The sequence below is a fragment of the Natator depressus genome, chromosome 20 (genome assembly GCF_965152275.1).
Source record: "Natator depressus isolate rNatDep1 chromosome 20, rNatDep2.hap1, whole genome shotgun sequence".
Taxonomy (NCBI): domain Eukaryota; kingdom Metazoa; phylum Chordata; order Testudines; family Cheloniidae; genus Natator; species Natator depressus.
In genome coordinates, this window is record NC_134253.1 from 2861132 (window position 1) to 2930546 (window position 69415).

Here is a 69415-nt window from a genome sequence, read left to right on the forward strand (position 1 = left end):
GGAAAAGCTTTAGTCTCCGCTACATTTCATGCCCACTGCAGAACCCTTTGCAGGAGCATTCTCTACTGACTCCACACGCAGCTCGACGCCAGCTGAGGATCTGGCCTTGTGATTCTGCACGGACACGATCGTTAAAGCCAGAAGGAAGCCTTCCGTTCATGGCACACCCCCCGCCCCAGAGATGTTAGATTAAAACAGAAATATAATCTGGCTGGAACATCGCACCGTAACACTAGTTCTTCGCACTCGGAGTGACGACACACAAGGGCCCCAAGACAGAGAGACGTAACGTCAGCTGCTGCCAAAGCCAGAGAGACATGATCACCTGCCGGCCGGCTGGCTGCTCTTTGGCCCAGACCCCAGGCTTCACTACCAAGCCCCGAGCTGGCATGCAGGGCCAGGAAACCCCCTGGAAATTTAAAGTGGCTGCTTAAAATTGTAAGGTTCCTGAGGAGCAGCTGTGTTAGTCTGTATCCGCAAAAAGAACAGGAGGACTTGTGGCACCTTAGAGACTAAAATTTCTTAGAGCATAAGCTTTCGTGGGCTACAGCACAGAACGGAATATAGAGTAAGAAGATATAGATACACATACAGAGAAGTTGGAAGTTGCCATACAAACTGTAAGAGGCTAATTAATTAAGATGAGCTATTATCAGTTTGAAAGGCCCTACAGGAGGCTGGCTCTGTCGCCTTCCTGGACTGGCCATGAGACCCCCAGTCCTGCAACAGCAACGTGGCCTTGGTGATGAGCAAACTCCCCCCAGGCCAAGGGCAGGCTGGGTCTGTGCTGAGCAGGGAGGTCGGCAGAGACACTGGGCTATAAAGTGCTGACTGGCAGGGGGAAAACGAGGCCACCCTAATTAGAGCCCCTTATCAGCCTTTCCCTGTTGCCTTCCGGGAGGCCGTTTATGTAACCCGTGATCCGGCAGGAGCGCCAAGCGGACCCAACTCCCATCAGAGCAGCAGCGTCCGGAGGGGAAATGGCCTTTTCCATTTATCTCCTCCAAACAAAGAGGAAAACAAGACCCCCCGGAGAGGGGGAGTGGAGGGGGGTGCTTGAGAGCAGTCTGGTGACACGCCCCCCAGTGCACTGAGCCTGCCGCAGCTGTTACCACGGGATCGGGAAGGGCTTCGCCCGACACCCAAGAAAAGCTGTTTCTTGAGCCATCGTTGCAGACGTCACATTTCTCCCCCCGGTCGCCATGCAACTCGTTTAAAGGTGGCCCACTCCCCTCTCGGTACGACCGGGTCAGGCACGCAGGTTGCGGTAGCACCTGGATAGACGCTGGGTCAAACACCGGACGGTTAAAGCTTAGGGGTTTTCTGGACACGCTTTGATATTAAGGCCCAGTTTGTAAAGGGCTAACAGCTGTTCTAAGCAGGTTGTTGGCACGTGGCAGCATGCAGGAGAAGCAGAAAGTGCTGTGGATGGGTCTAAACCACGTAGTACGCGTTAGGAACACGTCCGTAGCGCTGCAGACGGCGATAAGCCGGGTGGTATGCACGCATATACATGTACGTAGTACAGGGGTGGGCAAACTACGGCCCGGGGGCCACTTCCGGCCCTTCAGACATTTTAATTTGGCCCTCGAGCTCCTGCCGGGGAGCAGGGTCCGGGGCTTGCCCCGCTCTGCCATGCTGGGGCTGTGCATGGTTCCCGGAAGCAGCGGCATGTCCCCCACTCCGGCTCCTACATGTAGGGGCAGTCATGGGACTCTGCACACTGCCCCTGTCCCAAGCGCCGCCCCTGGAGCTCCCATTGGCCAGGAACCACGGCCAATGGGAGCTGCAGAGGCGGCACCTGCGGACGGGGCAGCGCGCAGAGCCGCCTGGCCATGACCCTGCATAGGAGCTGGAAGGGGGACATGCCGCTGCTTCCAGGCGCTGCTTGAGGTAAGCACCACCCAGAGCCTGCATCCCTGGCCCCCTCCTGCGCCCCAACCCCCTGCCCTGGCACTGATCCCCCTCCTGCTCCCTGAGCCCCTCGGTCCCAGCCCAGCGCACCCCCCAAACCCCCAGCCCCACCCCCAGAGCCTACACCCTCAGCCACAGCCCTCACCCCCCCACCCCCACTCCAACCCCCTGCCCTCATCCGGAGCCCCCTCCCACACCTTGAACTCATTTCTGGCCCCACCCCGGAGCCCTCACCCCCTCCCGCACCCTAACCCCCAATTTCGTGAGCATTCATGGCCCGCCATACAATTTCCGTACCCAGATGTGGCCCTCAGGCCAAAAAGTTTCCCCACCCCTGGTGTAGCGGCATGACATCAATAGAAGGTGCCGTAGACAGGTCTAGAATCGTAGGGACCCTGGGAGGTCACCTAGTCCAGGCCCCTGCACTCACGGCAGGGCTCAGTAGGATATGCCATGTGCTATGTATGCAGATGTATGTATGTAGTATGCATTAGCAGTACATCTGCAGAGGGTGCTATAAATGGCTACAAGCCCTGGTTATAACAAGCAACCTGTTCCCCTGCTGGACTATATAACAACTGATGGTTTATTCAAGCAACTATCCATCGGTTATTAAATGGGGCCTTACTACAAAGCATGACCTGTTTTCCTCCAGTGCCCAGCCCTGCAATATCCATGCTCCCCACTGCAAAGGGGTGTGTCGGCCGGGTGCCTCGGTGAGACCCATGTGCCCACGGAAAAGCGGCCGAAGAGGGTGAGTTCCATCCGAGCTGCAGGGGGTAGGAATTAGGGATGGCCAGTCTGGCTCAGACCAAGGGTCCATCTAGCTCGGTCTCCTAGGGCACGTTTACACTGCAATAAAAGACCCGCAGCGTGGCCATGGCTGGCCTGGCCCAGCTGACTCTGGCTTATGGGGCTCAGGCTGTGGGGCAGCGTAGCCATTCGGGTTTGGGCTAGTGGGAGACCCAAATCAACTGACCCGGGCTCTGAGACGCGGGGCTGCGGGGTTTTTATTGCAGTGTAGACGCATCTCACGCACAGGGTACGTCACAGCAAGTCTCAGAGCCCAAGTCAACGACTCAGGCTCACAGGGCTCGGGCCGGAGCTCGGCCTCGGAAGCCCACCCCCACGCCCTCAGCTTCAGCCCGGGCCGCAACATCTACACAGCTATTGTTAGCCAAGGAGCCCGAGTCTGTCGATCCAGACTCTGAGACGTCTCTCTGTAGACGCTCCTGTAGTGGCCGGCACCAGGTGCGTCAGAGGAAGCATGAGAAAGCCTGCATTGATGGGATAACTTGTCCCCAGGGAAAGCCCCCTCCTGAACGCTAGCAGCCAGTGGCTCCTCTATGCCCTGGAGCTGGGGGTCTGGATTCCAAAAAAATCCTTCACTTCAGAGGAAGAGTTATAAGAAACGTCACCAATGGGGCCTGATTCTGCAGGGTGCAGAGCGCCCTTCAGTTCGGCCCTGGGCAGGTTGGGAGGGGGATCTATTCCTGGCTCCGTGAAGGGAATGCGGTTCCGTGGTTAGAGCAAGAGATGCTGAGAATCAGGACACCTGGGTTCCTTCCCTGGCTCTCCCATTGATTTGTTGTGTGACCCAAGGCAACTCATGTCATCTCTCTCTGCCTCAGTTTCCTGATCCGTTAAATGGATAGAAAAATACTTCCCTGCCTGGCACAGAGGTCGTAAACCCCAATTAATGGTTTGTAAAACAGTCAGAGATCCTCCCGTTGAAAGACAAAGGGCTAGAACGACCTGTCTTGGTTACTGACTCACTTCTCCACGTAACTGTATCAGATCAGTGGTAGACTAGAGCCAGGTATAGAATCACAGAAATGTCGGGATGGACGGGACCTCGAAAGGCAGGACCCAGTAAACCTAGACCAGCCCTGACAGGTGTTTGTCCAACCTGTCCTGAAAAAACTCCAGCAAGGGGGCTCCCCCCCCCCCCCCGGGAAGCCTCTTCCCGAGCTTAACTCCCCTTAGAATTAGAAAGTTTTTCCTAATATCCAACCTAAAGTCTCCTTTGCTGCAGATGAAGCCCATGGCTTCTTGTCCTCCCTCCAGCAGACACACAGCACAAGTGATCACCGTCCTCGTTATAACAGCCCTGAACAAATGCGAAGCCTTAGCAGGTCCCTCCTCAGTCTTTTCACAAGACTAAACATGACCAGGTTTTTACCCTTCCTGTCATAAATCAGGGTTTCTAAACCTTTGATCACAATACTCTCAATACCCTCACCAGTGCCAAGTTGTGTGAGACAATTCCCTCCGGCGTCTTACGTATGACACTCCTGGTAATACAGCCCAGAACGATATTAGCCTTTTAGGCACCTGCGTCACATTGCCGACTCACCTTCAATTTCTGATCCACGCTAACCCCTAGATTGTTTTCAGCAGTACACCCGCCTGGCCAGTTATGCCCTGAGTGCAGTGCTTTGCACTCCTCTTTACTGAATTTCCCCTTGTTGATATCAGACAAATTCTCCAGTTTATCGAGGTCATTTTGAATTCTAATCCCGTCCGCCAAAGTGCTTCCAACCCCTCCTAGCTGCACATGTTAAAAGCGTGCTCTCCAGCCCATTCTCCAAGTCACTGATGCAAATACTGAATCGTGCCAGCCCAGGACGGACCCCACTAGATGTGTCCTCCCAGTCTGATAGGGTCCCGTTGACAGCTCCTCTCTGAGCAGGGTCTTTCAACCGGTTGTGCACGCACCTCACCGTACTTCCATCTCGAGCACATCTCCCTAGCTTGCTTCTGAGAACTGCAAGTGGGACTGCATCAAAAGTCTTATTAAAATCACGATCGATCATGTCTACCGCTTCCCCCTTATCCACTAGGCCAGGAACCCATGGGCTGCTCAAGCAACATGCGCCCCACTTCATGTTGGATGGGGAGGGATAGCTCAGTGGTTTGAGCATTGGCCTGCTAAACCGAGGGTTGTGAGTTCAATCCCTGAGGCGGCCATTTAGGGATTGGGGGCAAAAATTGGGGATTGGTCCTGCTTTGAGCAGGGGTTTGGACTAGATGACCTCTTGAGGTCCCTTCCAACCCTGATATTCTATGATTTGGTAAGAGAATAAAGGCAAAGGGTTTCTGTTTGCAGTCATGGGGCAGGGTCCTTAGGATACCTGCTTTCTAAGGTTTGTTTTGTTAGAGGCTTGACTTATAGGGGCCATTACACTTCCCTGTTCCCGCTGGGCCTTCCTTCCGAGCTGATTGTTGATCACAATGTCTTCTCTGCTTCTGAGAAGGAGATTTCCAGGAATTGTTTTCCAGGCTTACTGCTCGATGCAAAATGTTCTCTCTGAAAACACCCCCACTCTCCCCCACCAACTGCTGGAGCAGTGCCAGAGCCCCCTTCCCCTTCAAAACTGCAGAGCAATCATATCTTGTGCAGGAGTTGTGTCATGGCCAGGAAGCGGTTTTGTTGGAGGAATTGGTCTGAGAATAAGACTCAGCTGATGGACTAGTTGATCATACATAGAATGGGCACCTACCTCCTTACCAGGTCCGCGGGGCTATCGGCATTCCTTCTTTCCAAGTGCGGGGAGATCTGGAGACGGACAGAGCTGAAGAAGAACAAAATATTTCTGATTATTATTTGTATTACGTAGCACCGGAGAAGGGGGCCACCTGTTGGCTCTACAAACACACAGTGATAGTCCCGCAACGTTTTAACTGGGTAGTTTATTCTCCACTTTCTGTCCTACACAGTCACGTGGCCCAGGCTGCGTTGTGCCCCAGAGGAGGCTGCATTAGAGTGGTGGAGGAAGCGATCGGAGCTGTAAGATCTCTGCACACCCAAGCAAGGCCACTGATTAGTAACATTTTCAAGACCCTTTGGAAGAAAGGTGCTGTGCCAATGTCTCTGTAGCTGGCTCATTCCCAGACTGAGTTACTGGGAAGGAGTCGCTCACCAGTGCACGCTCCGCCAGCTTCAGCAGCCACGGCCCCGTGATTCCCCAGCAGGGTTCTGGCGCTACTGAGCTGACTGCCTACAGCTTATTGGCCTGCTCTGCGCTCTCAGGCCAATTCGTAGCCGTGCCCCACGTACGTGACGTGGGGATGCTTCCCCTCCTCATGCAGGGGGAGGATTTGTTTCGGGATGAATTAAAGAACGCTCTGGAGGGGCTTAGCTATTACTGTGAGGAAGGACTAGACAGACCCAGATTGCTTTATTGCATCCATGGATCAAACTCTATCTGGGGCCCTATAGATACAATGCTATAGGCCCCCCTATCCCCACTCCTGCTTGGAGTGGCAGTGATCGGGGTTCCTTCCTCACAACAGAGAGAGGCATGGGACCGCCCTCTCCCTCCCTAGGTGTAGCCTCAGCACCCCCCGTCTCTGGCCCAGAGAAGTGGGTCTTAGAAATAACGCGCCACTGAGCTACATGGGGTAGACCCCACCGCTCAGCCCTACTGTCTCAGGCTCTCTGCACACTCAGGCAATGGTTACTCTCAGGTGACAGCTCTGAGATTTCCATTGCAAGTGGGAGGGCGAGAAACAATTTAAAAAAAAAGAAAGCTGAGGTTCTGACATCATCCCATGACTCCAGGAGCAGGGGGATGGGGGGGGAAACGTAGGCAGGGGTCAATAACATCTCTGCCTTCACCCATCTTGATTCACTGGGACAGATTAACCCAGAGCCAGGAAGGCCAGCTTTCCTCCCTGCCTGGAAACGGCTAAGCCGGTGTGAGCCCTGCTGAGATCTAAGTAATAATCGGGTGGGCTCCATCTCATCAAACAGGTCGGGCAAAAGCTGGTTGGGGATCTGAGTGGGGCAGGCTGTGGATTTCGGAGCCTCGCTCTGTGCGGCAAAGGAAATTAACCTGGAAAAGATGCGCCCACTGGCCTACCCCACTTTCATGTCCTATCTGACCTGTCCCCAAAATCTTCCTCCCCTCCCGCACCCCAGCTCTGCAGCGAAACCAAACCCATCTTCATTCTAGCTGAGCCAGACCCCAGGAATTAGGAATCACGTCCAATGTGGCCTTGCACTGGGCGGTGTTTTCAGGATATCAGGCGATGATGTACATTTCCTGTATGGAAGAGAGCTCCGAGGGGTGGGGGGTATGCATGTGGAAGAAGCCAGCGAGCCCACCCTGAGCTCACTCTGGGAACGACGGTCCCTACAGCATAGATCCGCCTGAGCCACAGAGCTGGAGGCATCAGGGCAGCACCTGATCCTTTGCCACCCACCCGGGCACACCTTCAGCCTTCCACTGCAGGTGAGCATGGACCTGTTACTTTCCACCCGTGTCTCGGTCTCTCTCCTCCCCCATTGCATTCAAAGCACCAGGCTTTTCAGTGACAACCAGCAAACCACCTCCATTAATGGGGTTAGATTTCCGCAGGCATGAGTCCCCCCCAGATATCTGTCTTTTCCTTTCTCCAAACATTCTGAGAAGAGCAACCAAGCCCCGTCCTCCTCCTGGTGCACCGATGGATGCTTTTGCAGCTGACTACCCAGTTGCCAAGCATTCCTCTGGGTTGTATGCGGCTTCCCCCCCCTCCCTCCACTGCCTGGATTCCTGAGCTTTCCGGAGATCATGGTGAGGAGGGCCCTATAAATACCTAGCTAGAGTAGTGTGGTCTGTAAGCTTTACCGGGGGGAACCTCTTGTCTTGTGTGTTCTTCCAACGGCATCACGCTGAGACCTGGGTCACGCCGTGTGTGGACACAGCAGCTCTGGGATTTGGATAAGTAGGCGGTTCTGGAGGTAGTGTGCTGTGACGGTCAATTGCTTCTCTCTGCAATTTGTAATTACCACGCCTGATTGTGGTCCCAGTGGGAAATGGAACAGCAAAGAAGCTCCCAGGGGTGAGATTTGGATAGCACAGAGAGGTTGGGGTTGAAAGGGGGAGTTGAATGGCACATCTGTTGCTTTGGGCCAAGGAATATAATGATGCTGGAGTGATCTTGAGCATATTTAACATGCTTAATGTTTTATAGTAACCCCATGGCCAGTGGCTCAAAGCTCAATCAGTGATCAGATTTTGGGACATGAGGAAGGGCTCCATATAGACAGGGTCAGAGCCTCAGCTAAAGTTAATGAAGTTACACCAATTTCCACCAGCTAAAGATCTGGCCCAGCAGTTCTTTAAGCCAGTGGCTTTCAACCTTTCCAGATGACGGTCCCCCTTTCAGGAGTCTGATTTGTTTTGCGTACCCCCAAGTCTCACCTCGCTTAAAAACTACTTGCTTAGAAAATCAGATATAAAAATACAAAAATGTCACAGCGCTCTATTATTGACAAATGGCTCATTTTCACTGTATAATTATAAAATAAATCAACTGGAATATAAATTCTGTACTGGCATTTCAGTGGAAAGCATAGAGAGGAGTATCAACAAGTCATTGTCTGTAGGAAATTTTAGTTTGTCCTGACTTCGGCGGTGCTTTTTATGTAGCTTGTTGTAAAACTAGGCAAATACCTAGATGAGTTGATGCACCCCCTGGAAGACTCTGCGTACCCCTGGCTGAGAACCGCTGCTTTAAGCAACCCCATTCTCGAGACAGCACTGAGACCAGCTACGGGTTTGGGCTAATATTAGTGGAAATCGTTTTCCTCCATGTGCTGCAGGGTTTCCATTGGGTGGAGGGCATGTCTGCCTGGGAAGGAGACCTGAGAACAGAATAAGTAATAAGAACACCACCTAGCTCTTACACAGCACTTGTCCTCAGCAGATCTCAGAGCAGACAAATATTTACAGAGCTCCCCATGGACTGAACCAGACTCAGACGCTGGGGATGTGAATTCAGAACTAGGATGCTCCCACGGTTTCAGTGTAGACTCTGGAACGAGCGCTGGGAGCTGCAGACGATCGTGTTCACGCAGCATTCCTCCACACACGGTGCACTCTGAGTGTCTCTGCCCACCCAGTTTGCTGTCCGCGGATTTAGACTCCCTTAGACCGAGCTGAGGTGCTGAAGCGAGGAACTTTCTCTGAGCAGGGAGCTGTTTTCCAGCTCTGGTTGGCTTGTGATGACTCCGTCTCTTCGCCGGTATCTGTTTCAGATCTGAGGCTGGCAAAGTCCCTTCTCATTTTTGCAGAGTGACAATTGCTGGCACGTTAGCCACAAGAACGAAACAAATCTGGCTGTAGGGGGAAGGTCAGTTTCAGCTCTCTCGGTTTTCAAGCTGTCCCATTACGCTCAGCGCAGTGGCTCGGAGGCTCAGAGATGAAACCCTTTCTTGCAACATGGACTGCGCGTGAAATTAAGGCTTTTTAACAAGGCTCGCCATTTCTGAGCTTGATGCTGGTTTCTCCCCGGCTGCAGAGGAGCAGTAGCGCGGGAGGCAGAGGGAAACACGAGGTCAGAAAATTGTCACCCCAGTTTCCAGCAACAGGTTTAGCATCATCTCCTCCATATTTTTTCGTACATTTAAGCGAGACTCAGAACTCGGCAGTGGCCACTGGGACACTGATGACCGGAGAGCCAAGTGCTCTGAACCCAAATGCTGAGCTCCTCTGTAAATCTGGCCATTCGTTTAGATGCCGACATGGGAGTTGTGGCTCCTTTGAGAATCTCCCCCTGATTATGGTGGTTCTCATAGATTCCCAGAGTTTCAGGCCAGGAGGGCCCATTCGAACATCCCGTCCGACCTCCTGTGTAGCACAAGCTAGAGGATTTCCCCCGGTTACACCCGTTTTGAGCTCAATAATTCGAGTTTAGCCAAAGCATCTACAGAAGGGCATCCAGTCCAGATTCAGGGACATCCACCACCTCCTTTGGTAGTTTGTTCCGAAGGTTAATCACCCTCATGCTAAAGAAGTTTCCGTCTTATTTCTCACTGGAATTTACTTGGCTTTATTTCCAGCTACTGATGCTTGTTCTTTCTTTCTCCCTTGGGTTAAAGGCCCCTTCAGTACCCAGATTTTGTCCCCGAGAAGGTACCTAGACACAGTCATTTCTGGATCTTCTTTTTGATAAACAGAATTTGCTGAGCTCACTTGAAAATCTGCCCACAAGTGACAGATTGTTCAAAGTCACATCGGGTACGTCTACCCTGCGATAAAAAGCAGGACCAAGTTTCAGAGCCTGGGGCTCAGGATGTGGGGCTAAAAATAGCAGGGTAGACGGGTTTGTGCTCCGGCTGAAGCTGGGGCGCCAAGACCCACCCCCTCATGGGGTTTCAGAGCCCGGGCTCCAACCCCAGTGCCTTCACTGAATTTTTTAGCCCCACATCCTGAGCCCCGCAAGCCTGAGCCAGTTGATCCGGACCGGGCACAGCTGTGCTGTGGGTCGTTTACTGCAGTGTAGACATCTCAATAACGAGTCTACTGGGGGCCGAACCTAGATGTCCTTAGCCCTGGCCCAGTACCATAGTCAAAAGAGTGTTCTCCTCTACAGGAGACAATTCAACTGAGTGGGGGCAGCAGTAGAGGTTGGGTGACCTGCCCTTCCAAGCAAACATTGCTGCTTGCGGGGGATGTGTGTGTGAAGGGGGGTGGTCGTGTGTGTCTGGGCACGTGTGTGCATGTGTCTGGGCGTGTGTCTTTGTGCGTGGGGAGGGGATGAGCTCTGGAGATCCGGAGAGGGCTTTGGAAAGGATCCCCACAGTATGTCCCTACTTGTCGTTCTGCAGCCAGACCCCAGCAGTTAATCGCCTTCCCTTTCTTTCCAGCCGCTCGCCATCCACAATGGCCGAGGTGACCACGGTCCCCGCTGAGACGCCAGATCCCTTTAGCAAGTTCGGGGACTACCACAACTGGACCCAGCTGCTCCAGTACTTGAACTACACCTTCACCTTCTGCGACACTCACCTGGACGAGAACATCAAGCGGGTGATGCTCTTCATCCTCTACTTGGTCATCTTCGTGGTGGGGCTGGTGGAAAACGTTCTCGTCATCTGGGTCAACTGGCACACCTGGGGGAACAAAAACCTGGTCAACCTCTATATCCTCAACATGGCCATTGCTGACTTAGGGGTGCTGCTAACCCTGCCCATCTGGATGTTGGAGGTCATGCTCGACTACACCTGGCTCTGGGGCAGCTTCTTGTGCCGCTTCACCCACTACTTCTACTTCGCCAACATGTACAGCAGCATCTTCTTCCTGACCTGCCTCAGCGTGGACCGCTACGTCTCCTTGACCACTGCATCCCAATTCTGGCACCAGCATCAGCACCGGGCACGCCGCCTCCTCTGCTTCGGCATCTGGCTCTTCGCCGCCCTCATCCCCTTCCTGGAGGTGGCCCACACGCAGCTGGTGGACTCGGTCGAGCCCATGTGCATCTTCCTGGCCCCCTTCGAGACCTACGATGAGTGGGCCCTGGCCATCAGTTTAGCCACCAGCATCATTGGGTTCCTCATCCCCATCTCCATCATCGCTGTCTTCAACATACTGACGGCCAGGTACATCAAGCACTCCAAGCCGGAAAGCAGGAAGCACTGCCTCCTGATCTATGCCTACATCGTCGTGTTCCTAGTGTGCTGGCTGCCCTACCACATCACGCTGACCCTCTTGACCCTCGATGGCAGCTACTTCATTTACAGCTGCAACGTTGCCAACTTCCTCTACTTCTTCTACGACATCATAGACTGTTTCAGCATGTTCCACTGCGTGGCCAACCCCATCCTCTACAATTTCCTGAGCAAGAACTTCCGCGGCAAACTCATCTCAGCCGTGGTGAAGTACATCCCCAAAGACCAAATCAACCAGAAAGGCGGGGACAATTCCTCTTCCAGCACCCAGCACTCCATAGTCATTACCAAAGACAACATCCCACCTAATTAAACATCCACTGGGCTCTCCACGCATTGCTGGCAGCTGGTCCCAGGGGTGGCTGGCTTCTATTTCTTCCCCCGGAGATAAGGCAAGACACTTTGCTTTTTGATGGCATTTTCTTGTTGCCACCCAGGGCTCTGAAAGCTGGAGGGACGGTAGAAATGAAAGCTGGAGGGAGCAGCAGATATTGTGCCTCTGACATGCTGCTGTACCAAATCTATTTAGCTAAAGAACCAGAGAGGAAGAGATGTCCTATATTTCAAAGAAATGCTCATTGGTTTATTACTATCGATTATTCTGGCTACCCAGGGACCTCAATGCAAATCCGGCCACTTTGCTCTCCAGCGCCAGCTACGCAGGAGTTGGAACGAGCAATGTTTTGCCCCCAGCTTTTCCGCGACTCCTGCCTTTTGCTTGCAGATGTGCTCCGGATATCCCACACCTGGAAGAGACCAGGCGTTAAGCTGCCTCTTTCCTTGAACCATCTAGCTCAGAAAAAAGGAGTGGAATTTTTTTCCTTCGGAACACACATCAATCTATGCGCAGTACCAGTGAGAAAGATGAGGGGCTGATCTCACAAGGGAAGCCAAAGGGAGTGGGAGCCACTCAGCACTATGCAGGATGAAGCCTTCACAAGGGAAACAGCATTTCAGCACCAATAGGAAACGGCTTTTGGAGAGCAATATTGCAACCACAGAGGGAAAGAAGGAGAGAGGAATAAGGCCACTGTACAGATGTGTTTCCCTAAGGCCTTGTCTACACTACCACTTTTGCCGGCCAGAGGTGTGAAAAAAACACACACACCCCCCGACCGACGTAAGTTTCATCGACAAAAGTGCTGTTGTGAGCAGTGCTGGGTTGGCAGGGGAGGCTCTGCTTCCGACATGGCTCACGCCCCTCATTGGGGCTGGTTTAACGATGCCGGTAGGAGAGCTCTGTTCAGCCCTGAGCAAATTCTGCGAAAGCACGTGGGGAGGGGAAGGCGAGAAGGTAACTGGAAAGACTGGGAATTAATAACTCAGAAAGAACCAGCTGATCCATGGCCTTGGACTGCTAAAAATACGGGAAAACAAACTGGACAGGATCTGGAGAAAGGGTGCTTCGGTCAAGGAAAGGAGAGGCTGATGGCAGGATGTTCCCAGAGGCAGAGCCGTCCCTTGGGTATGGTGAATCAGGGTGACTGCTCCGGGGCCCACGCTTCAGCGTTCGTGGGTCATGCGGGGGATGCCAAGAAGGCCCGGGGGGGGGGGCGGTTAGGAGTTTGGAGGGCCTGGTGCCAGCAGCAGGGGTTGGACCCGCACTCACTGGCTGACAGCACGCGTTGCATTTCTTTTTCTTGCTCGGCATCGGGGGGCTCGGGCTCAGTCTCTGGCAGCAGCAGCAGTGACCCCAGCCTGCCCCGCTGGCTCCCGGTGTCACCCAGGCCAGGCTGATCCCATCCATTGCCCTTCTGCCTCGGACCCCCCAGCACAGGGGGCCGCCTCGCCCCTAGTACAGGTGCCACCCTGTGGCTCTCCATCATCCCTTGCCCCCCTGCACTGGTGTCCCCTCCCCACACCAGATTTCACCTGTACAAAAAATGTTAAGGGGGCCCATACAGGCTGATTTGTCCCGGGCCCCACATGCCCATAGGGATGGCCCTGCCCAGAGGTTGAAAGAACGAATCATAGCAGACAAGAGAAGCAGGTGGGACTGGCCCTGCTTCTCTGACAAAGTGCACTGCATTCATTCTGGGGCTTTCGGGCGATACACACCTTGCTTAGGGAGACACTCCATGTCCCTTTGCCACCTGGGAGGCAAAGGGCAGGTGCCTGTGGATTTCTAAGATGAAGGGGTTTCCATAGCAAATAATTAGCCTCATCAGAAGGGGATTTTTTTTTTTAATTGCAGTGGAAAGTTACTGGTCTCTTGCCCGCCCTGCCCCACCCCTCAAGACCTCATGTGAAACAGATTATGTGACATTTCACGACATTGCGACAGATTAGAATGAGGTGCCTTTTGCGTGGCCGGGGACAGCGGAGTCTGTATCCCCTTCGGGAGCCATACGAGCCATGTTTCTCCCCGCTCCCCTTGGAATGCCTCCATGCTGCTCTTCAGCAGTCCCGCAAAGGGACGTGGGTCACTCCTGCTCCTCTGCCCCCAGCCCTGGGTTCAGGAATCAAACTCCACTCTCCCAAACTGCGGCAGGCCAGACACACAACCAGCCAATCCAGTACCATTCGTGCTCCCGGCGGGCCTTTTGCTGGCTTCCAGCACACACCTTGCTACCTATGTAGATCCACATTTGCCTGTAAAATGCGCCCATTCATCTCCACCAAGGCCTTGAATGCAACGGCTATGGGAAAAGGCACCGACCCTTTAAAGAGAAGAAACTTGTCCCCATTCCCCTCCTCCTGTTGGGCAAAGTTTAACAACGTGCACAATGTAAAACAGCAGCATAGACTGTCGGCTTTTTGGGGCAGACACTTCTGCGTTTGCACAACACCTCAGACAGCACGCTCCCGGCCCACGACTGGAGCTAGGCTATGCTGTGAGCATACAGATTGTGACCACCACCACGGACCCAGGAACAGGATGGCAGCCACTCACCAACGACGCGGTCCAGAGAGCCAGTCCTGAGCGCCCCAGGGACTTCTCATAGACGCACCTTTGCTGTCCTCTTGGCTAAAGAAAAGGACAGTCACGGCATGATAGAAAGACATTTGGTGTGTGATAAACCCGCTCTGCCTAGGTAGAAATGTATCCAATCTCTTCATGATACCTAAACATTTAAAGCTCTCTCTATTTGACCTATTAAACTTCATTTTTAAAACCACGGTTCTGTTGCCTGGCTAACTTTCTGTGTCACAATTCAGAGATATTAAAGCCAGAAGGGATCATCCTGTCTGACCCCTGCACAACCCAGGCAGTAAAGTTTTACCCAGTGACCCCTGCCTGGAAGCCAATAACACAAGGAGGGACCAGACAGCATCTTTTAGAAAGGCAGACAGGCGAGAGTACAAGATTTCCAGTGATGGAGAAACCTCCACATCTCTTGGTGAGCTGTCCCAAGGGTTAATTGTCTTCAGAGTTAAAAAACGCAGAATTTCTAGTGTAAATTGGTCTAGCTTCAATTTCTAGCCACTGGAGCTTTGCCTGATAGATTAAAGAGCCCTCTGCTATCAGGTCTCTTCTCCCCATGTAGGCACTTAAAAACCACAAGCAAGTCACCTCTTTACCTTCCTTAGCACTGAAAGACTACAGAGCAGTGAGACTCAGCCCCCAGTGGTTCAAGGAGCCAAATTAGCGATCAACATTCCCCACAAGAGCCACCACAGTGTGAATTCATTGTTTCATTTACTATATGGTCATAGTTAAACAGTACGACGGGAAATATTTTGTGTGCGTGTGTATATATAGAGATATACACACACACAATTCTCACTGAAAAATGACTGACCAGATACTAGTCTCTTATCAACTGCAGTTGGTTAATAACAGAGTAAAAACATCCTAATTGGTTAATAACTTAGATTGGTCAATAATTTAAATCACCCAGTGTTTTAATATCACGTGCTGCACAGAGCCGCAGGAGAGACATTGAAGAGCCCCTTGTGGCTTGCAAGCCTCAGTCTGAGTATCGCTGCTTGCACAGATCTACCGATCTTAGGTACTTACAAGATCCTCGTTATGATAAAAGCTGAACACCGTGCAGTCTTAAATATATTTATCCTCACCAGAGTCCTGGGAGATAAGGAAGGATTATTACAGATGGGGAACAGCGGGACAGAAAAATTAATTTTCAGAAGTGTCTAGGTGATTTGGGAGCCTAAATTCTACTGATATTCAATAAGACTTAGGTTCCTAAATCCCTATCTGAAAATGGGACGTTGGCTCCTTTCAGAGTTTTACTGTAATGCCCAAGGGTACAGGGAGTTGGGGCGAAGAAGGGAACTGAGCCGGTCTTCCCCAAATCCCAGGTTAGTGCCCTAACTGATTCAGGGACACCTGGTGCATGGGGTTGCGTCCCTTGCCATCTTGGCGAACAGCCGCTGATGGCCCTATCCCGGACATGGGCAAACTACAGCCAGCAGGCCACATCTGGCCCGCACGACCATCCTGCCTGGGCCTTGAGCTCCCGGCCCGGGAGGCTCACCCCCGGCCCCTCCCCTGCTGTCCCCTCTCCCCCGCAGCCTCAGCTTGCCACGCTGCCAGCGCTCTGGGCGGCGGGGCTGCGATCTTCTGCTGGGCAGCGTGGCGACATGGCTGGCTCCGGCCAGGCGGGGCGGCTGCCAGACATGTTGCTCTGAGCGGCATGGTAAGGGGGCGGGGCGTGGGAGGGTTGGATAAGGGGCAGGGGTCCCGGGGGATGCAATCAGGGGACAGTGAGCGGTTAGATGGGGCGGAGGTTCTGGGGGGGGCAGTCAGGAGAAGGGGAACAGGGGGGGTTGGATGGGCGTGGGAGTCCTGGGGGGCCTGTCAGGGGTCGGGCGTGTGGATAGGGTCAGGGCAGTCAGGGGACAGGGAGCAGGGGGGGTTGGATAGGGGGTGGGGCCCCAGGGGGGCAGTGGGTCCTGGGAGGGGACAGTCAGGGGACAAGGAGCGGGGGGGGGGGCGGTTGGATGGGTGGGCGGTTCTGAGAGGGGCGGGAAGTGGGAGGGGGCGGATAGGGGGCGGGGGCCAGGCTGTTTGGGGAGGCACATCTTTCCCTACCTGGCCCTCCATAGAGTTTTGGAACCCCGATGGGGCCCTTGGGCCACAAAGTTTGCCCCCCCCCATCCTCTGTGAACTCAGCTAATTCTTTTTTGCACCCAGTTACACTTTTGCCCTTCACAGCATCCCCTGGCAAGGAGCACCACAGGGTGACTGTGCGATGGGTGAAGAAATACTTCCTTGCTGCCCGTTCGTTTCACACAACAGACGTGGCGAGTACAGCCAAACCTCGCACATCACTGCTAAGGAATTTAACCCAGCCCAAGAAATGTTTTAAAAGATTGGTCTGAGCAACAAGAGGCAGTGGGTAAAATTTACAAAAGCACCTAAATGACGTAGGAGGCTAAATACTAAGGGGACACAGAGCATTCAGATGCTTTTGAAAGGGGCTGGAACAGTGTGTTTTCCAGAGCTAGAGCAATATATATTTTCCATCCATTTATGATGCTCAGTCTACGTGAAGCATGGCATGAAACAGACTGAAAACGTTCCCGAAGAATGTCAAGTTTCCCCAATATCTTACTTATGATGCTACCGCTGTGGGTCATCAAACATTTTAGACATAGCGTGATGGATAATTAAAAAGGTCATGAAAACTCTCCAACATGACATGGTAGGGATATTTTTCTTAACACCGTCACAGATTGCTAATCCATGGGCTAGAAAAGCCATTTGGCCTTTAATAAACACAGGCTGTGCCAGACCCAATAAACAAATGTGGTTTGGGCCATCCCAGCTCATCATTTCACGCACGCAGAAAATCTGGGCTGGGACAGGTGGCCCGGCAGTATCCCAGCTTTATAATGACTGTTCATTACTTACATGACAGTAGCACCTAGAGGTGCCAAATGGGACAGTTAGCAAACTGTACAGACATAGTGACCCACAGCTCTTCTGTTCAGAAGAGCTTTCAATGTAGAAGTAGGAGCATTGCCAGCAGATCGAGGGGTGCGATCGTTCCCCTCTATTCGGCACTAATAAGGCCTCATCTGGAGTACTGTGTCCAGTTTTGGGCCCCACACTACAAGAAGGATGTGGAAAAATTGGAAAGCGTCCAGCGGAGGGTAACAAAAATGATTAGGGGACTGGAACACATGACTTATGAGGCGAGGCTGAGGGAACTGGGATCGTTTAGTCTGCGGAAGAGAAGAATGAGGGGGGATTTGATAGCTGCTTTCAACTACCTGAAAGGGGGTTCCAAGGAGGATGGATCTAGACTGTTCTCACTGGTAGCAGATGACAGAACAAGGAGCAATGGTCTCAAGTTGCAGTGGGGGAGGTTTAGGTTGGATATAAGGAAAAACTTTTTCACTAGGAGGGTGGTGAAGCACTGGAATGGGTTACCTAGGGAGGTGGTGGAATCTCCTTCCTTAGAGGTGTTTAAGGCCCGGCTTGACAAAGCCCTGGCTGGGATGATTTAGTTGGGGATTGGTCCTGCTTTGAGCAGGGGGTTGGACTAGATGACCACCTGAGGTCCCTTCCAACCCTGATATTCTATGATTAAACCATCAAAGGACAGACAAGTCTAAATGGTCACCCCCATTTTCCAGGTTGGGGTCTGAGGTACAAAGACAAGAAGTGGCTTGCTGGATGTCACATGTGAAGTCTGTGACAGAGATGGGAAATGAATCCAGATGTATCCATGCAGGGTGTCATACCGCCGCCCATCCCTGTAGCATCTGGGTGGCTTCCACGTAAAATCAGCAGCAACAGAGAAATCCCTATAGTGTCTCTGGCACGTCTCCCAAAGCTCCCTAGTACAACTCCAGCACCAGCTCTCCCGCAGTTTTACGGAACGGTTCCGGTTGGCGAGAAGGGGCAGCAAAGAGCTTACCCATCCTCCCAGACGTCGGAATCTATTAAACTGGCAGGCCTGCTAAAGCAAAGCCATTTGACTTTTGGCTCATTGTCGCCCACACACGGCAGCCCTTCCATCGAGAAGACAAATGCCTGGGTTTTCTCCAAGAAGCACTTGAGACGGCTCCTCCGGGGAACGGCTGCCTCATTTGTTTGCATCAGCAGAACAACCAGTTCGTTCTCTCCCTGAACTGAGAAGGCAGCCTTGTCCCAGAGAAAGGAATGTGCCTCTTGAAAAGACCAGCATCACCGGCTTGTTAGTTTGGTTTGCCAAAGGGAAGACAACCAGCAGGCTGTCTGGGCCAGATTCGCGATTACACTAACTCTGGCAGCATAAAGGGGCCTTAAATGCAGGTATAAATGACTCCTTGGGAATCCCCCCTATGGCAATATAGAGCTGATGGAAGGGCCCTTGGCATAGGGGATGAATTAGGGTATGACCAGACTATACTGCACCATGGCCATTCTCTGCTCCCCAGAGGCTATTGGAAGCAGAAGAAGAGTCTAATTTAGAGTGGCCCTGAGGCCGGGCAGAGTGCAGCAGAATTACCTGCGATCCTTGACCCCCGCCACCGCCCTGGCCCCGGGAAAAGGGTAACTGAGAATCAGGTCTGGGACCCACGCAGTGCTTGACCAGAAAGGCCCAAACCTCCACCTGCAGATTAAAAATAATAAACAAAAAGACACAAAGCGCAAGGGGTGGCTGTTTTCCATTTTATTATTCTAAATAAAAACCACACTTTGTGCTGGATGATGGAGTATAAAAGAATCCGATGTACAACGATTTTAGACATCTACTGTTTTGGGGGCGGGGGGGAGTTTACAAAATATACAAAACTTTACAGCAAATAGATAGTAACCACTTAAATATCAGGTCAGTACCTACTATTAACTTAATGGAAAGGTTAGACAGTAATTACAACTCTTTTTTCTGCTTCTTTTTTTTTTTTTTTAAGAGATCTGGATCCTTCGGGAGAGGGGAGGAATGAAAGCAAACCCCGTTTGTGTTTCAGAAATAAAGAGACCAGTCTTATAAGATTACGTTCTCCACTGGGACACTGCTGCCTTTTGGTTAGAGACGGGGCAGCTTGCTTCAAGCCCCATTAGCGTGGCAGGCACCTGGGATTAAACAGAACCCTACAATGCCGCTTGGATCGTTGATAACGTGTTGTCCTGTTAGAAGCCCCCATTTCATCCCCAAGGATCCCAAAGCACTTTACGAACAAGAATTAAACCTCACACCCACCCCCATGTGAGGTAGGTATTTCTTAGTGTCCCCCATGTTTACAGACTGGGGGGTAATTGATGCAAGAACACACACTGAGCCAGTGGAAAAGCTGGGAACAGACCCCAGGGGGTCTCTCTCCCAGCCCCCTGTATGGTCTACCAGACAATACTGTTACCTTTTCTCACTAGAAGTAGCATTTGGCTTCTGAAGCGGGGACAGGGCACGAATAATTGTTAGGCAGTAAACCAAAAAACCAGCTCTGTGAGCCGGGGGCATCAGCAGGACACGCCTGGCATGGGAGACACGGATTTTGGACTCTAGCCTCAGGGAGCAGAGCAGCCTGCTCTGGTTTCATGGTGAAAGCATGAGAGAGACTCCTTCTGTCTCTGGACTCCACCTAAGCCTGCCCTCCACAAAGCAGCATGGACATTGCTCGTGAAGACTACTTGATCTCCTAGCCTGGCTGGCAGGACCCAGTGGTAGCCCTATGACAAAGGGGAGGGCAGAAAACTGAATGGTAAAGAAGATGGCCCAAGCAAGTTAAGACACCAGGACCCGTTGCAGATTGGTCATTGCGTCTGGGGTTAGGGCCTTGCTGTAAAGCCCACCGAAGTCAACAGAAAGACTCTACGTGACTCCCGTGGAGTTTGGGTGTGACATATTGAGGGAGGGCGCTCCGGAGGGTGACGGCTGGATCCTGGCATTGGATCCCCAGGCTGGGAGGGAGAGCCCAGGTTTTGGCCTCATCCCAATTCGGAGAAACTAAGGGATTGAACTTGTGACAGAGTTTTGCAAATTGGAATATTTTTTCACTTGCCCACGAGCAAGCACACAGTCAAATGGCTGCCAATCTCTTGAGTGTTTTGAGGGAGAACTAAACGGGTCATTATAACCCAGGGAAAAGCCAAAGGCAGAAGTGGGCAGGGATCTGAGTTCTGGCCACTCCCTGGCTGAGCCGACAGCTCCCCCTTCCTTGACCCACTGGCGACAGCTACGCTGAGCTGCGGAGCAGTCGAAGCCCGGGGAGCGGCAGCAGGGGCCTGCCTTAGCCGTGCCAAGTAAATACCCAGCGGTTTCAGACGGTCCCTGGGCCACCCTGGCTTCACTGCTACCTCAATGAGTTTGTGGACACAAAAGGGGACTCACACCCCTAGCTCATACTGTAGACATAGCCACAGACCAGAGTCACGAAAAAGGGGGCAGGCGTCAGCCTTCCCTTCCCCTGACCTTGGGCAGGGTGTCACTTGCCTGTTAGTGTTTCAGCGTCCAAGCGTTTGTTTGTTTTTTTGCCGCAAAGGCTTTTGCTTCACTGCTTCGATTCGGGTGTGCAGACCTGTAACCGTGGGGCAGGGCCCCGCAGTGTTCCACACGGCTTCTGGGACATGGCAGAATGACCTCCGGATGGCTACGGGCACCCAAGAACTTCTTGCCTCTTTGAAAACCCTTCATAGGAACCCCCCGACCGGCTCAGACCTGCCGTCCATTTAGTCAGCACCAGGTGGGCCAGGGAAAGGTGTAGGACACCCCCTCTGTGACAATCACGGGTTCACCTGTTCAGTTCGACATGAAGTCAGAAGTCAGCCAGGGCTAGCAAAGTTCGGGGCAGATTTAATCAAGAACTAGAATTCTGTCATTTCAACATCCACTTCCTCTTTTAAACATATCCAGGGGCTGGGTCAAGCTTGGAGCCACCCAGGGATGTCTGCATACGGCATCCCTTAAACTGGTTAACATTACACAGACTGCGGAGGGCAGATCTCAGATGATGGTCTCGCCACCATAGGCTTTTTCTCAGTGCCACGTGGTTTGACTGGGGCACCAGTGTTTGAAAGCGCACGTCAGGACAGAGGTCAGCAGGGTTCCTTCTGCTCAGGAACTGTGGTTGGTTCCCCGTGCGAGCTCTGGCACTGCCTGGAGGAATGCAGCCAGATGCCTTCAGGGCTCTGTCTCCATCACCTGCATTCACATGCCCTTATCACGGCTTGAGGACGTGCCGACGGGGGCATTAAACCTTTACACTGAAACAACCACCATCAGCTGCAGATGGGAAGGGATTCTGATGACCGTGCTAAAAAGCAGGAGCTTCCAAATGCGGCCGGGGATGCTGCCCTTCTGCAAATCCCACCCCAACCCTAGAGCGTGAAGTCCGACTGGCGGAATCGGTACCGCTCCTGACTCTAATCAACAGGAGATGAACAAGAGACTCGCTCCGTTCCCCAGGGCTCCCGGCACAATTAACTCTTAACGCCCTTGCCCCCTCAGACCACAAGCTCCTGACTTCCTTGTGCACCCTCAGACATCATGCCCCTTCTGCAAACCTACTCCTGGCACGCTAGGCTAAGCAAGCAGTCTCTGCTTATTGCTCACTCCTCTTCCAGTCCTCATCCTACCCTTTATCACGAGTGTTCGTTTCACAGGGCCCAGAAACAGAGAGCAGAGTACGGAGAAGGACGATGCTGCAGGGCTGTTATTGCACCCAGGGGCAGGGGTAGAGAGGGGTTTTTTTTTAAAAGGAAGGTGAGGGGTCATTTCCCTAGGATGCTACATAATAATACTCATAAGTGCTCTTCATCTTCAACACTCTTTACAGACAGTAACTGGTTAATCATCACCACGCTCCAGGGAGGTAGGTAGGTACCACAAGTATTACCGCCCCCATTTTACAGATGGGGAAACTGAGGCAGAGAGGCGAAGCGACTTGCCCAAGGCCACAGTGAAGTTAGTGTTAGCAGTGGGGTTCGAACCGAGGGACGCCTAGGCCCCAGGCCAGACCAACGCTGCTCCTCTGAGGGTGTCTACACTGCAGCGGTACCGAGCCTCCCCGCCCGGGCAGACAGACTCTTGCTAGTTTTGCTCGAGCAGGTGCGCTAAAAATAGTAGCCTGCATGTTGCAGCACCAGCGTCAGTTCCAGCGAGTCACCGAGCTCAGATCCGGGGCTCGCCTGAGCCGCGGCCAGTGTGGCAATGCCTTTTTAGCCTGCTGCCTCGAGCGCAGCTAGGGTGAGTCAGTCCCTCTTAGAGGCAATGTGGCAGAGAGAAGCTCCCTGGGGGGCTGGGGAGAGGCTGGCAGAGTGTTCAGAGTGTATGGAAATGCGGGAGCCTGTCCACAGATTCCCGTGGCTTCAAGCCCCGAGCGCTTCCAGGTTATGAGGTAGTACGAGTCACCCAGGGACAGCTCTAACCCAGGCTGCTACATGTGTCATATTCACGCCTTTCCCCTCCCCGCCCCAGGGCAGTCACGCTGGAAAAATCACCCCGACCTCCACCAGCGGGCACGTGTGAAAAGCTACAGCGTTACCCGGTGAAAGCAGAAGGGGCAAACTTTCGTCGGCACCGACGACGTCCTTCGATAGAAACCACGTCACAGACCCGGTGGCCGTTCCATTACCGCGGGGTGGGGGGCTAACCCTGTAGTGGGGAGAACGCTTCTCCTGCAAAGACACCTTCCCAGGAGTTAAGGCAATGGTTTCTTTTCACCCTCATCTTAGAGGGCTTTGCACGGGCACAGGGATGCCCAATGCGCTCCACACCCCAACCCCTAGACTGCTGCGCTACCGACTTAGGGAGGGCAGGGTGAACTATAGGTCGTGCCCCAGCAGCATTAACATGCTACTGCAGGCCGCAGAATCACAGAGACTTGGAGGGGATGATCTCTGCTAAAAACATTTCTCTTCGGTATGGGGGTGGGGAAAGGGGGAGAACAAGGGGGAAACCAGCCCTTCTGCCAGCATTTGCTACGTGCTTCCCCTGGCTCAGTGACTCTTCAGAGAGGGTAACGTGTTCCCTCCTGACAATCTAGCCTAGTTTATGGAGAGCGACCTCTCCTCTTTTCTCCAAGAAGCTCTGCCCCTGAGCTAGGGCTGCTCTGTTACTCCTACATTTTCCTGCCTCTCAAATGTGACTTTTAAACTTCAGAAGAGGTACGGGGGGGGGGGGGGAAGGGGGAGAAAACAATCAGCAACTGCGGCCCTGGCTCAGATGGGCGGCTAGAAGTTGCGCTAATCCCCCTTTTCAAACATCGAGTCGAACTCCTAGAGCGCTCCCCCGGCCGCAAGGCCACACTCTGCTTTGTTCCTCCCAGTAGCAGCAAAGCCTAGAAGAAAACCAACTAGTGTTTTCGTGTCCAACACCTTCCCGTCCCGGCTCTACTGAGGCTGGCTGTCAGGATAATAGCAGCATAAATCTAGGTGTGATCTCAAACCCTTGGGAGGCCAGGCTCGGGTTAACCTGCTCGACGGAGACAGTTGTCTATTTATTCGATCCAAAACCTGGGAAGAAACGCCAACCCACGGAACTCAGCAGCCTCTAACGGGACTGGAGATAAGTAAAGAGAACGGGCTTCTTGGTTTAGCTCACGTGCTGTTAACTGGAAGGATGCAGACAGAAAAATTCCGAGGCAAGGCCAAAAAAAAGGAGAATTCCATCCACAACGTCCGACTGTTAAAACTGTGTATGTGTGTGTGTGTGGGGGGGGAAGTCACCACTTTGTAGTTAGCGTTTGCTCCCCCACCCCACCAGCGCCGCCCAATCAGCTGTCTGTATTTTTCTCTGCGTCTTTGGAATGGATTATGTACATGAACGTCTGTTCGATGGTGAAATCGGGCGGCAGGCTGCCTTTGTGGACGCCGATGTGCTTGCTCATGAGGTTTAAGGTGGAGCTGTAGTGTCCACACACAGTGCATCGGTACATGAGGGCCCCCGAGTGCGTCTTCAGGTGGCACTTGATGGTGGAGCGGCCGCGGAAGAATTTGTGACACACTTTGCACTGGTAAGGCTTTTCTCCCGTGTGAATCCTCCGGTGGTAGTTGAACTCGCTCGTGTGGGCAAACCTCTTCCCACAGACCTTGCAACTGTACTTACTGTTTCCTGGCTGGTTCTGCAGAGCCAGGTCCTCGCTCAGGAATTCCTCTGGCACCTTCCTCTTCTGGAGGGCTTGCTGCTGGAGCCGGTCTCCGAAGCTGGGCCGGACGACGTCCAGGCTGCCGCCACACTTGTGCTGGCTGACATGGTAGCGGTAAGCCGCTTCCAGCTTGAAGCTCTGGCCGCAGAAATGGCATCGGAAGAGAGTCTCTTCCATGCTTTGATGGACGGCCATGTGCTTCTCCAGCAGATGCCGGTCCACGAAGCTGTTAGCACAGATGGAGCAGGAGAAGACGGAGATGCCCAGGTGGGACAGGGTGTGCCACATCAGGCTGCAGAGGTTGAGCTGCCGCTGGTCGCACACGCCACATGTTTGGCCTTTCAAGTTCATGTGGTCCAGGATGTGGCCCCGGACAGTGTGGAAATCTTTGGCCAGTGGCTTCCCGCAGGCGGTGCATACCAGCTCCGAGCCGGGCCCTCCGCCAAACAGGTTGATCTTGCTGGGCAGTGGGTCACTGGGGTGGACGATAACGTTGTTGTCAAACACCCCCTCTCTCCGGTGGAGGGTGAGCTGCCATTGGGTGAAGAACTTGGTCTCGCACATGTCGCAGGAGAAGAGGAAGATCCCGATGTGGGACAGGACATGGGTGACCCGGGAATTCCGGTCCTGGAAGTGGGTCTCACACACCTTGCAGTTGCCGGTGAGCAGGTCCACGTGGTCCCTCGCATGCTGGCGGATCAGCTGGATGTTGGGTTCCAGGACCTTTTTGCACACCTGGCAGGGCATGGCCTTGCTCTCCCGGCTGTCGTTCTCAAAGGCCAGCTCCTCCTCGCTGTCGTCGCTCAGCTCAATGACCTCCTCCACCGGGCCCAGCTCTTCGCCAGTGTCTTCAAAGTGCAGCTCGTCCGCCCCTAGGTCCTCCAGCTGCAGCTCATCCATCTGCCCGAAGCCCTGATCTTTGGAATGGTCACTGTTGCTGGGGCAGGAGTTGCTCCCGGTGGAGATGTCCAGCGAGGTATCAGCAGCGAAAAAGCTGGTCTTGCTGAAGTCCCCGTTGCTCTGGATCTTATAGGGCTGGCAGGTACTTGCAGTGCTTTGAACGGCCATGTTTACATTGCCCAGGCTGGGTTGAGCCACCATGTTGGTGGGAGAAGCAAACTGCTCCGTCAGTTCCTGCTCTTCTGTCTTTGGAAGCGGTTGATGCATCAAAGGCAGGTTATGGCCGGATTCACTCATGGGATTCCTGTCATCCTCTTTGTAGCCACCTGCCAATTCCCCGTGCAAGATGCAATTCCGCTCAGGGCCAAAGTGCTCCCCACTACTCCGGAGTTCGCCCAGGGAAGGGTTTGGTTCTGTCACCGTGCTGCCCAAAGGGCCCGAACGGCCTTCTCCCGACCCAGAGGGCTGCTTGGTAATAGCTGAGCTCTCCAAGTCGGGGAAGGTGGAATGACACGCCTTGAGCAGATCCTCCATGCCCAGCCTCTCTGCCACCTCGTATATGACGCCCACGTTGATGAGGTCCGTGAAGAGCTCAGAGGTGTAGACGAAGCTCAGGATCTTCTCAAAGTTGGCCGGCGTGATGAAGTCCACCACGTAGGTCCTGGCAGCGTCCAGCCCCGTGTTCAGGAAGAGGTTCTGGAAGTAGCCGGCCGCGCAGGCCAGCACTGCTTTGTGTGCAGCAAAGGAGCGGCTCCCCACCACAATGGTGACATCACACATGGTTTCCGACAGCCTGCACTTGTTGAGTTCCTTCAGCAGGTTGTTGGGGTGATCCGTGCTGTGTAGCTTGATCCTCATGCCCATCTTAGCAGTTGCTCAAGAGTCCCTCCTCCTGGTCAGCTTCTTATTCATTCGTTCACCAGGCGCTTAGCATCCAGCGGCTGGCAGGGCGAGGGGCTCTAAAAAAAGGAAAATGCAAGAGTTTACACTTCGGAGTCATCGCTGGTTTGGGGTGAAATGTCCCAGCACGTTTCACGCTTGCGTAAGTAGCAGCCAGGGAACAAGGCGGCTGCATTGGTGGAGATTCTCTCTCCAATTACCCATTCAAAAGATACACAGAGGTGAGGGGGTATGTCACAAATGAAAGGACAGAGACAAGTGGCTGCATTCTTGTTACTCTCCTAAATCGGAATGTGTAATTTGGCATAATGATTATGATGTTGGGACTCGAGACCTGCTGAATTCTACACACACCTATAAATCCTTTAGATTTTTAAGACCAGGTTAGACAAACATGTGCCAGGGATGGGCTTGGTATCCTAAATCCTGTCTCGGCATGAGGGGGCATCTTCTTGAGGTTCTTTCCAGCCCTACATTTCTGTGATTCCATTCTGCGTCGGTTCTTATGCTGACCTCATCACTAATATCTGGTCCACTCTTCAAAGCTAGGTTGACGTAAGTTAGGTGCTCAGGGGTGTGAAAAACTCACGCCGCTGAGAGCCATCAAGGATTCTGCCTCTTGGAGAGGTGGACGACCAACAGCAATGGAAACCCCCCTTCCATGGCAGTAGGAAGCATCTACACTGCAGTGCCTCATAGCTCGGCTGCTGCAGCACTTGCAGTGTAGACGTGGCTTGAGTGTCTTCCAGTTCTGCATGAAGTGACATGACTAGCACCTACCTTTTGCCCTGTACAATTTAGAAGGTATACAGATACCGAAGCAGTGAAGGGTTAAGGATTTCTTTTTCCCCCTCTCGGGAGAGGCATATGCTAGATATTTTTTCTAATGCCTTGACTACACACAAACTGGCTCTGATCTCAGTTAAACCAGTGCAGCTTCTGCATGTAGACAACGCCTAAGGAATTACTACTAGTCTTATCTCGTTGAGATCCAAAATACCCCCGGGCAATTCTCACTTCACCATCAGAATTGGCAGAGGTTAAAAATACAAGAACTGCCACCACAGAAGAGACTAGTGGTGCAGTGAGCCTGGTATCGCACCCGAGGTTCATGAGTGAACCTAGTTTAAGATCTTGCAGCAACACAAGGAATAAAAAATAAAAGTCTGCAACTTTAAGAAGCGTGTGAAAAACTTAGAGCAAGTTCTCTCCTTCGCCTCCTGTGTCTGAGCTAGGCTATAGTTATTATTAAACATTGTCAGCTCCCTGCCTCAAAAAGCAAATGGGGGAGTCCCACAACAAGCAACCCCCAGGTATTCCCTCCGGCGGAGTCCCTTTGATTGACCTAGAGAATGGTTCACGCTCCCATCTACAGGTACAGTGCCTCAAACCCTTTCCAAATGACGAGAGAGGCTCAAATAAGGGCTTAGGTCAAAGGTGCAAAAAGACCAAATAAAAAACCTTGCTACAAAAAGTACTTTACTTTGCCAGTCACTATCTGAGCTCCTGTTTCTATATGGGGGTCTCTGTCTCCCAGCACGACTTCCCTACCAGTTCTGTAGTAGCCTCGTTAGCTATCTTTATAAATACGCAACCTGGATCGCAGACTCCTTCCTCACTGGCTGGGCACTATCACTTCTAGGTCTCTTCTAGTCAGTACGGCTCCGTAGATTCCTTCTGCCCACTGAATATCTCCAGATCCTCCCCCGGCCCCAACACATGCACTGACTTTCGTTTGCCAGGCTGGCTCTCATTTCAGGTCTTGCCCCTAGTTCTAAACTCTCTACATCTCTTTGAATGATTTCTCTGCTCTCACGGGCATCTGCATCCGCTGTCTTTCCGGACCTTTATTACAGAAGACTGGACTTGTGATACCAATCTCTGCAAGACCCAACCAGGCCGCTCCAACTCGGCCTGCACCCCCTTTTTGTTTATGAGCTGTTGGGACAGTTTTCAAATTGGACAAACTACTCAGTATTGAAACGTCTCCAGGGCAGCAGCGGGCTTTGAACCTCAGCCCTGGAAGCCTGTTCTCAATTTTTCCAGGACACCAAAGGAGACAAGGGGAAGATCCAGATACCAAGCAGGGAGGCGACACAGGAAGCCCAAGGTTGCTCCAGTTTAGAAGCCATGAAAGAGGGTGTCCCAGTTTGCAGACTCTTAGCACCCGGGGGATTTTCTTAAATAGGGAATCTTGGAAAAGGAAAAGAAAAGCCACCCTGATCAATAATTCACCAGGGAAATGGGAGGTAACGGGGGCTGCTCTGTTTGGAGCGCAGATGCAATGCTACCCCTGAACCTCACGGAGTAGGTCACCCCAGGCCCCGTTAATGTTGCATATAGCAGCTGCTTCTCCTGCTTTGCACATGTACAACCTGAGGTTTGCCTGTTTATTACGTGCTTTCCTTCCCTCTGCTAGAGGGTGAACACCCCAGAGGCCAAAATAAGGGATGGGGTCCTCAGGGTAAAGGGGGGGACAGATGAGAGGAGGGGGAAAAGATGAAGGGGGGCTGCATGGATGAGTAAGGAAAGCGGGAAGATGGGATGAGCCACCCGGGCTCCCCCACTTGGAGTACGTGTGTTGGGGGGGTGGGGTGGGAATAGGGGCTCTTCTCCATCACAGGGTTTGGGGGGGTGGATGAAAGGGTGGGAAGGGACATGGCAGGGGAATGGGGCAATCCAGCAGGAGGCAGACAGGGTGAGAGGAGGCTCTTTAGGAGGATAAGGGGGCTTTGGGGGCCAGCGTGTCCATAGGTGGGGGGGGCAAAGGGAAAGCTGCTTGGGGAGCGAACGAGAGGGAAAGCAGTAGGTGCCAGTGCGGAGAACTTAGGAGGGGGCAGAGATGGCAAACGAGGCGGCCCCTGTCCGGGCAGCTGGGATCCCCCCAAAAAGGGAGGGCGAGCCCCACATGCGAGGTAGGTGCAGAGAGATCCCCATGCAAGAGGCGGAGGAGTCCCTTGTACAGAGAGAGGGTTGGGGGGGCTCCTAAATAACAATCCCCCCACCAGACGGGAAGGGAAAAGTCGAGTCCCGTACTGAGGGAGGGGGAAGAGGGGTCCCCCCGATACAGGAGTGGGGAAGAAAGGCGAGATCGGGATCCGTGTCCCCAGGGAAGGGGGCGATAGAAAGGGGATGGAGGCAATACAGGTCCCCGGTGCAGGAAAAGGGGGGCTTCCCTATGCCAGGGAGGATCCCCTATACCACAGGAGGGCAGAAGGGGGGTCCCCCATTCGGGAGGGCGGGGGGGGCCTCACAGGGGGTGGGGCCCCATCCAGGGGTCCCTCATTCAGGGGGAAAGAGGGGGGGCTCATAGGGGAGGGGTCCCCTGCTGGGGGGGAGGGGGCAGGGGTCCCCCATGTGGGCGGGGACAGAGGGTGGTCCCATGGGGGGCGGGGTCCCGTGTCGGGGGGGGCGGCGAGGGGCAGAGGGGGCGGGGCGGCAGAGGGGGGTCACATGGGGGGCGGGGGGGCAGAGCGGGGTCCCGCGGGGGGGGGCGGCAGGGGGGGTCCCGCGGGGGGGGTCCCATGGGGGCGGGGCGGCGGGGGGGTCCGGCGGGGGGCGCAGGGGGTCCCGCGGGGGGCGGGGCGGGGCCCCCCTTACCCGGCCGGCTCCGGGCACCATCCCCGCTCGGCTCCACACAAAGGCTCCGACCCCCCCGCTCCGCCCGCCCGGCCCCGCCGAGGAGGCGGCCGCGCCGGGCCCGGCAAGAGGCTCCATCCGCCCCGCCGAGCGCCCCGAGCCCGCCCGGCCCAGCGCCGCCCCTGCCCCGGAGGGGGCACTGCAGCCGGGGGAGCTGGGGCAGGGGCGGGAGGAGTGGGGGCGAAAGGGGCAGGAAGAGGGGAGCTGGGGCAGGGGGCGGGAGGAGTGGGGGGAAGGGGGCAGGAAGAGGGGAGCTGGGGCCGGGGGCGGGAGGAGGGGGGCGAAAGGGGCAGGAAGAGGGGAGCTGGGGCAGGGGGCGGGAGGAGTGGGGGGAAGGGGGCAGGAAGAGGGGAGCTGGGGCAGGGGCGGGAGGAGTGGGGGGAAGGGGGCAGGAAGAGGGGAGCTGGGGGCAGGGGCGGGAGGAGTGGGGGGTGGGGGGGAGAGGGGAGCTGGGGCCGGGGGCGGGAGGAGTGGGGGGAAGGGGGCAGGAAGAGGGGAGCTGGGGGCAGGGGCGGGAGGAGTGGGGGGTGGGGGGGAGAGGGGAGCTGGGGCCGGGGGCGGGAGGAGTGGGGGGAAGGGGGCAGGAAGAGGGGAGCTGGGGCCGGGGGCGGGAGGAGTGGGGGGAAGGGGGCAGGAAGAGGGGAGCTGGGGGCAGGGGCGGGAGGAGGGGGGGAAGGGGGCAGGAAGAGGGGAGCTGGGGGCAGGGGCGGGAGGAGGGGGGCGAAGGGGGCAGGAAGAGGGGAGCTGGGGGCGGGGGCGGGAGGAGTGGGGGGAAGGGGGCAGGAAGAGGGGAGCTGGGGGTGGGGGTGGGAGGAGTGGGGGTGAAAGGGGCAGGAAGAGGGGAGCTGGGGCAGGGGCGGGAGGAGTGGGGGGAAGGGGGCAGGAAGAGGGGAGCTGGGGGCAGGGGCGGGAGGAGGGGGGGAAGGGGGCAGGAAGAGGGGAGCTGGGGGCAGGGGCGGGAGGAGGGGGGCGAAGGGGGCAGGAAGAGGGGAGCTGGGGGCGGGGGTGGGAGGAGTGGGGGCGAAAGGGGCAGGAAGAGGGGAGCTGGGGGTGGGGGTGGGAGGAGTGGGGGCGAAAGGGGCAGGAAGAGGGGAGCTGGGGCAGGGGCGGGAGGAGTGGGGGGAAGGGGGCAGGAAGAGGGGAGCTGGGGCCGGGGGCGGGAGGAGTGGGGGGAAGGGGGCAGGAAGAGGGGAGCTGGGGCCGGGGGCGGGAGGAGTGGGGGGAAGGGGGCAGGAAGAGGGGAGCTGGGGCAGGGGCGGGAGGAGTGGGGGGAAGGGGGCAGGAAGAGGGGAGCTGGGGCCGGGGGCAGGAGGAGGGGGGCGAAGGGGGCAGGAAGAGGGGAGCTGGGGGCGGGAGGAGTGGGGGGTGGGGGGGGAAGAGGGGAGCTGGGGCCGGGGGCGGGAGGAGGGGGGCGAAGGGGGCAGGAAGAGGGGAGCTGGGGGCGGGGGCGGGAGGAGTGGGGGGAAGGGGGCAGGAAGATGGGAGCTGGGGGCAGGGGCGGGAGGAGTGGGGGGTGGGGGGGAGAGGGGAGCTGGGGCTGGGGGCGGGAGGAGTGGGGGAAGGGGGCAGGAAGAGGGGAGCTGGGGCGGGGGTGGGAGGAGTGGGGGCGAAAGGGGCAGGAAGAGGGGAGCTGGGGGCAGGGGCGGGAGGAGTGGGGGGTGGGGGGGAGAGGGGAGCTGGGGCTGGGGGCGGGAGGAGTGGGGGGAAGGGGGCAGGAAGAGGGGAGCTGGAGCGGGGGGCAGGAGGAGTGGGGGGAAGGGGGCAGGAAGAGGGGGGCAGGAGGAGTGGGGGCGAAAGGGGCAGGAAGAGGAGGGCGGGGCGCAGGAGGAGTGGGGGCGAAAGGGGCAGGAAGAGGGGAGCTGGGGGCGGGAGGAGTGGGGGGAAGGGGGCAGGAACAGGGGAGCTGGGGGTGGGAGTGGGGAGAGCTGAGGGAAGTTGAGGGGGGCAGCTGATGGGGAGCAGGGCTCGAGTCAGGTGATAAGGGAGCTCTCAGATGATGGGGTAGGGTCCGGTGCGGGGTTAGGGGAAGCTGGGGGGGGCGATGCTCGGGAACTGCTCCCTACGCAGCCAGGCAGGACTCTGGGGGAGCCTCCTCTCCCCAGGGCAAGAAGCTCACACGGCTTCCACCTTTCTGGGTCTGAGCTCAGAGCATCCAGCATCCTCTGCCCCGCCCTGCGCTTCCCCACCACCAGTCCGCCCAGGCGGGGTCCTAGGGGGGCCAGAGGGTCCTGCCCCCAACTCCGCAGTTAGATGGGACTCTCAGCCAGGCAGTAAAACAGAAGGTTTATTAGACGACAGGAACATGGTCTAAAATGGAGCTTGTAGGTACAGAGAACAGGACCCCTCAGCCGGGTCCGTCTTGGGGGGCAGGGAGGCCAGAGCCCCATCTGGGCCTCCCTCCATTTCCCCAGCCGGCTCCAAACTGAAACTCTCCAGCCCCTTCTCCGGCCTTTGTCCCTTTCCCGGGCCAGGAGGCCACCTGATCTCTTTGTTCCCCAAACCCTTCAGTTGGCACCTTGCAGGGGAGGGGCCCAGGCCATCGGTCCCCAGGAGACAGGGTGTCGGCCATTCTCTGTGCAGACACCATCACACTGGCCCCCTAGGGCGCCGCCACAATCACACCCCTTAGCCCCCCACCTAGACACTTAAGAACTGCATAGGGGAAACTGAGGCACCCACACAGTATTCAGAGAAAACATTAAGAACATTCCCACTTCGTCACGGGGGCAGTGAGGAAGGACTGGGGGTCAGGTATTGGAGAGGGCGGGGTCACCCGAGAGGAGGATCTGCAGAGGGTGCAGTGACCCCCTGTGGTCCCCAACCACAAAGCAAGTTGGGGGACACTGGGGGCAGGATGGAGACTGGGGGACATGGGGCAGGAGGACAACTGGGCCCTGGAGCAACGTGCAAGCAAGGACAGAGCAGGTTGCCCTTGTGGGGAGGAGCAAACCCTGGCCCGGCTCTTCTGGGGCTGGCAGGTGAGTGAGGGCCCCAAACCACTCCATTGGGATTGATGGAACAAGTGCTGGGGCAGGAATGCCTGAAGGCTGGCGTGGGGGGCAGAGCTCCTGGTGCGGATCCCAGCCATGACCGCCAGAACCGAGGGGATCGGGGAGGAGAAACAGAGCCCCTGGCCTCTATCTAGGGTTGCCAACCCTCCAGGTTTGGCCTGGAGTCTCCCGGAATCGGCATCGATCTCCCAGTGACTATTGAAAGCAATCCGGGAGATTGAGCACACTGCCATATCATTCATGCACTTTGACCGCCTCTGCAGTCCTCCAGCCAGCGTTTGGTCCCATTTTGCTGACTGGGTCCATCTGAAAACACCTGCACTGAGCCACCCAAGCGAGTAAGCCAGAAAAGACCCTGGACTTGCCCTGAGCTGGACACCAGTGGAAGAAGCTCGTTGCCTCCCTGGCCTGCTTCTTGGTGCTCTGCCCAGGGCACTAGTTGCATCCAGGAATCAGTGTTGTGTCCCATCCCTACGTTCCCCTGCCGTCAGCGCCCACATCCTTGCGTTTGGCAAATCCCATCTTTCAGACGGGTCGCTGGCCGGTTCCCACAGCATTCTGGTGTCAGAGCTGCGCGAGGAACCAAATTCGCAAGAGGGCAGCGTGGCTGCATCAAACCAGCCCACGGCGCCCGCTAACAGCAACCGGAGGGTTTATCCGAGTCTGTCTGTCAGCGCTAACTGCTCCTGCCTCCCACTCCAGAGAGAAGCCTGGATTTTAAAATGCCATACACCGTCTCTTATTTCTACACTGGCCATGGGAGGCTGGGCCTGAGGCCAGTTTCCTGCTAAACGACTCTTACTGTGGCTCTGAGTTTTGTATTGTTTCGGCTTTTGATAGTTAACTGCTTCTGCACTGCACACCTGTGAGCTCCACAATGCAGCCACAGGGAGCATCCCGTGGTGACAGGTGTCTCAGGTATTCCCCCGGTAGGACAGAGGCCGAAAATCCACCCTTGTGGTGTTCTAGAATTTATTCTGGCTCCTTGACAGTCGTGCTCAAAGTAAAAGATGATGGAGCAAGTTCTGTACTCTGTTCCCTGCCCTTTGGGAGCAAAAGGAGCAGAAAGCACCCCTTTGGCATCAGGGAGTCCCCACAGCGGACATGCAGCTGGCTGGCACAAAATAGAGCAGCTCCTACGTGTTCTGACCCAGAGCCAGGGCAGAGACTCTCGGAGCCACAAGCGGCTCCCTTAGCCCAGCTCTTACAGGGAGGAAGAGAACATGGCTTGATTGTTCTTACTGCTGGTGCTACTAACCCCCCTTCTCCCCCCAAATCCAGCTGGGATCTGCAACAGAGAAAGATTCTGCCGTAGGAATTGAGCTGACGATTCTTCTGCTGATGCCCAAGTGGGAATCCATTCCCTCTCCCCGCATTGCATCAGTGACACAAATCCATGACTCAGAGACCCACCAGGAGCCCCTCTAAAGAGCTGCTGCTTTCCCAGGCATTGTTCGGACCCTAATTACAGCTATTCTGTAATGAAGTGGTTAAATGATGCCCTGTGGCCACTTCTATTTGCTACTCTGCTCATAAAATTCACCCTGGCTCTGAACTTTCCAGGATCTCCTCTTAGCTGATTGGAGGGAAACAACAGTTTGAAAGGGTGGGGGAGTGAAATGGAAAGGTCTGGGCCAGAGTCCTGGTCAGTCAGCAAGTTAGCAAAGTGGGGAGGGAAAAAAGGCAGCTTGTGAACTTCCAGGAGATGCATCTTAAAGGCTTTCCTGAAACAGACAGTGCTTACACAGCCAGGAAGTGTTACAGGTGAATACTAGTTGACTAAGGGGGCGGTATAAACATTAGACAGGGTTGAGATCAAGACCCCGGCCTAGTGCGCTGGACTGGGAGCTACAATTCATAACTTTGCTAGGCACCAAAAAGCCTGGACTCAGTAGAGACGGATTGATGGTTCTTTACAACAGTCTGTAACCCGCCGCCCCTTTGAATGACTTCTCACAATATGTGCTAGCTGCTTATGCTCAACAATCTGTCCCACCTTGCACTTGGCCATGACCCTCCGAGGACCTCTCCCCGGCCTGAAGAAGAACTCTGTGCAGCTCGAGGTTGGTCCCATACAAGATAATTGCTTCCCCCACCTTGTCGCTGTACAATGCAAGGCAAACGAGCACACTCCAGCTGGAAGGGCAGGAGAATTGCAGGCGCACAGTTCCGAGAAAAGTCACCGAATCCTCACTCAGCGTCTCAGCCAGCACGTTAGGAGCTACGCTCAGCTCGTCGAGACCTTGTAGGTCTTACAAGGATGCTCCCGCTCAGAGGCCAGAGTTAATGGGCAATCCTTCCTGAAAGAAAATACCTTCTATCTGGCCAGAGGAAGGGTGGGCCTAGAACTGGGTGGAGATGGACAATCCCCTTTCACCCCAGCTTTCTCGAGGTTTCAGAAGCTGGTTTGTTCCACATTGGCTTCAAACCCAAAACGCTTTCAGAAAATGGAATGGGCCCCAAAGGCCCCCTTTTAGGGATAGACAAGGTCACATGTTCAAGCTGGCCCCTCGCTGCAAGTAACCAGCGAGTCCGCCCTGCCCCTCACCACCTTAGAGATGTCTCTGCCAAACGGTTTCAACAGCAGATTTTGACAAGGAAAAAATGTTTAATTGCAAAAGTTCCACCCGGCTCTCTACAGCAACCAGGCAGGATTTTTGGGTTATTACCTCTGGGATACCAAATGGATGGGCAACATTGCAAGAAGCTAGGGAAGATGCCTCGTTACTAACGGCATGCGAGAAGGGAGAAAGGCCAGGCTTGAGGTTCAAGCACAGGATTGGGGGTGAGGACATCCGGATTCTCTTCCCAGCTCTGCTACCCACTGGACCTTGGGCAAATCACCTGCCCTCTCTGCGCCGAGGAGCATAGGAATTGCTGGGCTGGATCAGCATCTCGCCCAGTATCCTGTCTCTGGCAGTGACCAGCGCCAGAGGCTAGAGAGGAAGGCGTAGGACCCCTGAACTGCACTGATGCCTTGCATAGTACAAACCTGGTCTTTTATAGTTAGAAATTGGCGTCAGCCCTGAAGCACAAGCCTTAATACCCCTTCTCCCACATGGAGAACATTTCCCTCTGCAAAGGAGTGTTCGGCGGCATGGGGCAGGGATTGGCTCTTCATTCTGTGTCCGTCCCGCGCCCAGCACGGTGGGGCCCTGGCGAATTACCAGGCACGAGTGGATTGTACCTAATATATAATGCACAGCGCCCAGCATGGTGGGGCCCTGGACACATGACTGGAGACCAGCAAACAACACAATCCTAGGAAGCATCAGGCAAAGAAGCTGAGAGACAGGGCAGCTCATAGGTAAAAATCGTGGTGTTATTGACTAGTCAAGGGTGGTTTTAACCTATGCCACAAAGGGGGTTCTGCTGGCTGCCCAGGGTGTCTGCGGCCGGTGCACACGGCGGGGAAAGCACCATGGGGCGGGGGCATTACTCTATTTCCAAACAGTGAGCACTAGCGTTGGGACGAGGCGCAGGCTGGAATGGGGCAGTGGGGACGAGATGGGGCAGGGGGGAAGAGTTCTCCACGACACGGCGAAGGGTTCCCGTTCGGTTGAGAGCGCGGCGGGCTTTGGCGAGCGGCTTCGTCTCCATTTCTCGAGGTGCTGCGGGTGCTTTGCTTGTCCCCAGCATGGGCACCTGCAGGAAAGAAGGAGGAAACCCGCGGCACGTTGGCTCCTTCCACCCTGGGGTGGCTCAGTCTTGGGAGAGCTGGAAAAGCCTGGTTAAGTCAATTAGATGCTTTAGCCTCGTTCCCTGCCCCTGGAAGCCAGCTCTCCCACTCCATTCCCTGAGCTTGGTATATACGAACCACCTTTCAATAACGTGCAATCACACACAAATTGCACACGTGCAAATAACTCCCTGCCCCCAAGACACAGCCCAGGGCGGGAGTGGAAGGCCCGGCGACAGGAGACAGTGGGTGTAGCCGTGGTACCAGACTCATCTGCATGCATGGAAAGCGCCTTTCACAAATTTGCTCTTTTCCTCCATTTCCTGAAATTGCACCGCAATTATCGTTAAGGCTTAGGCTCGGCACGAAGAGAAACCCGCCAGCTCTTGGTCTCATTACCCAGCCGTCGCCGGGATGCAAATCACCAGCTAATGAATTTGTAATTGCAGAATAAGTGCCGTGTAATCACCCAGTTAGGGAGATTACAGCTATTTATGTCCCCTTACTCAGGCTGCTGTGTGCTAACACGCACAGGGTCAGGGCTCTGCTCAGCGCACGAGTGGGCGAGAGCGAGCGCAGGACCATCAATGGGATTTTCGATCTGTAATTAACCCCCCCATATGGGTATTTAAAGGCTAATGCGTGAGGCGAAGCGAGACCCTTTGGGACGGTTTGCTCAGGCGGCTGTGGTTTGGCAAACCTCGTATTTCTCGGCGGTAACCGCTCCCGCGGTAGTGAAACCAGCCTGGAGTAGGCAGCTCCCGGCCTGGTGTGCAGGGACGGGACGTCTTGAGTGGAGCCGGACCCCGTTTCCCAACGGCTGGCTAATACAGCACCTTAGTAGAAGGCACTAGCAGGACCTGATGTCCCAAAGGGCTGAGTTGAGACCATGGGGGGGGGGGGTGGTCAGCCCCTCTGTAGTATGAAGGCAAATACGAAGCTTCAAGTTGGCCACCCAAAAACGGAAGTGCCGAAAATCAGGGGCCACTTTAACGTTCCCTCCCAGGACAAGACTAACAGGAGGGTGGGTTGGTACGTGCAGGACAGGTAGGACTTCCATCGGCCACTGGGGAACAACAGTAAAAGGACCAGAGACAAAAGCCCACGTGGGGAAAGTGCAGGAGCCCAGAGCAGGCCCTGTGGACTCACACCACACGGGACCGCTGTAACCCCAAGCGACGGCTCCTTCTCCAGCCCAAGTTCGCAGCCGTCCCCATAACGTGAGCCCAGGACTCAACAGAAAAATGTTCTCAATTCCAGGGCCAGAAGGGACGGTTGTGATCACCTAGTCTGACTCCAGGGGGGCCGGGGGCCATGGCCCCATCACTTTTTACCAGCCATAAGGGCGAGCGATGGGGGGAGGGAGGAGAAAGAAGTGAGCAGGGGAGGAAGAAGTGGCACAGAAGCGGGGCTCGGGGAGCTGGGGCAGTGTTGGGGCGGGGCCTCGGGGAAAGGGGGTGGGGCATCAGGTGGAAAGGGGGTGGGGCCACACTTTGGGCGCCAGTGGGGGGCCCCCCCGCTTTTAAGGAGCTGCAGCTGCTCCTGTCTAGCGCAGGCCAGAGAACTGCCCTGCCTTAATTCCAGTGGTTAGCGACCCGCCTCGTTAAAATTGTGCACCTTGTTTCCAGTCAGAACCTGTCTAGCTTCAACTTCCCGCCCTTGGATCTCACTTTGCCTTCGTCTGTTAGATCCAAGAGCCCTGGGTCGTCAGATTTTAGTTTCCCATAGAGGTATTCCTGGGCCATGATCAAGTCACCCCTTAACCTTCCCTTTGTGACGCCAAACCTGCCAGGACCCCCCGCCCCATCTCGCTACAGAGAAAGGCAGGTTGGTCACCACACACGCGCACCCCCACACACACCAGTGAGGTTTGGGGCACCAGGACACGCTGAATACTCCCCTTCCGGATCAAAGCAGTGGGACTCATTGGTCAGCTGGAGGGGTGACCTTTGCCGCTCGCCATCCGAACCTTCTGGGGTGAAACTGGCAAAGCTCACTGAAGCCAGGATGGCTAATCCGTGGTGCCAGGATCTCACCCTCATTGTCCCAGAAGCAGGTGGCATTGGCCACCTGCATCTCAGCCCAGCACAGCAGCTCTGTGTCCGGACTCGAAAGAGGTGAAGGATTCGCAGTCCCAGGGTGGCAAGGACCTGGCAATTCAGCTGGTCTGTAGCCCAGCCTCTCATCCGAGCGCCATTTGCGAGCGGCCCCCGCGGGTCGGATAACACTCTCCCAGCTTCCCCTGCCAGAGGCCCGAGCTGCGGGGAGACTCGGGGCTGCTTTTCTCAACCTTGCCGGGCCCCAGGAAAAAGGACGACAGAGCACCAAGCCTGGGCTAGTGACACACGCACAAGCTGCAGGCGTATGGGCGTGAGCCCGCGTGCGTCGCACGGGAAGAGGAGCAAACAGAACCGGGTCCCCACTGCCCTCACCTCATTCTGCATTTGGGGGATATTTGAGGTCGCCGAAGCCAGTGGAAGTCTCCTTGTTCCTGTCTGTGGGGTCGTCTAGGGTTAAACAGCGGGGCAGAGAAGCAGTCAGTTCCTTCCCAGGCCCATTCGCCCAGCCGGGACGGCCCCCACCCACTTCTCAGCCCCTGCAGGAATCCCCGCTCCTGGAACGGTCAACCTGTTCCGCCCCCCTGGTGTCACCGGAGTGGGGAGACAGCGGCCAGAGCTGGATGCGCTGGGACTGGGGCAGCCCGCCCCGCTCTGTAGACGTAGGATCTCCGTGAGCAACATCAAGGCCTCTCCCCTGAGCGGGCGCGTGGACACTTGGCGGCGGTGGGAAAGGGCGTCCTGGGGCTTCCGGGTGGCGCCTCGCCGCAGAACCACCCCCCACCCCCAAGCTGGCCTGACACGGGCCCCACCTACCGGGCTCTGGGGTCCTTTTGCCCATGAGGCCGACAAAGAAGTCGTGCATGTCCCCTGCAGAAAGACAAGGGGGTCAGCGGAGTGGGTGCCCCAGGCTGAGTCAGCCCGGCAGGCCGGGGCAGGGAAGAGACGCCACCCGAGGCTTTTCATCCTGGCCACCTTTGCCAAAGCGCCTTCTGGGTCCAGATCCCCCACCCCCCCACCCCCCGAGACACCTCAGGCCCAGCTCCCAGACTTGCCGCATGCCCGGCCACTCCCGTGACCGCAGCTGGCACAGCCGGAGCTCGAGGTTTGCTGAGGACCTCTGGCTGGGCACACAGCAACAGAGGTGCCAACTGGAACCGAACAGGGTGGCACACGGGAGCAAAACTCCTACGTGTGGGGGTGGGGCTCTGGGGCAGGGACTGCCCTGGCCGACCCAAGGCTCCAGGGCCCAACCCGGGGCCAAGTGCAGATGGGACCTAACCGTGGCCCTGGGAAGCCGGGGCTGCCTGAGGCTTTGGCTGGCTTTCAAGGGTGGGTCCCGTCTACACTCCAGCTCGTGACAGCGTCGCCTGCCTTCATTGCTGTGTCGATCAGGAGCGCAGAGTGGAGAGGGGGTGGGGAGAGGCCGGGGCATCCCCCAGATGGATAGGGCAGAGAACCCGGTGCCAGGGAAGGAGGGAAAACAGGACTTACGTTTCTGAGGGGGGATGGGCATCTTGGTACCTGGAAGAGAGAAGTGGGGGGGGGTCAATGGTGCTGGGGGGCAGCAATCAACCTCGCCCCCCTCCCGCTTTCATTGCTTTCTCCCCATCCCCCGCCCGATAGCAGCTCCCCGCTCCGGCCCCTTCCAGTCTCCTCCGTCCCCCGGTTAGTTTTCTCAGGGCAGGGCGTGGGGCCGGGTACTCACGGGCATCGTCCTTGCCCTCCAGCTGCAGCAGTGCCTCGTAGGAGACCCGGTGGCCATTGTAGAGTCTCCTGAGCAGGGCCGTGGGCAGCTTGTAGAGGTCTGAGCTCGGCTGCGGGGAAGACAGGGGGAGAGGCAGGCGTGAGCCCCAAACGCAGCGGGGCCGAGGGGCCAGGCGGGCGCGGAGAGCCAACTCTAGGGACGAGGGACGGCACCACGGGCCCCGATTCCCTCCCCTCCCCGGCTCCTGCCAGCCCTGGCGCCTGCGGCCCTGAGCCCCACCCGGAGTTCTGCCCGCCCCGCGCTGGCCCTGCCATGCTGCAGCCGAGCTCCCGGGGCCGGATACCTCCAAGATTTTGGCAGCATCAGGGCATCGCCGACTGTGGGGTGTCAGCGGCGGCTCCCAACCGCCCCCCCCCCCGGCTCCCCATTATGTGCCTGAGGGGGTGGGCGCCCCGGCCCAGCCGGCCCCGTGCTCCGGGAGCAGGATCTTCCCCATGGGGATTTCGTCACATTTGCATCAAACGCCACTCAGCCCCCAACCCCGGCCTGGCAGGAGACGCCTGATCGCAGTGGCAAGCCAGCGTGAAACCTGACAGCTGTTCCCAGCGCTGTGGGGTGGGGGTGGGGGGGACGGGCCGAGTGGGGGTCGGGCCCAGCCCCAGACTCTCCCCTCCAGCCCTGCCAGTGCCCCTTAATCCCAACCCACAGCCCCCGGCTAGCCCAGCCCCAGACTCTCCCCTCCAGCCCTGCCGGTGCCCCTCAATCCCAACCCACAGCCCCCGGCTAGCCCAGCCCCAGACTCTCCCTTCCAGCCCTGCCGGTGCCCCTCAATCCCAACCCGCAGCCCCCGGCAAGCCCAGCCCTGGAATTTTCTTGAGCCCTGGCCACTGTTCCTGTCCATCTGCAGCCGAGTCTCTAGGCTGAGCTCGCATTTAACTCATCTCACTGATGTCCTAACCAGCTGGACTCCCGAGGGTGGGGGTGTCTCCAGCATTAACCCCTGCACTCCTGGGGCTGGCCACAAAGCAGGCCCTGCCAGCCCTACAGAAACCTCCCTGACGCGGGATTTCCTCCTGGGGGGAAATCAACCAGCAGCTCCCCTGAGAAATCTGCTCTCAGAGCTGGGGTGGGGGTGGACGTGCAGGGGGGACCCCTGGGGCTTGGTGCGGGCTCAGCGGGGGCCCGGCTTATTCCCCCCAAGCTGGCAGGAGAGTCAAGTACCCGTGAGGAACAGGTGATTTGCCAGCAAAATCCTCACTCCCCTGCAAATCGGGGGGAGGGAAGGGGGCGTGCTTGTGGGAGCCTTTAACCCTTAGGAGGCCAAGTGCTTTTAGTGAGCGGGAGATGGGAGATGCTACCCTAGTTCTCCCCCTGCAGCTCTGCCAGGGGCCCCCAATCCCAACCCGCAGCCCCCCCCCACCTTGCTACAACAGTGGCTAGCCTCAGCGACGCCCCTGCTAGAGCTAACCCACCCCCAGCATGAGTCCCCCCCCCCCAGCTGGTTCATCATCTCAGCTGCTTTTCTGGCAGCAATCTAGCTCTCAGAGATATTCCTTATTGCTGAGCCCATCAGAAGAGCCAGCCCTCGTCTGTGTCTCGTTCCAGCCGCTGCTCGGGGAGAGGAGCAATTTACGGAGAGAAAGAAAGAAACAAACAAAAGCCCACCCCAGACAAAATGAGGAAAATGGTCCTGAAGCGACCGACCCAGAGAGAATCGCTTGCCGAAAGCAGCCGCCCGAGGCCGGGGATCTTAGCAAAGGGCTTCCCAAAGCTCCAGTTGTGGGGGGGCTGAGGGGGGGATGTTGGAAAGCAATGTGCATTCCGCAGAGCCCCCGCCTGGAGCAAATCCCCCGCCTTTGCACACCACGGATTTGCACGCACCGAGGGTGACCAGATCACAAGTGCGAAAAGTCAGGACACGTTTTTTTCCCACGAGGAGGGGGAGTTATAGTTGCGAATATAAGAGACAATGCCTAAGATTGGGCCAGTCGGTCGCCCTCCGTGCCATCGGCTCCCCATCGCCGTGGACAGAGACAAAGCTCATGATCCACCTCACCCTGCTCAATCCTTAGGTGCTCCTGGTGTGTGGGGATGCAGCCTAAGGGAGTTAGGTGCCTAAGTCCCCTTGGAAGCCAATGGAAGGCAGGTGTTTAAGTCAGCCAGAGGCTGCCAGGGCAGAGGGGCAGAAGCATCAATCACTCTGGCAGCTGGCATAAAGGGGGCACAGAGCCGGCCTAACCCCAATGGCCCACAGCCAAAGCCTTGGCGCAGGGGGTGTTCCAGGACAGGAGTGGCCCTTCTCCCAGCCTCCCTTCCAGCCAGGGAAGGCGCCAACCCAGCACATCCGTCCGTCTGTCCATACAGGTCCCTGTCTTGCTCGATTCCCGAGCCGGGGAGGGGCCCTCCCCAAAAGCCACTGAAAAGCCTCTGCCCTGCTTGGGGGACATACGAGGAGCCCACGCCCAGGGAGCCAGCTGGCACAGAGCTGCAGCAGGGCAGAGCTGGGCACCTCTGGGTATGTGAGAGCCCAGTGCGCAAGCAACGCCAGGCAAGGCAGTTTTGTCTCACTGGTCCCTCGGGCTCTCCCGATGGTCCGTAGCCACCTGCTGGCCCTCGTCTTAGAGTGGAACCATGCTGGGGCCAGGACTGTCTTCTTGTCCCATGTTTGTACAGCGCCTAGCACCGGGGGTCCCGCTCCATGACCAGGGCTCCCAGGTGCTACCAGAATGCAGACAGGTTAACAAATAATAATGCCTAGCTCTGTCCATGAGGAGATCTCCCACATGAGCAGAACTCCCTAGCTACTAGGCCAGGCCAGCTCCCACGTCCAGCTAAGAATCATCATTAACAAGGGCCTGGAGGCTGCAGGGCTGTCGTGAGCGGTGGTGAAAAGAGGAATTGGGATCTCTGCACGGAGCAGGCCGCCATGAACTGAGGGAAACTGAGGCAGACTCGCCCAGCACAGACTCAGTGAGTCTAGACCAGAGATGGAAATGGGCGGGGGGCACAAAGCAGGGCCTGAACGCAGGTGGTGGGGTTGGGAGAAGCCCCCTGTCTGCCGGACCACGGCCGCTCCCCCAAGGGACAGGTCAACGCACACATGCTTGTGTGTGTGTGTGTCCCCGTGTCCATCTGTCCATCCTGCTGCCCCTGCTGGAGGGTCTGAGCCCTGCTCTGTGTGTGCACACGCGCGGGCAAACTGCTTCACATCTCCTGCGTGCCCCCCGCCAGAGAGTCCCCCCGTAACCTAGGGGTGTGGCACCAGCGGAGCGCAGCTCTGGGCATGGGGGTGTATTCGAGTCCTGGTGAGTCTGAGGGGTTGGGGATGCGCCCCGAGGGGCTGGGCAGCTGGACAGCAGGTTCCAGGACTCAGAAGGGGGGGTGCCCAGGTCTGTGCCCTAAGCATGTGCCTAGGGACCCCGAGACTGGGGCAGGGGCTGGCCTCTGGATCCCCAGTGAGTGAACAAAGCCCAGGGGCTTGGCTGCCCCCCAAGCCGTCCTAGGGCGGGGGCGCTTGCTCGCGTTTGTTCCAGCCCAGGCAGGTGAGATCCCTTCCCTTAGCAGGGGCTACACAAGACTCTTCGGCCACCAAGGATGAGCGGTGCCGGCAGAGGAGAGTGGGATCGCGGCTGGGATGGGCAGCGCCGGCCACGGGGGCATGGCCAGGGAGCTCAGGACTTACCTCCCAGCCGCTCTCCCGAGAGCAGCGGCTTTGTCTCCAGCCAGGTCACCTGCAGAACAGCCGGGCGCTTGCTCCCTAATTGCCGTTCCCCGGGCAGGGATCAGCCCTCCCTCGCGGCCAGAGCCGAGTCAGGGTCGCCTGCTACCAGCACCTCGTTGGGTTAAATGGGGGGGGGGGGACCCATTAAGGGGGAGGGGCTCTTCCCAAAGAGCTGCCGGGCAGCTCATCAGAAACATGCCCTGGCCCGCAGAAGTCAGCGGGTCCTTACTGTGGTGGAGTTTAGTGTCACAAGGGACTGGCTGGGCCACCCTCCCGTATAGCACAGACCTGAGAATTTCACTCAATTTACCCCTGGGTTGAGCCCAATAACTTGGGTTTGGCGCACGTACCGGCTCCAACTGAGATCAGGTCACTTGGGAAAATTTTGGCCTGGATGTTTTTTCCCAGACATGAATGTAAATGGTTTGGATTTGTCCCATGATTAACTAATGCTCCCCATCCGGCTAGATCGCTAGTCACCACAGAGTTTCCCGGCGGGGAGACAGCTTGAATTTCTAATGTAAAAACGCCACGCAGAGTTGTCCGGGAAAGCCAAAAACCCAGGCACAAAACCAAATTGTACCCCCCTTTAGGTCACGGGCCCGCAGCGCCAGGGTGGGAGGTGAGTCAAGAACATGTCACGCGTTCCTTTGCCCCCGGGGCCAGCCACATGGACTCAGATCTCTTCGCACCCCAGCCAGCCCCGCTCCCTCCCTTTCTACCTTCGCCTGGATCCCGCTGGCCGTCTGCTGCTTCTCGGTCCCTTCGCAGTAGGCGTGACACAGCTTGGCCGCCGCCAAGGACAGCAGCACTGTCAGCACCAGGGGGCTTTTCATTTTCCTCTCCCGAGGGCTGGGACTGGGGGTGATGGCCAATCTAAGGAACGAGAGAGACAAGGTGGGTGCGGTCCAATAAAAGATACAGGCATTTCCAGACCAAAACAAGGCTGGATTCATTCTTAGCATTAGCAGCAAGGACGCAGGACTGCGTTCTAGTCCCCACTGGCCTGCCAGCTGGCCTCGGGACGAGTCACGGCCCCCGCTCTGTGCCTCAGTTTCCCCCTCTGTACAACTGGGGTCACACTACTCACCTGCCTTGGCACAGTGCTTGGAGATCCACGAGCGTGGAACGTAAGAGCGAAGAGCCTCTACTCACGCTTGGTGGTGTGAACGCTTACAAATGGGAGTGAGTGTTACATAATCAAGCCCTAGAAGGCAAATCAACTGGGGGAGGGGGGGCACGAAAGAGAAGTGGGGGGAGCAAACCCAGGGGCTAAAACGGAACATGTAGGTATTAGTAAGATTGGTGCAAGGCGTGCTTCTCACTAGTGCGGGGAGGCTCACACTAGACCCCGTGCCCTAATGCCTAAGGCAGCTTCCCACCCAGGTAGGGAAATCATCAAATAACCCCCTTCCCCAGCCCTCTCTCCAAGCCTGTTGCCAGTTCACCACTTGGCTCCTGGACTCTGACTTGGGTACGACTGCAGATCGCCCAGTGCAATCTGTCCGCCAGCCCCACCAGCCAGGGCAAGGGCTGGCGTTTCTCCTCCCTGGAATTTCGGACGGATCTGGGTTGGATTTTAAGCAGTTTTTGCCTGACGAGCCTGAAAAATAAAGTCCCAACTTTGGACAGGGGGGAAAAAGGAAGCAAATGACGTTAAAGCTAAGGAACAGAATGTGCTGGGAATTTGGAGGAAAAGCCGGAGACTACCAGAGAAACTCAGTGACCCAATCTTATTTCTTTCCCCTCTCTCTTTTCTCGGCCTGTGCAACCCATGGGAAATTATCTTCTCAACCTGGCGGAATCTCCTCCCTGGCACCGAGGCAGAGGCAAAATAGCGGAAGCTGGAGAAAATTACCGCCAGCCATTCAGAGTGGGAACATGCCTCTCCCGCTGATGGGATTTTACGAGCTCGGCTTTGGTTTTGCTGATGAGGTGCCGGTCACCACTTGTCTGTTGGCATCACCCAGCTGGGACTGATATCGATTCTCTGGGCTAATCAGCTCACTGGAGCCAAATTTAACGCCCCCCCACCCGCCAGCTAATCAAGTCTGTTTACTGAAGTGCACATTGCATGTCACCCAGCAAAGCCACCATGGGAAGGGGGGCAAAACCTTCACCCTTGGAAATCTCTCGGCCCTTAATGAGACACACTCACACAAGAAACTCAGAGCCAGAGAGTCAGGAAGGCACCAGCCTCCCATTTGCCCCATGCCAGCCTCTCCAGGGCACTGCTGCTTTTTGCGAAGTTTGCTGGAGGTTGGCAGAGAAGGAGGCAGCCAGGAAGGAGTGTGAGGGAAAGGGGCCGTTTGCCTTTATTGCGGGGAGGGGAGACACATCATTAAACAGCGCTTAGATGTCACACACATATGCCCAGGCAGGATAATGCCCACCCATCCAATCGCCCGCATCGCACTTCACACGCCAGCTCACGTTCACATGCACTCACAAACCAGGATCCACTGACGCACACGCGTGCAAACACACTCGCTCACATTCACACGCACTCACAAACCCGGATCCACTGATGCACACACATGCAAACACACTCACTCACGTTCACACACACTCACAAACCCGGATCCACTGACGCACCCACATGCAAACACACTCGCTCACATTCACACGCACTCACAAACCACGATCCATTGACGCACACGTGTGCAAACACACTCGCTCATGTTCACATTCACAAACCCGGATCCACTGATGCACACGTGTGCAAACATACTTGCTCATGTTCACACGCACTCACAAACCCGGATCTACTGACGCACACACGTACTAACACACTCACTCTCATGCACATGCACTCACAAACCCGGATCCACTGATGCACACACATGCAAACACACTCACTCACGTTCACAAACCCGGATCCACTGACGCACCCACATGCAAACACACTCGCTCACATTCACACGCACTCACAAACCACGATCCATTGACGCACACGTGTGCAAACACACTCGCTCATGTTCACATTCACAAACCCGGATCCACTGATGCACACGTGTGCAAACATACTTGCTCATGTTCACACGCACTCACAAACCCGGATCTACTGACGCACACACGTACTAACACACTCACTCTCATGCACATGCACTCACAAACCCGGATCCACTGACGCACCCACATGCAAACACACTCGCTCACATTCACACGCACTCACAAACCACGATCCACTGATGCACACCCATGCAAACACACTCGATCACGTTCACATTCACAAACCCAGATCCACCGACGCACACACGTTAACACACTCACTCTCATTCACATGCACTCACAAACCCGGATCCACTGATGCACCCGCATGCAAACGCACTCGCTCACATTCACACGCACTCACAAACTCGGATGCATTGACGCACACACGTGCAAACCCACTTGCTCTCATTCACATGCACTCACAAACCCCCTCGAACTCACGGCTCCACTGACGCACCCGCGTGCAAACACACTCACTCACACGCATGCACAAACACACACTCACACATGACAACCGCAAAGCCCCTGCTCTTTTCATAGCAACTGAACGGTGGTTCTGAGATCCCCCGAAGGAACCAAGAACCCCTCCAAGCTGAGCGGATCTTTTAACCTTTGCCCCTATTTTGAACCCTTTTCTAATCTCCCCCCTTGTCGCTTTTGCTCCCCAGATCAGATCATTCTCAGCAGCTTCGCCAACTTTCTCTGTCTCATTTTTTTCCAAGCTAGGATTTGGCTTAAAAGAAAAAAACAAAACAAAAAGCCAGCGAATCCCACCCAAAAGCCACTGGAATGCCCTGCCACCCCACTCCCATCGCCCGCAGCCCAGGGATGGCCACCTACCTGCCCAGACTCCTAGCCGGTGCCGGGGCCGGGGCTGGTCCCTCCCTGCAGCGCTGAGCGGCAGCTGCGTTCCCGGGCTGCTCTCAGACACTGAGCAGAGGGGCTGCCGTGCTCCCAGCCAGAATTAGCAGCCTCCAGTCACCGTCATGAACAGCCCTATGCTGCCGGCTCAGCTGGGTTTAATAGGGGGCTGGGGCTAGGCTGGGGAGGGACATGGAGAGCCACCAATGGGGGGACCCAGCGGGGGAGGGGTCTCGAGTCCGCCCCCCCCCAGTATGCCCCCACACACGTTACACACCATGTCATCCGTGCGCACTTTACACACACGCCAGTCACACCCCAACACAACCGCCACACGGTACACGCACCAGCGGCCCCCCCCACATTACACCCCCCAGCATCTCCCTTGCACACATTTCCACACTGCGCACAGATCACACATGTAGACATTACATGCAGCCTCATCACACACACACACACACCCTTTGAAGTGGTTTCCATTATATCCAGGGTTTACAGTTTGGTTCAATGGCTCTCAGCCCCCCCCCACTATACAAATGGTTCCAGCCCCCCGGCCGGTCACTGGTGTAGACGTGAGGGGAGCAGGCAGGCCGCCCCGCGGCCACGGGATACTATGGGGTTTGATGCAGCGGCTGGGCCCTTCCTGGATGGGGCCGACCCCCGGGGAGGAGAGAGAAAGGGCGGCTGTCAACGCTCCTTTTGTCCCCTACTGCCGGGACTGGGGAGACTCGATCTATTCAACAGACACTGAGGTGGGGGGGAGTCCCCATATCTGACCCCCACCGGGAATGGGTAGTGTGAGCCCAGGGCTGTGGGCCATCCATCCCCCCTGCAGACCCCTGTGGGCTCTGGGCGCCGCTCGATGGGAAGCTGCCGGCGTCTCTGCTCCCACCCCGCCTCTGTGCTGATCCCCCCGCCCCGCTCCCACCCCACAAGCCTTGCCAGGAGCAGAGGCAAAGAGGGGTGGGGGACAGGGCCGTGGGCAGCCCGTCCCGCTGTGCCCTGCGGCCCCCAGGCCGCAACTTAGAGCAGCCCCTGGGGCTACGTCGCCCCCGTTTTCAAGGTGCCTTGAAGCCAACTGCCCCCACCCTGTGGGCTGCTCACCCGAGTCTCTGCACCCTGAGCCTCTGCCCGGCGGGTCCACGGCCCCGCAGCCCCGGGAGCTCGCTCTGTCTCGGGGGCCGCAGGCTGGATCCTCAGCTGTGTTCCGGTTGCAGCTTCTTGGCGCCCAGCTGGGTTCCTCAGCTCCCAGGTGGGGTCGGGGGCCCCCGGCAGCTTGTGAGCGGAGTCGGTTGGGGCTGGAGGCCAGAGAGAGAATGACCAGAGCATCCCCCTGGGCGTCGAGGCACTTCTCAGGGAGCACCAAGGGGGAAGGTCTGTTTTGGGACAAGCCAAGTCAGGGCTGCTCCTATCTCAACCCCTTGAGTCCCTTCCAGCCCCAAGCGGGCACTGGATAAGCACACGGGAAAGCAGCAACTTTGGGTGGGAGAGAGTCCCCTGCGGCATCCGCCTGCCCCTGCTGCGTTGGCCACCTGCCAAGAACAAAGTTTTGGCAAGCGTGGGTCTATCCCGCCAGGCCGCCGCCCTGAGCCCCGAGCTCGTTGTTCTCAATGCAGGCCGTGGATGGAACGTTCCCGCTGTGAGCCAGCGCCGGGAGAGAACTGCACCGCAACTAACCGGGCAGCACGTCTCCAGGGCCTAGCTGCCGACGCCTTCTGGGGGCGGCTACGACCGCCCGCTGGTGACGTCGACACACCTGTCGCATCAGCAGAGGTCCCAAGAGCCCGGTGGGGGAAGCCGCTCACGCCAACCCCAGCACAGGCAGACCGCGAGAATGGGGTTTCCCCTCCCATTTTCCACACTCCCCGCAAGGGCTCTCTTCTCCCTTTCCCCTCTCCATGTCCTTTGCTGTCACACCCCGCCCTGCCTGCAAATCCACACCACTGATTTCCAGAGGTGGACGCGGCCCCATCTCCCAGAGCTGAACGGGACAAAGCTAACCCAGACAGTGAATATTATGGGCTGCTCTCTGCCCCCCCCCAGATCCCAGGAGCCGGATGCAGCGCCCCCACTTCCATCCGAACAGAACGGAACGAAATCTGAGCCTCCACCGAATTGAGGGTTTTGTCTTTTATTCCTGTTTTCCTAGAGGAGACAATTAAAACTCCCAGCCCATGTAACCCAGCAACCGTAATTGCTTTGCCGATGAAGCGCACGGTAAGTTTCTCTTTAGCAACGGGAAGTTCCAAACACCGATGCGACTTTCTCAGCTGAGGAGCCAAAGTTGACTCCCCGGGCTCCGGGGACGGTGGGAGCACACGGCGGAAAAACGAAAGCAGAGGGGGGCTCAGAAGCGCCCGGGGTCCTTCTTACGCTCAGAGACGCGCCGCAAAAACGTGGGGCGTTCTTATTTGCTGACTCCGGGGGGGTTGAGACTTTCTTTAAAGCACAGGAAAGGTCCCAGAGGCCACAGCCCTGATGCTCAAGACACCTCGGTAGCGGCCCCGGGGCCAGGCCTTAGACCAGGCTTTTGGGCTTGGCAGCACCGTAGTCAAGATCTATGGAGCCGGGAAAGCCAGAGGCTGCTCTCGTTTGGTCGAGAGGTCGCCAGAGGGTCAGGGCCCGTGGGGAGCGGAGCAGTGGGATTTTAAGCCGCTTTTTCAATGCCTCCTGCCCCCCCCCATTGCTTTTCACCCCAGGCAGCCACGGGCAAAGGAACTCAAACCGGGCCCGGGGGCAGAGAAGGGCCAGCAGGATGATCAGCCGGGGAACGGAGAGCGGCTCCTACCCGGGGGGGGTGATTACAGGGAATCTGCACAGCGCCGACAGGGTGCAACGGCTAATGGGCTAGCACGGGTCTGTCGCCCCAGCGCCAGTCACCCCCAGAACAACTGGGGAAACCAAGAAGGCAACCGTGGGGAGCTGGCAAACGCCGGGTGCCTCACTGCCCGGCGTCCCCCCTTCACCTCCCGGCCCGTTTGTTTATTCCCTCCTCCCCCCCCCCCGCCGATCGTGCCGTTTCTCACCCGCTCCAGCAGGCCCTCGACTCGGGGTTAGCCACGGAGAACACACCAGCGGCCCGGGGAACAACGGGCCTCACGCACCGCGAAGGCGCTCGGCACGCGGCCGGGGCAGCATCTGCAGCAGCAGGATGTTAATTAAAGACGAGCGCGGCCAGAGGAGGCCTAGTTAATTAATATCAGCATTTCCCCACATGCACCGCTCCCCTAACTGCAGGGGGAAGATCGCCCCGGAGAGCGACGGGGCCTTTCTGGCTCCCCACCCATTGCTGTTTATGGCTTTCATTTGCGGCGGCCCGTCTCGCGGAGGCTGGCACAGCGACTCTGGCTGGCTGGCTGGGGCGTGAATGGCCCCTGGGCACTGCCGAGAGGATCGAGACGAGGCATAAGCCAGGGCCCCGGGGTCGCTCTCTCCGATATCGAGGTGGACCGGTCAAGGTGGGCCCAAGAGCTGCATTGAAACGAGGCCTTTAACGGCGAGGAGACACAGGGAAGTACAGACAGTGGGGTGTAGTGGTTAGAGCAGGGAGGATTGGGACTCAGGACTCACGGGGTTCTTCTCTCTGGTCTGCCACTGACTCCTTGGGGGGGGCGGGGAAATCTCGATCGCCTCCCCACCCCCTCTCTGGGCCTCGGTTTCCTCAGCTGCTGGAGACAATACAAACCGCCGGGCTGGGCGAGCTGCCATCCCGAAGGCATTCTCAGCCCCAGTAGGAGGGCAAAGGGGGAGGAGGAGGATGTATACGGGAATAGAACCCAGGCGTCCTGCCTCCACCCACTCCTGGCTCCAGCCCCTAGACACGTTCCCGCTGGCGCCTCGGCTGTTCTCCCATTACGCTGCTTGGTGGGGAGGTTAACCTGGTGCTCCGTGGGGGTTATCAGGTAACTGCCCTGCCCCCCCATGCTGAGGAATTTCATTCCCCCCCCCACTCCCCCCACTCACCTTCTGATCACCTTCCCCCTCCCCGCAGCTGTGCTCCAAGAGCTCAGGGGGTTAGATGCTGCAGAGGCTGGAACCAGCTGGTTCCTGGATGGCGGGCTGGGGCGGGGCAAAGGGCCCCAGATTTCCAGCCACACCCGCATGTCCAAGCCCCTTGGAATGGGCCCCAGGGCAGAACGGCTTTGCAGGCCCGAGGAGGGCATGGCCACCCAGCAATAACGCGAGAGACCAGGGGACAACGCCCGGTTCTGCCCCAGACTCCCTCGGTGCCTCAGTTTACCCCTCTGCAAGATGGGCACACTCCTGCTGCCCTGCCTTCCGCTGAGGATAAATGGGTTCAAGGCTCAGCTGTGCCAGCACTGGCTAGCTCGATTGAGCGGGGGCTAGTGCGGCAGCTGGCACGGTGGCCCCCGGGGAGTTACTGCAATCCATCTAGCGCTCAGAGCCGGCCTCCCGCAGCCCTCTGCAGTGTGTTATTGACCCTGGCGGTGTCTGGGCCAGGCTGTGTATTTCTGCCTGCCAGGAGACGGCCCAGTCTGTGTTAACCCGCCACGCCGTGGCCCCAGAGAACCCCACCCTGCTTCGTGGCTGTAATGAGATCCCTGCATTGGGCTGGCTACGGGTACTACACCCAGCTCCCCAAGTCTCTGCTGCCTGAGCTAGAGGGCCAGGATATTCGGCGTTATCCTCCCTACTTTAGATAGGGAAACTGAGGTACAAGGAGAGGCACCGAATTGGGTCCAGGTCCTGATGGAGCTGGGAAGAGAACCCAGGAGTTCTGCCTCTAAACGCCAACCAGAAGAGAGAGCTACTGACCGAAAGGTGCCCCCTGCCCCCCGGCGGTGTGTGATTTGGGGGTGGGGTCGGGGAGCGGAGCCTGGAGGATCACACAGACTCGGAAGCCCTTGGAAATCCAGCACACGAGTCCCGCTGAGCGGAACCCGTGCCGGCGAATTACTCAGCTCTCCAGTGGCCGGGCAGCCCCACGGGGGGCCTTCTCCCTGCAGGGGAGCAGCAACTGGGTTTGAAACGGCAGGGCTGCCCCCTGGGAAGAGAGAAGGCCCACGGGTCCCTGCAGGGTGCGGGCCGTGCCTGGGGCGAGGGGGGGATGTGTGTGTGTGGGGGGGGGGGGAGGTGAATGTTGTTACACAGCCGTGAGCTTTGTTAGAGGCAGGGGCTCTGCCCCAGGGGACTGGGGGCACCCTCTGTGCCCCGCTAAGCTCAGGTCCTGGCCTGGATGCAGGCAGGGGCCCGGGCATGGCTGGCTGGCAGCCGAGGGCACCGTGGCCCTTGTCAGTGCAGGAGGGGGGCGAGGGGACGCGGTCTGCCGTGAATTACGGCCCTTGCGGGGAGCCCTTGATCTGCTGGGTTATGAAGGAGCCGAAGAAGATGGAGGCTCTTTGCAGCTAGGGAACTCGCCGCCTGGCATTTGAGGGACAGAGGGCGCTGGGGCAGCGGGGGAGACCAGAGACGGGCAGTCCCCTCCCCGCAGAAGGGGTAGGGGCTGCGGGAGAGGAGGATGAGGAAGGCTGGAGAGGAAGGCTTGGAATTGAGCATTTTAAAGACCCTGTGTCAATGCATGCACACATGTTCCCTTACACACACACACACACACACACACGTTCTCTCTTACACACAGCACAGAGTTAATTGCCTCTACCTTTCCAAGCCCACCTGGGAGTTCTCCCTCACGCTGCCAAGATAAGTTGTCAGCGCCCGATGTTCAGACGGTGACAGGTGGGGACAGAAAGTCTCTCGCTGACTTTGACGAGCACAGCACAAAGAGAGGAAGGAGAAAACGAAGCCGAGGAAGGGAAAACGGGCCAGGACAGCCGCAGGGAGGGTGGGCCCGGACTCCGCCCACGCAGCGTGGCTGGGGGAAGGTCTCCATCCCGGCAGGAGAGGATGCTCGGCAGCGAGGAAACCCGCAATCGAGTACGGTGAGGCCTTTCCACCCGCAGCGCTCAGCCCCGCCCATAGCGCATTGTGGGGCCTGGTGTTAAGGTTGCAAGATCGCTGCGGTGTCGCTCAGGGGTAGGAGGTGCTAGCAGCAGGGACAACTTGGATGCCCCTGGGCCCACCCTTTACTCGCAGTGTTCCCCCCCGCTGCTACAAAGCTCGAGATTTTACATCCTCTGCTCCGTCCTGTGCTGGCTCCCAGAGCGCTGGTGCCATCAGCGAACGCATGGACAGCAGGACCCCACACCTACCGCCACTGCAAGGAGCCTGTGGGCTGGAAGAGAGCATTCTGGGTAGCAATATGTAAATGAACATCTACACCATCCCCCTCTTCCTTTGGAGAGGGGGAGCATAAGGAGCCATGTGTAGCTTCCCCCTCTTTGTTAAGTGTGTTTCACACCAAGGCCTGTGCAGCAGATGGGCTGGAAATGTAACACAAACAAGTCTGAACAGGGAGCCTCGGGTTCCTTCCCAGAGCCTTCACCCGGCTCCCGGCTCTGTGAGTGTCAGGACGGCCGCCACGGACAATTACTCCTCATAAGCAGCAAGCCGGAAAGAACGAGGTCAATTAGCTCCCTGAGCCCCACTGTGGGAGTCCTTCAAAATCGACAGCTTCATGCACACAGTCCCAGCCCCTGGGGCAGAATCCTGGAAGCGCTGAAAATGCCCCAGCTGGGGACTGAACCAGAAGAGAGCGCTTCGAAACCCTTTGCGGCTGGATGATGTCAGGCAACAGCAGCAGATGCCGGCAACTCCCCTTTCCTGGTAGTGTTAGGGTCGCATCTAGGAAGCATGAATTGCAAGCCAGGCCCCGTCGCGCCAGGTGCTGTACAAACGCAGTCTCCCTGCCCTGAAGGAAGGATCAGCAGCTCCACTTTCCCTGCGGGGAACCGTGAGCCAGAGAGATCAAGGGATTTGCCAGAGGAGTCGGAATCAAACTCAGGTCTCGCAAATCCCAGGGCACGGCTCAACCTCCATCCCCTCTCTCCTCTCCACTGCCATCAGCCCCACGACCCAGCCCCTTCTCTCTCTCACAAACACTCTGCTCCTTGCGTGGCTTCCTCTCACTGGCGCGACCGTCCGGCCTCGCTCCCGATTTATAGCCACGTAAGCGAGCAAAGCTCCAGGGCCCGCAGCTGCCCGCCCGCCCAGGCTCCTTGCTCCTGGGCAGTGCTCCTGCAGGGCAGCTCAGGCGCTGTTCTCCGGGGTGCATCGCCAGTGACACTACGAGGTAGGGGAGTGGATCTTTAATCACCAGCAAGTGGGAAAGAGGCAGAAGGAAGCCAGCTGGCCTGAGAGAGAGAGAAATGACAGCTTGGCTTGTGAACAGGGCCTGGTCATGCCCGGCTCACCAGCTAAACCCCGCACGGCTTGAGGGCACAATCCATCGGGACCAGGGGGTCTCAGAGAAGGCAACCCTCAGATGCAATCAGGAAACCGAGCAGGTCGGACTGCACGGCATTCTGCCCCTGCCCCAGCCACCTGTGCTCCCCACCATGAGGAAATGCAGCTTTAATCAGGCAAATCAGCTTGTAGCAGCCCCCCCGGTGCGCTCAGCAGTGGGGAGGGAAGCCAAGCCCTCCCGCTGCGAAGCACAGGCCAAGAGCCACGCCCATGCGTGGGGAGCGGTAACAGGCGGCTATGGGACAAGGCCGCCCTTGGCCAACGGGCAGAACGTGAGCCCTTCACACTCATCAGTGGATTTAGCCTCAACGCCCCTGGGAGGTAGGGGAGGCAGGGGCCTCCTTTACAGATGGGGAAACCGAGGCACGGAGCAATGAGTGATATGCCCCAGGTCACACAGGGAGCTGAACCTGCGTCTCCCAGTGCCCTATTCGCTAGCCCCTCCTTCCTCACCTCGCTGCACGCGGACAGACCGACCAGAAAGACTCCAGGTCCCCCACAGTGCTGCAGGCTGGAGATTGTGCTTGGCCCAATCCAGGCCCCCAAAGGGCCAGGAAGGGGGCAGATCACTTGTGCCTCTGTCCCCCTTCCCCTCTGCCTTCCCGGGGAGGGGGGGATTCACTGCTCAGCCTTGACAGCGCCCATCCTCACCCTCCTCTCCTCCAGCAGGGAAGGAAGACAGCGTGTGGGAGGCTGAGATGTCAGGGAGCCGAGAACACAAAAGCTGAAGTGGATCCAGACGAGGCCTATTAGCAGCTGAAGAGGGCTGTAATTCAGCTGTGGCAGAGACAGACGGGCTGTGACAGGAGGCAGGGACCTCGCGGGCCCTCCGTGGGCACCTGGGCCGGGCTCTGGTGGGAGCAGGGGATGCAGTAAGATCTGGGACGTCAGTAAGGTCCGTTCCGCCCTGTTCTGGTCCCTGGAGTATTTATATGTGAGAAGCAGGAGTATGGTCTAGTGGGAAGGGCAGGGCCTCTCCCAGCCGGTCTGTTTGGCCTTTGAGCTCTTCAAGGCAGGGGCTGTGTGCGTGGGAAGCCCACGGGTCTGATCTGGGCTGGGGGCCTGCAGAGGCTGCTGCAAAATCACAAACCGGGGTGCTTTACAAACAGCTCTTCGACCAAGCTCCCTTGACACCAGGTGTTTTCTCCAATCCTCTCCCGGCTGCCCAGCCCCGAGCTAGTCACGGGCAACGAGTCCCGCGCTCCCACCACGGACGCACCGGTTGAGACGCGCACCCCGTCCAGCCCCGTTGTGCATTGACTCATCTCTGCAGCTGAGCCCGGAGCCAGCCCCGGCCTCCCTCAATGCAGGTCAAAGCGGAGTGTCTTTCCCGAGCAAGACTCGCCGTTCGGACTCCACACCCCCGTGGGAGCGAGCGAACCCCTGGTGCCCTGGGCTGGATGTAACACCAACAGGGCGCAGGGGAGCTTGACAGACCAAGGTCTGGCATCTCCGCTGCACTGAGCCTAGTCGCTCCGCGGCCTTTGACGTTCACTGGCGGACACGGTGGCCCGGACCCCCAGAGCGCCTAGGCCGGCAGAGGAGAAAGGGGCCGAGAGGTGGCTTGGTGGGGAGAGAAGGTTTAAGTCTTTTATCAGCTGGAGTTTGATCCTCTGCAGAGCGGCCTCTGCAAGCCCAAGCCTGCAGCTACGTTCTCTGCAGAACGCAGGGATAGACGCGACCTAGGATGTTATCTACAGCAGCGGTCGGTCGTGGCCACTGCAAGATTACAGCCCCTCGGCTCCGTTCTCCAGGGTTTGGTCCAGCAACGTCCCGCTTAGCCCGTCACTGCCTGAGATTCACCTGAAGATTTCCCACCCCCCTTCCCCACCCCGGCTGCTTTTGCTTTCTCACCTGTTCTCGCCTGCTCCCATCTGGGGCTCATGACTTCATGGTGACATTTCCGTGCGATGACTTGGCTCATCTCTCCAGGGGTTACGGCTGAGCAATAGGAAGGAGTCACCTGGCCACCCCCAGCCGGGCCTCACCTGGGCCCCGGGGGGCTCGCGCGGGGGGGGGAAGCTGTGTCACATCAGCAACCTGTCTCAGCACAGGAGGAGCGACCTCGGGGGCGAAAGTGTCATCAGAAGTCCATGCGCCCCGCCCCCCTGCTCCCCGGTCAATGTGGCTGGGGATCCCTATGGAGCCGTGGTAAGGGGGGCGCACGCGTCCCTGTGGGGTATCTCTGGGCATCTCAGCCATGGGCACCAGGCAGGGATGGGAGAGCTCCCAACGGCTGCAGAGAGCGGCGGTGGTGGAGAGTCTTGTTCCCCAGCCCGGGGGGCGGCGCATGGCTGGAGGGGGGCCCCCTTTCAGGTGGGACGTCCAGCCAAAGCTCTGGCTGCCGGCGCCGCTCACAGCCTGAAGGCAGCTCTTTGGCTCATGCTTTGAGTCCCCTCCATGGGGCGGCATCGGCCAAGACAGCAGCTGTCTCGCCCAGTCCATTCGCAGCCTGGTCAGGCGGGCCTGTTCCCCGCAGCAAGCCAGCAGGCACTGTGGCCTGGCAGAGAGAGCACTGGGCTAGGACTCAGCAGACCCAGTTCTAGCCGCGACTCTGCCCCTGGCCTGCTGGGTGACCTCTGGCAAGTCAGGGCCCCTCTATGCCTCAGTTTCCCTATCCATAAAATGGGGATAACGCTACTTCCTTTGTGGAAGCCGACTGACGGAAAGAGTAGGTTATCGTATTCCACAAGGCAGCTGGCCCCCCGCTTTAAGAGACGTGGAAGGCCCCGCGACCTGCTTTAAAGAGGCACTACCCTAAGCCCTCAGCTTGCAGACCCAGCAGCATGTCTGCCCGGAAAGCTCAGGGGTCCCATCCCATCAGCTCCTGTCAGAACCATCCCGTCCCCTTGCCAGCAGCCGCCCAGCGTCCAGCGAGGCCGGGATCCTGGCTCTGCAAGGCAGCCAGGCAGGAGCGGCCTGGAAATGCGGCTGGGGGAAAGCATAATTTCCCCGGTGCCTGGGCGGTAGGGAGCAGACGTCAGCCCCGCTCCGGCGCAAAGGGCGGATCGGCTCCCTCCAGATCAGGGTGGCGAGTTGGACGCGCGTTTCCCCCGTGCGGCCCCGCTTGGCTTTCCCCGGTGCTACCTGTCCCAGCGGCCCCATTGCAGCTCCGGGCTGGCCAGGTCTTGCCTTGAGCCCCGTCCCGGCTAGCGACTCCCCGGGGGGACCTTCAGCAAGTCCTCCATCTGTAAAATGGGAACTGTATGGAGACCGGAAGCGTCTCCGGCTGCGTCTGTGCAGCGCCCGGCCCAACGGGGCTCAGATCTCAGCTGTGTCTTCCAGGGAATATCAAATAAATAGCAACAAACCCCAGTTTACGTTCTCTCCTGCCAGCCTGGCTGTCCCTAGCTCTGCCTCCTCGTTCTGATCAGACCCCCGCTTACATCCCAGCTGTGCGCAGCTGGGGGGCTACACCCTGTGGGGTGCTTCAGGGAAGACGGGGGTCCCAGATCCTGCCAGCCTGCTGTCGGGAGAATGAGCCAGGGTACGGTGGGACAAGCTAGGAAGCCCAGGCTCAGTCCACGCAGCTCTTAGACTCGCTGTCCATTCGCGCACCCGGCTGGCTGGGGCCTGGCCGCCAGCTGCTTGGCATCGAACTTCGGCCAGCTCGGAGCCGCTTCGCTTCCGAATGCCGCCGGGGAGCTGGCGCAGCTGGCCGAGCGGGGAGAGCCGATTAGAGAGCGAGCCAGTCGTGGGGGGGCCCTGCTGGCTCCCTCCAGCCCGGGCAGGGATCTACAGGCCCTTTTTAGCAGGAGGGAGGTGTCTGCCTCCCTGCACCGAGCTGAAAAGAGAGAGGTCAGAGGGGCAGCAGGGTGGGGGGCAATGAATATTCCATGAGCAGCTGAGTTAAACTGCTAAAGAGAAATGAACTCGGGACCGGATGGGATGTGTCTCTCTCTCCCACGGGCCACATGTGTGCCCGGCGCACAATAAAATCCAGCAATAAACCCAACGCAGAACTGAAGCCTGGCCCCCGCCCCCGCCCTCAGGGCTATTAAAATGGCAGCCCTGGGGTTCCTGTGTACCTGTGTCCCGGCTCGCAAAGGACAAAGCGCTAATGCAAAGAGGGCGCACACAGCCCATGGGCTGGGTCCGGCCCGGGGAGGGTTCTTCGCGGCCCACGGGGCACGGGCAGGTTTTGTAGAATTTCCTCCTTGGTTGCAAAAGAAAAAGTTCATTTCGGGCCCCTCCCAGGGCTGCTGAATTTACAGCTGGCTCCAGGCGTGAGAGCGACTGTGGTCAAAAAAGAACTAGAGAAGTTCATGGAGGCTAGGTCCATCAGTGGCTATTAGCCAGGATGGGCAGGGATGATGTCCCTAGCCTCTGTTTGCCAGCAGCTGGGAATGGGCGACAGGGGATGGATCACCCGATAATTGCCCTGTTCTGTTCATTCCCTCTGGGGCACCTGGCAGTGGCCACTGTCAGAAGACAGGACACTGGGCTGGGTGGACCAGTGGCCTGATCCCATATGGCCATTCTTAGGTGCCCAAAGCTTCCTGCTGAGTGATTAGGAACGGGTCTGAAAATGATCACGATGAACCCGTTCAGTTACTACGTACAGACCCTATTTAGCGCTTGCTCTTTGAGCTTGGCAGGGGAGGGCGAAGGGAAATGGAGACCTACGTTCTCCCCCCGCCCAAGAACAAAAGTTTGATGCTCCAGCTCAAAATGCCAAAATTTGATTCCCTGGAGCGCAGCAGAGCCCGGGGAGAGCTGCCCCGACTGAGAGCTGCAAACCCTTAATTACCAGGCCCCAAATTAATTGGGCTCGGTCGTCAGCATCCCTCCCTCCAGCCGCCTGAGCTCCAAACCCGTCACGCGGCCGCAATTGCATCTGACAGTCTGAGCAGGTTTCAATTAGGTTGCGAGCGGCTCGGGGTGTCTGGCTGGCTGGGGAGGAGCCGTAATCAAAAGAGATGAAGGCGCACTGCGAGCCGGGGAGATGGAAGAGCCATTTCCCGGCACGGCATTTATGGCTTTCGAGCCATTTCGCTCCTTTGTGAAAGAGTCACGCAGGGCAGGAGGCTTTGCGCTCTCAGCCTCGGCTGTCTGCTCTTCACAAAGCTCTCGCCAGCCAGCAGTTAGCAAGCGGGACTTGACTGGCGCAGCTGGCAGGGGAGGGAGCCGGGGGCCCCGAGCTGGGTACGTGACTCACCAGAGCAGGCACTAAAATCCAAGCAGGGGAGATGGAGGGGCAGAGTCCCTGGGTGCCCGCGGGCGTGGGCGCCTGGCCGCCCTGCCCCATGGCAAAGGTCAGTCTGGGCACTGATTGAAGCACAACAGAGAGGTCACCGTCAGAGATGGGTCGTGGGTCTATAGCTGTCGGGAAACCGGGGCATGGGCCGTCAGGCCTAATGGTTGGAGCAGGAGTCAGAGGGGCTCTGAGCAGCCAGTCAGAGGGGCTCTGCAGACCCCTCCCGCGAGGCAGGCGGGGAGATCCATCAGCTGTAGGCTGTCAGGAGACAGTGGGGTTCGTTCCGGGGGGATAATTCCTGGGGTTCTCTCCAGCCCTGCCGAAAGATCGAAGAAGCGGAAGGAAACAGACTCCTGCCGCGAGGGAGGCAGGGGGCCCAGCAGCCCGGGACACAGTCAATTAGCGAGTTAGCATCAACGAGAAGGAGCCAGAGTTAAATACCGAGAACTGGGTTCGCCTCCCCCTTTTTCTCCTTAATTAGTCCCATTACAGCTCCTGCTGGCTGCGAAGCCACCAAGGAGTTCAAAGGGATAAAGAGCACCAGGCGGAGGAGGGGAAGAGATTTTTGTCTCCACATGAGAAGGAACCGTAGCCCTCTTTCAGCTGGGGTGCCCACAGCGTGTTACAAGCACTAAACAGCCCTTATTTCTGGTACCCTGGAGAGGGGTCAGCCTCGTTTACATACAGGGAAACTGAGGCACGTTTTTTAAAAAAATTATGCAGCTGAAAGGTGCATGGGGGGTGGATTTTAGACGGACTGTAATTATCCCTGGTGGAATTTAATCAGGCATTCGGGGGCCTTGGGCAAAGCACCAGGGTAGGCTGAGGCCAGTTATGCAGCCTGGGTTTATGTGCAGCTAAAAGCCAGCGCATTCAGCAGTGCATTGCCTGCCCTGACTCAGAGGAGAGCCCCCTCCTCCCCCCGTGAGTCATCCAAGCAGCCCTGCAGCCCAGCACCCTCTATCTCTGCACTGGGGCGACAGGGTGCCCTCCTCTAGCACCCACAGAGCACCTCGAACGGCGGCTATTGTGCCCCTTTTAGGAGATGGGCAAATGGGGAGGCAGAGAAGGGAAGAGGATCTGCCCAAGAATCAATGGGCAGGGGGCTGGGAATAGAACCCAGGAGTCCTGGCTTCTAAGTGCCGGATCTAACCAACTTCTTGGGAACCCCACAGGGTTCCAGCCCAGCACAGGGGAAGCTGCCCCCATAAACCTGGCCTTCAGCTTCATTTTTAAAGGGCCAATATTTGCAGAGGAAAAGAGAAGGAGCTGGGGGAGGAGAGGCAGGACAAGGGGAGGAGCTGGACACTGCCCAGACAGCAACTCTGCTGAATTCCTGGTATTTGGGGAATTCAGGCACCTGGACCTGGCAGGATGGCGGATTATCCCCCTTTTACAGATGGGGAAACTGAGGCACTGAGGCAAATGGACTTGACCAAGGGCACGCAGCGAATCTGTGGCAGAAGCAGAAACGGAACCCACCTCCTGCAATGCTCAGCTCTGTCTCCGTGGCCCGTTTGCTGCCTCAGCTGAGGCAGGAAGCCCAGTTAGCGCCGGACTGAGACCCAGCGGGCTCATTCTGTGACGGATACAACTAACAGCTTTGGACAGCACTCCAATTCAGCCCATGGCCCAAAGGCTCCGTTTCCCAGGGCCCCCCCAGGCCCCCCCCTTTCCCGCTTCTCCAAGTCCCGTGCTGCAAGGTGCGCGCTCCCAGCCAGCGTCTGGGCTGCACTGTGGCCCCGTTTTCAGCCATGTGCAGCGCCCTCCCCCGGAGCCGCCTCTCTGGCACTGGGGGAAGGTGGATTTAATGTGTTACTAAAATAAGCACCAGGTTTGCAAATATAGCTCCCTTTCCAGAGTGTTTACAGACTGTCTGCTGCTGCAGCACCCCACACGCTGTCTTGGAGATTAATCAGAGAATATCAGGGTTGGAAGGGCCCTCAGGAGGTCATCTAGTCCAACCCGCTGCTCAAAGCAGGACCAATCCCCAGTTTTTGACCCAGATCCCTAAATGGCCCCCTCAAGGATTGAACTCACAACCCTGGGTTTAGCAGGCCAATGCTCAAACCACTGAGCTATCCCTCCCACAAATTAGTGCTCTGAGGTAGGGGGGAAGCAGGAGGGTGGGGACAAGGAAACTCCAGCATTGGCAGAAGAAAGCCAGCTACCCTGAGCTCTTGGCAGATGCTTTTCGCCATCACGATCCCTGGCGAGAGGTCATCCTACAGGGGTGTTCTATGGACTTTACGCCCATCACCACAGCATCTGGGCAGCTCCCGATCATCGATTTATACTGCAGGGGCACCTAGGAGCCCTACCCATGAACACAGTGCAGGGCAGAGCACGCCCCAGAGAGCTTCCAGTGAATCCATCAACCCCCCCATGAGGCAGGGAAGGAGTGCGATCACTGCTTTAGATGGGGAAACTGAGGCACAGAGCGATTCTGGGGGCAGATTTCCCCCCTCAAGCATGCCACTCCCATTTACGTACCAAGATTAAACAAATATAATCCCACCTCTTGAGGTCTGGTGGATAAAGCATTGGATAAGGGGATTCACGAGACCTGGGTTCAGTTCCTGGCTCCGTCACTGGCCTGCTGGGCAAATCACCTCCCCGTGCCTCAGTTTCCCCATCTATAGACTGGGGAGAACTCTACCGACCTCCCTTGCCAAGTGTTCTGAGATCTGCTGATGACAAGAACGAAGACGATTGGCTTGCTGCTGACCCCAGGGGGTTCAGAGTCATGAGTCTGGCCTCTAAAAATGGAGGTTTTCTCTAAAAAGAAGTTCGAGGTTCTATTTAGGGGCCTTCTACCAGCAGAGCATTCGGGGCTTGCATTTGAGCTTTTCCCCACAGCCACAGGAGCAGGAAAAGGATAACAAAAGCAGAGCGTCTTGAGTAATAACAGGAGTCCAGGAGCTGGGTCTTTATTGCGAGAAAACCAGGAGAGAGGGTCTCGCTGAAGAGGGGCTCTCAGCCCAGCCAGCTGGGAGGTGGCATGATGCACAATAGCTGGGGGTTCTTGACCAGATGGCAAGGGGGGGAGCCCGGATTTGCCAACCAGGCACTAGCTGTGACGATGTGACGCAGCAGGGAGGGGGGAGTGTTGACCTGGGAATGTGCCCTGGGGACGGGAGACCTGAGAGCCTGTCACCTGAGCCAGGAGGGGGAGGGGGAGGTGACACCTCTGCCCAGGAATGTGGACGGAGGCTGCAGCAGGGAACCTGCTGGGTGGGTTTAGTTTCAGTTTGGGGGCTGGGTGGAGGAACACAGGGAACCCCAGGGCTGGGGTCTAAGCTCCCTGCTCCCCCAGAAGGACTTCACTGAGGGGTCCTGGGTGTACCCACAAGCTCTGTTTTGGACTGTGTTCCTGTTGTCCAATAAACCTTCTGTTTTACTGGCTGGCTGAGAGTCTCAGTGAATCCCAGGAAGAGGGGTGCAGGGCCTGGACTCCCCCACACTCCGTGACAACTGGTGGCAGAGGTGGGATCTACTGCACCCCGGGAACGGCGCTTTCTGCAGTAAGTGACTGGGGAACAGTAAAACGAAGGGGGATTGACGGGGACCAGGCGTGCTGAAGATTCAGAGAGAGACGGTTTCAGGGGGCGGTTAACCCCTGGGAGTGTGTGACCAGAGAGAAGGACTTTTGCAGTAACAGGGTCCCCCGGGGGATTGCAGCGAGCGGTCCCGGGGCGGAGGAGTCTGCAGCTCGACCCTGGCAAAGAGGTGGTGACCTCAAGAAGGACTGGCACACTAGGGGCTTTTCCTGGAAACCGTGGACAGCTGCCCGGCCTGCGAGTGGCCAGCCGGGAGATGTACGCTAAACGCCTTAAGAGCGACCTGGTGGAGCTGTGCAGGCAGAGGGGGCTGCGCGTCGGGAGGTCCACCAAGGAACAGCTGATTGCCCAGCTGGAGGAGAGGGATCGCTTGGATGACCCGATCCCTGTCCCTGAGGGAAGCCGCCCGGCGGACGCAGCGTGGGCCCTGGGGCCTGACCAGGCTGGGAGGGGTCAGACTGCTGCCCAGGACACCCCGAGACCCTTCCTACCTATGCCTGGGGGAGGGGTTGTGGGAAGCCCAGCGAATACCGAGGGCCCCCTGACCCCAGCAGCCAGCAGGGGATCCTCCCAGCGGAGCTCCCCATCCCTGGAGCGGATGCGGCTGGAATGGGAGAGGGAGAGGAAAATGAGGGAGCTGGAGGATCATGAAAAACAACGTCAACATGAGGAGAAACAACGTCAACATGAGCAGGAGGAGAAGGAGAAACAACGTCAACATGAGCAGGAGGAGAAGGAGAAACAACGTCAACATGAGCAGGAGGAGAAGGAGAGGGAGCGTCAGGAGAAGGAGAGGGAGCGTCAGGAGAAGGAGAGGGAACGTCAACATGAGCAGCAGGAGAAGGAGAAACAAAGACAGCATGAACTGGAGCTGGCCAGGCTGAGGAGCAGTGGGGCCCCGGCTGCGGTGAGTGAGGGGGGACCCAAGACCTCAAGGAGCTTTGATAAGTGCTTCCTGGCCCAGCGGAAGGAGGGGGAGGACATAGACAGCTTCCTGACGGCCTTTGAGAATGCCTGCGAGATGCACAGGGTTGACCCTGCAGACAGGCTCCAGTTCCTCACCCCCTTACTGGACCCCAAAGCCGTGGAGGTGTACAGCCGGATGACAGGGGCAGAGGCAGGGGACTATGAACTGTTCAAACAGGCCCTGCTCCGTGAGTTTGGGCTGACCCCCGAGATGTACCAGAGAAGGTTCCGGAGTCAGCGTAAAACGCCTGAGGTCACCTACCTACAACTGGTCAACAGGATGCAGGGATATGCCCGCAAGTGGACAGCGGGGGCCCAAACTAAAGAGGACCTGCTGGACCTGATCGTACTGGAGCAGCTGTATGAACAGTGCCCTTCCAACCTGAGGCTGTGGCTGGTGGACAAAAAGCTCGCGAACCCCCAGCATGCAGGGCAGCTGGCCGACGAGTTTGTGAACAGTCGGTCAGGGGGTAGCCGGGAGGAGTCCCAAAAGAACAGGCCCCCCCCGATGCAGAGAGAGAGTCACCATGGGGCCTCCCAGTGGGGAAATAGGGAGAACCCCCTCCAAAGGGGAACGCCTGGTGTCGGGCCCCTCCGACCCGTTCGAGGGGACCAACGTGACCTGAGCTGCTATCACTGTGGCCAGAGAGGCCACGTACGGGCCCAGTGCCCTGGGCTCAGGGACAAACTGAGCAGACCCAACCTACCCAGGGTTAACTGGGTAGGGACTCAGCTGGACGAGGGGCAGGCGACCCAGGAAAGGGGGGCTACCAGTTTGCCACCTGCTCAGGAGGGAAGAGTACCCCCAGCCAGCCCCGCCAGAGGGCTGGAGGCTCTGGACTCAGGGTGCTCGGTTTACAGGGTGGGTGCGGGGCTGTCCCTCCGGAGAGAGTGCCTTGTTCCCCTGGAGGTGGATGGGAGGAAGGTCAATGGATACTGGGATACGGGCGCGGAGGTGACGCTGGCCCGGCCCGAGGTGGTGGCCCCAGATCGGGTGGTGCCCAACACCTACCTGACCCTGACGGGGGTGGGCGGGACCCCATTTAAGGTGCCCGTGGCAAGGGTACACCTGAAATGGGGGACCAAGGAGGGCCCCAAGGATGTGGGGGTACACCACCATTTGCCCACTGAAGTTTTGATGGGGGGAGACCTAGAGGACTGGCCAAGCGACCCCCAGACCGCCCTGGTTGTGACCCGTAGCCAGAGCCGGCGAGGGGCACTGCGCCCTGACCCTGGGGAGGGTACCACACTGGAGGCGCGAGACCCTACTCGGGTGGGGAGGGAGCGCCGAGGGGCACGGCTCAGAGAGGCTGCGGCCTCAGACCTGGCCACGGAGGGGGAACCGGGCCCCATCCCTTCCCCAGCCGCTGAGTTCCAGGCCGAGTTGAGGAAAGATCCCTCCTTGCAGAAGCTCAGGGACCTGGCCGACCTCAGTGAGGGACGGACCATGAGGAGAGGCTGCCAGGAGAGGTTCCTGTGGGAGAAGGGGTTCCTGTACCGAGAATGGGCTCCCACAAGGGAAGTAGAGTCCTGTGGGATCAGGAGGCAGCTGGTGGTCCCCCAGAAGTACCGCCGCAAGCTCCTTTCCCTGGCCCATGACATCCCCCTCGCAGGGCACCAGGGAATCCGGCGCACCCGGCAGAGGTTGCTACAGAACTTTTACTGGCCCGGGGTCTTTACCACCGTCCGGCAGTATTGCCGATCCTGTGACCCCTGTCAGAGGGTGGGGAAGGCCCGGGACAAGGGGAAAGCGGCGTTGAGACCTTTGCCCATCATAGAGGAGCCTTTCCAGAAGGTGGCCATGGACATCGTGGGGCCTCTCAGCAAGACGACCCGGTCGGGGAAGAAATACATTCTGGTGGTGGTAGATTTCGCCACCCGCTACCCCGAGGCAGTGCCCTTAGCTTCCATTGAAGCAGACACCGTGGCAGATGCGCTCCTGACCATTTTCAGCCGAGTGGGGTTCCCCAGGGAAGTCTTGACAGACCAAGGCTCCAACTTCATGTCGGCCCTGCTCCGGTGCTTGTGGGAGAAATGTGGGGTCCGGCACGACTGGGCCTCAGCGTATCACCCCCAGTCCAATGGGCTGGTGGAGAGGTTTAACGGGACGCTAAAGATGATGCTGAAAACCTTTATGAACCAGCACCCGCAGGATTGGGACAAGTACTTACCTCACCTGCTGTTCGCGTACAGGGAGGTGCCCCAGGAGTCTACCGGATTTTCGCCTTTCGAACTGTTATATGGAAGGAGGGTGAGGGGCCCCCTGGACCTGATGAGAGACGAGTGGGAGGGGAAGGCCACTCCCGATGGAGAGTCAGTGGTGGAGTATGTCCTGACCTTCCGAGAGAGACTGGCTGAACTCATGGGCCTGGCCAGGGAGAATCTGGCCAGAGCCCAGAGGAAGCAGAAGGTCTGGTATGACCGCACGGCGCGGGCCCGGGCCTACGCCACCGGGGATCAGGTGATGGTTCTCATCCCCGTGAGAAAGAACAAACTACAGGCCGCCTGGGAGGGCCCTTTCAAGGTCGTCAAGCAGCTCAATGAGGTAAACTATGTGGTGGAGCTGTCGAACCGGGCCCACCACCGCCGGGTGTACCATGTGAATATGATGAAGCCATATTATGCCAGGGGGAATGTGGTGTTAGCTGTGTGTGGTCAGTGGGAGGAGCAGGGAGATGACCCTTTAGTAGATCTATTCCCTGGGACCAGAGCTGGTTCCCCCCTGGAAACAATCCCCCTCTCGGATCAGCTCACCCCTGCCCAGCAAGCTGAGGTCAGGGGGGTGCTGCATCCGTACCGACAGCTGTTTTCCAACCAGCCTGGACGCACTAATCTGACTGTCCACCGGGTGCAGACAGGGTCGCACCCGCCGATAAGATGCTCCCCCTTCCGAGTCACAGGGAAAACTGCTCAGGACCTGGAAAGAGAGGTCCGGGACATGCTGGCTTTGGGGGTGATCCAGCCATCGGCCAGCCCTTGGGCCTCGCCGGTGGTGCTGGTCCCCAAAAGGGATGGGTCAGTCCGGTTCTGTGTGGACTATCGGAAGCTCAATGCCATCACTGTATCGGATGCCTACCCCATGCCCAGGCCGGACGAGCTCCTAGACAAGCTGGGAGGAGCTCGGTACCTTACCACCATGGACCTTACAAAGGGCTACTGGCAAGTGCCGCTGGATGCAGATGCCCGGCTGAAATCGGCCTTTATCACCCCTCTGGGGCTCTATGAGTTTCTGACCCTGCCTTTCGGCCTCAAGGGAGCGCCGGCCACCTTCCAGCGCCTGGTGGACCAGCTCCTGAGGGGGATGGAGAGTTTTGCCGTGGCGTATATTGACGACATCTGTGTCTTTAGCCAGACCTGGGAGGACCACGTGTCCCAGGTTAGACAAGTGCTGGACCGACTCCAGGGGGCTGGGCTGACTGTCAAAGCGGAGAAGTGCAAGGTGGGGATGGCTGAAGCATCTTACCTGGGCCATCGGGTGGGGAGCGGCCGCCTAAAGCCGGAACCGGCCAAGGTGGAGGTGATCAGAGACTGGCCCGCTCCCCACACCAAAAAGCAGGTCCAAGCCTTTATTGGGATGGCAGGATACTACCGAAGATTTGTGCCCCACTTTAGCGCCATAGCCACCCCCATCACTGAGCTATGCAAGAAGGGGAGGCCAGACAAGGTGGTCTGGACCGAGCAGTGCCAGGAGGCTTTCCGGGCGCTGAAGGAGGCTCTGGTCAGTGGCCCAGTTCTAGCAAACCCAGACTTTGACAAGCCCTTTGTGGTGTTCACCGACGCCTCCGACACGGGACTGGGGGCGGTGTTAATGCAGGAGGATGAAAAGGGGGAGAGACACCCCATCGTGTACCTGAGCAAGAAGTTGCTACCCCGGGAGCAACACTACGCGGCCATCGAGAAGGAGTGCCTGGCCATGGTGTGGGCCCTCAAGAAACTAGAGCCCTATCTCTTCGGGCGACACTTCACCGTGTACACCGATCACTCTCCCCTGACCTGGCTGCACCAGATGAAAGGAGCCAACGCCAAGCTCCTGAGGTGGAGCCTGCTCCTGCAGGATTACGACATGGACGTGGTCCATGTGAAGGGAAGGGCCAACCTGATAGCGGATGCGCTGTCCCGGAGAGGGGGCCCCGAACTTCCCCAGGTCACTGGTCACAGTGACCCCGCTCAGTTCAGTCTCGAAGGGGGGAGAGATGTGACGATGTGACGCAGCAGGGAGGGGGGAGTGTTGACCTGGGAATGTGCCCTGGGGACGGGAGACCTGAGAGCCTGTCACCTGAGCCAGGAGGGGGAGGGGGAGGTGACACCTCTGCCCAGGAATGTGGACGGAGGCTGCAGCAGGGAACCTGCTGGGTGGGTTTAGTTTCAGTTTGGGGGCTGGGTGGAGGAACACAGGGAACCCCAGGGCTGGGGTCTAAGCTCCCTGCTCCCCCAGAAGGACTTCACTGAGGGGTCCTGGGTGTACCCACAAGCTCTGTTTTGGACTGTGTTCCTGTTGTCCAATAAACCTTCTGTTTTACTGGCTGGCTGAGAGTCTCAGTGAATCCCAGGAAGAGGGGTGCAGGGCC

At 57.6% G+C, this 69415-nt stretch overlaps 3 protein-coding genes across 3 annotated transcripts; 1 reads left to right on the forward strand and 2 right to left on the reverse strand.

The window, feature by feature from the left end:
* Window positions 1-6980: 6980 nt before the first annotated feature.
* On the forward strand, window positions 6981-12792 carry ACKR5 (atypical chemokine receptor 5). Its single transcript, XM_074934970.1, has 2 exons — window positions 6981-7151; window positions 10553-12792. The coding sequence occupies exon 2, from the start codon at window positions 10569-10571 to the stop codon at window positions 11661-11663; it is 1095 nt and encodes a 364-aa protein (XP_074791071.1). The 5' UTR covers window positions 6981-7151; window positions 10553-10568; the 3' UTR covers window positions 11664-12792.
* A 6117-nt stretch (window positions 12793-18909) lies between these two features.
* ZBTB39 (zinc finger and BTB domain containing 39) lies at window positions 18910-29783 on the reverse strand. The gene is made up of 2 exons (XM_074934969.1): window positions 29732-29783; window positions 18910-26190 (listed from the first exon to the last, which is right to left on the reverse strand). Exon 2 carries the CDS (start codon window positions 26093-26095, stop codon window positions 23960-23962), a length of 2136 nt encoding a protein of 711 aa, XP_074791070.1. The 5' UTR covers window positions 26096-26190; window positions 29732-29783; the 3' UTR covers window positions 18910-23959.
* Window positions 29784-35420: 5637 nt separating this feature from the next.
* TAC3 (tachykinin precursor 3) lies at window positions 35421-47937 on the reverse strand. Its single transcript, XM_074934996.1, has 7 exons — window positions 47781-47937; window positions 44669-44822; window positions 40226-40334; window positions 40012-40041; window positions 39334-39387; window positions 38893-38967; window positions 35421-36426 (listed from the first exon to the last, which is right to left on the reverse strand). Exons 2-6 carry the CDS (start codon window positions 44780-44782, stop codon window positions 38894-38896), a joined length of 381 nt encoding a protein of 126 aa, XP_074791097.1. The 5' UTR covers window positions 44783-44822; window positions 47781-47937; the 3' UTR covers window positions 35421-36426; window position 38893.
* Between the last annotated feature and the right edge of the window lie 21478 nt (window positions 47938-69415).

Coding starts and splice junctions, on each gene's coding strand:
- TAC3 (XM_074934996.1), bottom strand. CDS start 44,782: ATGAAAAGCCCCCTGGTGCTGACAGTGCTGCTGTCCTTGGCGGCGGCC. Junction 40,335..44,668: donor CCAGCGGGATCCAGGCGAAG/GTAGAAAGGGAG, acceptor TCTTCCCCGCAG/CCGAGCTCAGACCTCTACAA. Junction 39,388..40,011: donor GCCCATCCCCCCTCAGAAAC/GTAAGTCCTGTT, acceptor GTCTTTCTGCAG/GGGACATGCACGACTTCTTT.
- ZBTB39 (XM_074934969.1), bottom strand. CDS start 26,095: ATGGGCATGAGGATCAAGCTACACAGCACGGATCACCCCAACAACCTG.
- ACKR5 (XM_074934970.1), top strand. CDS start 10,569: ATGGCCGAGGTGACCACGGTCCCCGCTGAGACGCCAGATCCCTTTAGC.